The sequence below is a fragment of the Lolium perenne genome, chromosome 3, assembly GCF_019359855.2.
Source record: "Lolium perenne isolate Kyuss_39 chromosome 3, Kyuss_2.0, whole genome shotgun sequence".
NCBI classification, from domain to species: Eukaryota; Viridiplantae; Streptophyta; class Magnoliopsida; order Poales; family Poaceae; genus Lolium; species Lolium perenne.
Window position 1 is genome coordinate 6,760,627 of NC_067246.2, and position 72,089 is coordinate 6,832,715.

At 46.4% G+C, this 72,089-nt stretch overlaps 1 protein-coding gene and 3 long non-coding RNA genes across 7 annotated transcripts in view; all 4 read left to right on the top strand.

Moving 5' to 3' along the window:
- The first annotated feature begins 18,989 nt into the window (after positions 1 to 18,989).
- On the top strand, positions 18,990 to 21,415 carry LOC127323494 (uncharacterized). 3 transcript variants are annotated; one of them, XR_011754514.1, is made up of 4 exons: positions 18,990 to 19,061; positions 20,025 to 20,267; positions 21,090 to 21,204; positions 21,288 to 21,415. It is a non-coding gene; the product is annotated as an uncharacterized lncRNA (long non-coding RNA). The 3 variants fall into 3 exon arrangements; XR_011754513.1 differs by lacking the exon at positions 18,990 to 19,061 and having other exon boundaries at positions 19,673 to 20,311; XR_011754512.1 differs by lacking the exon at positions 18,990 to 19,061 and having other exon boundaries at positions 19,673 to 20,267.
- Positions 21,416 to 21,430: 15 nt separating this feature from the next.
- On the top strand, positions 21,431 to 24,033 carry LOC139838356 (uncharacterized). 2 transcript variants are annotated; one of them, XR_011754515.1, is made up of 4 exons: positions 21,431 to 21,830; positions 21,974 to 22,180; positions 22,428 to 22,571; positions 23,936 to 24,033. It is a non-coding gene; the product is annotated as an uncharacterized lncRNA (long non-coding RNA). The 2 variants fall into 2 exon arrangements; XR_011754516.1 differs by having other exon boundaries at positions 21,431 to 21,642.
- Positions 24,032 to 24,408, top strand: LOC139838357 (uncharacterized). Its single transcript, XR_011754517.1, has 3 exons — positions 24,032 to 24,061; positions 24,152 to 24,233; positions 24,348 to 24,408. It is a non-coding gene; the product is annotated as an uncharacterized lncRNA (long non-coding RNA).
- Positions 24,409 to 67,859: 43,451 nt separating this feature from the next.
- The window catches only part of LOC127325584 (probable disease resistance protein At1g61300), a 4,822-nt gene continuing 592 nt past the window's right edge, over positions 67,860 to 72,089 (top strand). The window contains exons 1-3 of the mRNA XM_051352364.2: positions 67,860 to 68,430; positions 68,859 to 70,044; positions 70,149 to 72,089. The exon at positions 70,149 to 72,089 is cut by the window's right edge and continues 592 nt beyond it. Coding sequence (XP_051208324.1) covers positions 68,878 to 70,044; positions 70,149 to 72,089 — 3,108 coding nt within the window. The 5' untranslated portion in view covers positions 67,860 to 68,430; positions 68,859 to 68,877. The remainder of the gene's footprint in view (positions 68,431 to 68,858; positions 70,045 to 70,148) is intronic.

Here is a 72,089-nt window from a genome sequence, read left to right on the forward strand (position 1 = left end):
TTTTTCAAAGAGAAGACGACGCCCAACCTGCCGATCTCCTCGGACATAATCCGTCTCCTCGGCGGTGCGATCGCGCCATCCGAGCCCAGGAACGAGCGCATATCGGCGCACCCCTCGAATCGAACTCGCCTAAACCTCTTGACCGCCGCCGCGTCATACGGCCCTCCTCCATCCCTTCCTGTGCCGGCATATTCATCCATCCATCGATTCTTCTTTCTCTCCCGCTCCAGCCCTTCCTGTGCGGGGAAAACAAATTAAACGTCAAAGTCTGCATCGCGACTACAAGTAAACTTGACAGATTGATCCTTGAACAGATCGAAACCAAAGAACTATTTAGATTGTGAAAATACAAGGCTTGCATACCGCCATTCCCAGCCTAAGAAGATCCATCCGACGACGACCACAACTGCCGGCCTCCCGACGGACCACCAGAACGTCGATTTGTCAGGCGAGAAGAAACAAATCGACCATGAGAGGAAAGAGCTCTCAAGTCACGGACTCTTGCTCGGAGAGGAGAGGAGAGGTGGCTGCTGTGCTGCATCATCTAGGCGGGGCCGTGGAGAAGACGGATGCATCCGGCGGGCGTTCGTCCGTCGTGCGGAGGGCGAGCAGAGGTGAGCAGAGCAGGATCCATTCATCCAACAGGGTAAACCCATTCGTTGTTTAAGGATCTGTTATTCGTCGAGTCGATCTGGATCGTAAGGGCTGGTTTGATTAAATCCGTGCTCTTTTGTAGCGCATTTGGATGCATCCTCGTGTTTCCATGCCGGCGACCTTGGACACGCTTGAGGCCCCACATGTTTACTCTATCTGATCACCACCTTTTTCTTACATGGAACACATGACACGTCGATTATATTACTCGTGGTCCTGGTCAGATCACCCGCCAACAACAAAAACACAAGCACTTTGTTTTATAGTTTGCTTAATTAACACATGTAAGCCGTCAACCCATAGAACTTACGGTACTTGTCCTGTGTTACATATATACATTATGATTTTAATGTGAAATCTCCGTTTGTAATAACCTTCTACTCCACCCCACCATATATTTTGATCCCTACCGGCACGACAAGGGAGGGTCTAGCGGGTGCTAGGGAGGAACTTGACTGGTAACTAGGTAGACCCACGATGGCGAGTATAACATTTCAATAAAAAATTTAAGTGTATTTTCGGATACTTTGGACTATACTACAGTTTCCTACAAGACTCCCTATCAACAGGTCGACATATTCGGACGTTTCTTCCTCCCAGTGGCGTTCATGCGGCTTCGCTTCTCCCAGCGGACTTGCTCATCCGGGCCAGCAATGAGCACCAAGCGTGGAGCTCTATCGGCCTTGGCTCTCGGCTCGGTCATTGGAGCTCGGCCGGAGAAAGGCACAAGTTAGGGGTCGGCGTCACTGGTTTGTGGTCCCGATCAGCAGGATGCAGAGGAGTGGTAGTGGGGATGACGTAGCCAGCCGGGGAAGGCTAGGAGAATCCGCACGGTGTCGGTCTATCGTAGACCCAAGCGAGCTAAGTTTTGAGAGTTGCGGCATGATAGGGGTGGTGGATGGCGCTGCATCGGTGCTGGAATCTACCGTGGGAGGCCGCCGGGGCTGCTCCGGAAAGATGATGGGGCTTTGATGGGTAAAGAGCTGCGGGATGTTTGGACTGCCGGCGGCGCAGTTGTTGAGGGAGGGAGAGGTCGAAGGCAACATTGTCATGCTAGGCTTAGGGTTTCTCCATCACGTAAATTTGTTTCATTTCGGAGGTGAGGCAAACTTGTAAGCGTACTAGTGCACGATTCTACGAGAGGAATAAAATCATGGTACTAGTTAGCAAGGCACTGAAATCAGAGGCGTCCAACAGGAGTTGATGAGATAGTTGCTAACATAGGATCTTAGATTATCCAACCCACATTATTTAGGAAATTTATTTGTTTTGTTTAGGCTTAAGCTCTGATACGACTAAAGGAGTTGGGCACCCGGCGGGTGCGGCTCGGTGCGCCGCCGCACGAGGTTGGAGAGGGTTAGGTCGGGGTGAGTATCGATCAGAACTAGGCTCCTCCTCCTACTGCGCGGATGGGTATTAGCGGCTCACTTTGCCTACGCCACCACTTTCCTTTCACGTGTTGTTGCTAACCTTCATGCACAAGCTACAGGGTGTCATGTCCCTATGACCCACCATATCGAGAAAATAAGAGAAAAGTTAGATAAAATAACTTCTTTCAAAGACAAGGTAGGGGTTGACAAGGTATATGTCGCGGGGCCAACATAAAAAAGGTGGCAATAAAATTGCTTTACGAAAAGCCAAACATCCTCCCCTTCTTGCATGGGCTCCTATCATTGTTATATATTGATGATATAAATAAGAAAACTTCTCTAGGAAGGTTCTATACTTATAGTGTGAAACTTCCATTTGGAGGCCACCAACCCAACTCTTGTCATATCTAGGAATCTTTTATGTTTTCCATGTCCCTATGACCTATTATGACCCAAACGAAGAGAAAAGTCACAAAGAATCACAACTTTTGAAGATAAGCTAGGGATAAAGTCACGAGGCCCGTATAACATAGTTATGCTTGAAATACACAACACATAAGTGGCACTTGCTTCAAAAAACAAGACTACCCTGCAGGAGAATCCTCGACTTATAGTGCCAGACTGCAACTTCTAGGTTACCGACCCAAATCTTGTAAGAAATCGCTATCTTTTTACCTTGTTCATGTTGTTATGACTTATCCTAAGTCAAACAAAGAGAAAAGTCACATGGAATATAACCATTTTTCATGGAAAACTATGTGGCCACTAATGAGGGTTTCATCGCAAAGCGTGAGGGAGGGTCAGTAACACTCCCCTCTTGCATGGAGTACCAATGTTGGTATATAATGATGTTTTGCATGAAGATGAATAACCAATCGAAAGCTATAGAGTGACACTTGCTTCAAAAATATGATTTCCTCGCACCAAGATTTTATACTTATAGTGTCAAGCCCCCATTTTCAAGGTCAACGAACCAAGTCTCGCAGAAGTTTCACTCATGAGGCCACATTGCATGTGCATTGGGTCAAGGACAAGCACACTGAATTTTTAAAATCTTGGATTGAAATAATCTTCCTTTCTTTTATTGTTTGCATATATCTTTGAACTTTTGTAAAGGGGCGGAGTTCTAATAAAATGTTGTGGGGGTTTCGCACCACATTCCCTTGGTCAAAAAATTGGCCTCATTGTGGGGGTAGACGTCACGGCGCCCACTAGTATGGATGGAGCTTTCTACACTTCTGCCAGTGGTCTCAAGGTGAATGACTCCATAGTAGGTCAAGCTTCAGTTCTCTGGCTTAGTAAAAAAACACAAAAAAGAACAACATGGAGTTTTCTACTGTGGCTATTTTGGCCAATTTAACTGGTGAGAAGCATAACACTAACCCAAATTTCTTGCTATCAAAGCTACAAGACAAGAGTTGCAGAATTGTTTTCAACTACTTCGTCCAGTAACAACAAGATCTCTAAACTTTGGAAGTAGCCTATATTTCTAAAAAGATGTATTTTTGTATTAACTTTATGAAGATATTCGGATAAGCACATACACATCCAACTATAGATTAACAGATCAAGGAGGGCATATGCTGATGTCTTATTTCTAGAAAACTGGCGAGTGTTTTATGATAGTACTAGATAGCTTGCCGAGGAACTCGTGCTGTGTAGTGTGAGGGTACTTAGTACGTAGTAGCAAATCTTTAGTAGCCTGATGTGTCATGGATGTTTGGAACATTGGCCTTGTCATCGTGTGAGCCTCTGAGGGGACGAGATGGCGCCAAACGAGTCCCAGCTTTGAATTAAAACAAATGAATTTCCTCTATCTTATTATACATTTTAGATTATTGGTAACTTTTCACATCCTGTAATTTTTTTTTTTTTTGCGAAAGTTCACATCCCGTAAATTACTTGCTGGACATTAGGGCATGTGACGGTTGAACGGCAGCATTAGTATAGTACGAAAGTTCAGCTTCCGATCTGGATGGGCCGGCAATCTGGAGTTAACAATGGCAGGCAGGCAGGCAGGCAATATTGAGCCTGTCATCCGCCGGCCCGGCAGGATGTTCCACAGCTGCGAAATGTCGACGCCACAAATGATGCCACCGTTTGTTTGTGTTTTTTTTTCGCGGACCAGGCTAGCTAATTGATCCGCTCCGTGGAGACAACAACATCACGGTGGATCAGAGTTACTGCTCCACTTTTTTTTTTTTTAAGCGGACTCCACTTTGTTAGGATTGAGGAGACCCGGCCAGCAGCTGAAACTGAACAAACTGAATTTCGTTTTCCCCACTCGTGTAATTGTGCGCAAAGACAATCTTCTAATTAACTTGTGTAATTGTGCTGCTGCTGAGATCCACGAGCTAGGTACCCAACGATTAGGACAGATGCGTCGTTTACTCGTTCCAAACGAAACTGTACTTTTTCAAAGAGAAGACGACGCCCAACCTGCCGATCTCCTCGGACATAATCCGTCTCCTCGGCGGTGCGATCGCGCCATCCGAGCCCAGGAACGAGCGCATATCGGCGCACCCCTCGAATCGAACTCGCCTAAACCTCTTGACCGCCGCCGCGTCATACGGCCCTCCTCCATCCCTTCCTGTGCCGGCATATTCATCCATCCATCGATTCTTCTTTCTCTCCCGCTCCAGCCCTTCCTGTGCGGGGAAAACAAATTAAACGTCAAAGTCTGCATCGCGACTACAAGTAAACTTGACAGATTGATCCTTGAACAGATCGAAACCAAAGAACTATTTAGATTGTGAAAATACAAGGCTTGCATACCGCCATTCCCAGCCTAAGAAGATCCATCCGACGACGACCACAACTGCCGGCCTCCCGACGGACCACCGTAACGTCGATTTGTCGAGCGAGAAGAAACAAATCGACCATGAGAGGAAAGAGCTCTCAAGTCACGGACTCTTGCTCGGAGAGGAGAGGAGAGGTGGCTGCTGTGCTGCATCATCTAGGCGGGGCCGTGGAGAAGACGGATGCATCCGGCGGGCGTTCGTCCGTCGTGCGGAGGGCGAGCAGAGGTGAGCAGAGCAGGATCCATTCATCCAACAGGTAAACCCATTCGTTGTTTAAGGATCTGTTATTCGTCGAGTCGATCTGGATCGTAAGGGCTGGTTTGATTAAATCCGTGCTCTTTTGTAGCGCATTTGGATGCATCCTCGTGTTTCCATGCCGGCGACCTTGGACACGCTTGAGGCCCCACATGTTTACTCTATCTGATCACCACCTTTTTCTTACATGGAACACATGACACGTCGATTATATTACTCTGTGGTCCTGGTCAGATCACCCGCCAACAACAAAAACACAAGCACTTTGTTTTATAGTTTGCTTAATTAACACATGTAAGCCGTCAACCCATAGAACTTACGGTACTTGTCCTGTGTTACATATATACATTATGATTTTAATGTGAAATCTCCGTTTGTAATAACCTTCTACTCCACCCCACCATATATTTTGATCCCTACCGGCACGACAAGGGAGGGTCTAGCGGGTGCTAGGGAGGAACTTGACTGGTAACTAGGTAGACCCACGATGGCGAGTATAACATTTCAATAAAAAATTTAAGTGTATTTTCGGATACTTTGGACTATACTACAGTTTCCTACAAGACTCCCTATCAACAGGTCGACATATTCGGACGTTTCTTCCTCCCGATGGCGTTCATGCGGCTTCGCTTCTCCCAGCGGACTTGCTCATCCGGGCCAGCAATGAGCACCAAGCGTGGAGCTCTATCGGCCTTGGCTCTCGGCTCGGTCATTGGAGCTCGGCCGGAGAAAGGCACAAGTTAGGGGTCGGCGTCACTGGTTTGTGGTCCCGATCAGCAGGATGCAGAGGAGTGGTAGTGGGGATGACGTAGCCAGCCGGGGAAGGCTAGGAGAATCCGCACGGTGTCGGTCTATCGTAGACCCGAGCGAGCTAAGTTTTGAGAGTTGCGGCATGATAGGGGTGGTGGATGGCGCTGCATCGGTGCTGGAATCTACCGTGGGAGGCCGCCGGGGCTGCTCCGGAAAGATGATGGGGCTTTGATGGGTAAAGAGCTGCGGGATGTTTGGACTGCCGGCGGCGCAGTTGTTGAGGGAGGGAGAGGTCGAAGGCAACATTGTCATGCTAGGCTTAGGGTTTCTCCATCACGTAAATTTGTTTCATTTCGGAGGTGAGGCAAACTTGTAAGCGTACTAGTGCACGATTCTACGAGAGGAATAAAATCATGGTACTAGTTAGCAAGGCACCGAAATCGAGGCGTCCAACGGGAGTTGATGAGATAGTTGCTAACATAGGATCTTAGATTATCCAACCCACATTATTTAGGAAATTTATTTGTTTTGTTTAGGCTTAAGCTCCGATACGACTAAAGGAGTTGGGCACCCGGCGGGTGCGGCTCGGTGCGCCGCCGCACGAGGTTGGAGAGGGTTAGGTCGGGGTGAGTATCGATCGAACTAGGCTCCTCCTCCCTCTGCGGATGGGTATTAACCGGCTCACTGCCTACGCCACCACTTTCCTTTCACGTGTTGTTGCTAACCTTCATGCACAAGCTACAGGGTGTCATGTCCCTATGACCCACCATATCAGAAAATAAGAGAAAAGTTAGATAAAATAACTTCTTTCAAAGACAAGGTAGGGGTTGACAAGGTAGATGTCGCGGGGCCAACATAACAAAGGTGGCCAGAAAATTGCTTTACGAAAAGCCAAACATCCTCCCCTTCTTGCATGGGCTCCTATCATTGTTATATATTGATGATATAAATAAGAAAACTTCTCTAGGAAGGTTCTATACTTATAGTGTGAAACTTCCATTTGGAGGCCACCAACCCAACTCTTGTCATATCTAGGAATCTTTTATGTTTTCCATGTCCCTATGACCTATTATGACCCAAACGAAGAGAAAAGTCACAAAGAATCACAACTTTTGAAGATAAGCTAGGGATAAAGTCACGAGGCCCGTATAACATAGTTATGCTTGAAATACACAACACATAAGTGGCACTTGCTTCAAAAAACAAGACTACCCTGCAGGAGAATCCTCGACTTATAGTGCCAGACTGCAACTTCTAGGTTACCGACCCAAATCTTGTAAGAAATCGCTATCTTTTTACCTTGTTCATGTTGTTATGACTTATCCTAAGTCAAACAAAGAGAAAAGTCACATGGAATATAACCATTTTTCATGGAAAACTATGTGGCCACTAATGAGGGTTTCATCGCAAAGCGTGAGGGAGGGTCAGTAACACTCCCTCTTGCATGGAGTACCAATGTTGGTATATAATGATGTTTTGCATGAAGATGAATAACCAATCGAAAGCTATAGAGTGACACTTGCTTCAAAAATATGATTTCCTCGCACCAAGATTTTATACTTATAGTGTCAAGCCCCCATTTTCAAGGTCAACGAACCAAGTCTCGCAGAAGTTTCACTCATGAGGCCACATTGCATGTGCATTGGGTCAAGGACAAGCACACTGAATTTTTAAAATCTTGGATTGAAATAATCTTCCTTTCTTTTATTGTTTGCATATATCTTTGAACTTTTGTAAAGGGGCGGAGTTCTAATAAAATGTTGTGGGGGTTTCGCACCACATTCCCTTGGTCAAAAAATTGGCCTCATTGTGGGGGTAGACGTCACGGCGCCCACTAAACATCGTTCTTCTTGAAATACGCAACGCAAAAGTGGCACTTGCTTCACAAACAAGACTACCCTGCAGGAAGATCCTCGACTTATAGTGCTAAACTACAACTTCGAGGCCACCGACCCAACTCTTGTAAGAAATTGACATCTTTTTACGTGGTTCATGTTCCTATGACTTATCCCAACTGAAACAAAGAGAAAACTCACATGAAATATAACCACTTTTGACGGAAAATAATGGGGTAGATGACACGAGGCTCACTAGTGGGGGTTTCGTCTCAAAGCGTGAGGGAGGGTCACTAGCACTCCCCTCTTGCATGGAGTCCCAATGTTGGTATATAATGACAGTATGCATGAAGATGAATAACCCATCGACAATTATAGAGTGGCACCTGCTTCAAATATATGATTCTCTCGCCGAATATTTTAGACTTATAATGTCAACAGGCTGAGCACCCGCAATTTTTTATCGACAGGCTGAGCACCCGCAATTTTTTATTGCTAGTTTTCGTTCCAATCCATCCATCCGTCTCCATCAAAGATATGCTTTTACTTGGTGGACCGTCAAGATCGTCTGCTGCCATGGATTAGTGACATGGATAAAGGTCACGGCAAATAAGGAACCTCCTAGCTAATTATGGGGGGCGCATTAATCTCGTTCCTAGGAATCGCGGGTAACCAGGGCGGATGCCTGATTTTCCGGTCGCTGGGCATGGGTTTATTTGGCGGATCATTAAATCCAGAGTAATTTATGCCACACATAGGACGGTAAGATAAAAGGGATTTTTTTTCCAACCGTGTGCATGGATAGGAACTAGTTTTCCTTGCTCTCCTTCATTTTAAGAACCATGATTTTTCCCACCATAATTCATACGTTTCATGCAGCTATTAGCTTTTTCTCAATTTTCGGTGATTAGTTTCCTGAAAATCCAGTTACTAGTTCAAATGAGGTGCTCAGCCTGTCCAGTATTTCGGTGATTAGGAAGAGCCATGATCTGGTAGTCGTTTCACAGCTCGGCAGAAACTACTTCTTGGATCGATACACAGCTAGCATATCACATACACAAGAATCAGGTTATCAACCACACAAGCTTTTTTGCACGTACATCAACGCTGGAGGAAATTCTCAAAACACCCAGATCATGCCCACGTCTGTATAGGCCACGCCTCAAAATGACAGTTCTGCAAAGAGAAGATATCATAATCAATAGCTACAAAATTGATGGCAAATCATGAAAAAGAAGTCCATACCAGACCAGAACAAAACTGAGAAAGTTACATTGCAATGATACAGACTTGCTAGCAGCCACCGAAGCCAAACTGACCCAAGCACTAACCAAGCTAGACTATGCCAACATATATAGTAGCTACTTAACACGGGCAGCCTGCCCAGATCAGATCAGAGAAGAAACGGCATTGGAGTGGTCCAACAATATGTGATTAGAAGTGTTTACCCGTAAATTTTTCTGGGGAAGATTGCATGCGCTGCTAGAACGTAGGCCTCCCTACCATCATTGGCCTGCCGTTGTTTAATCCTAGTGTTATCTACGCTAAAAACGCTCGTTAGTGATCGCCTTGGTTCTGGAGTTTTTTCTGTTGCGCCGGTTAATCTATATCGGAGATTATTTGTATTTCGCAAAGCTTGTTTGTTACCTCTAGAGTATTACTTACAACAATTGTGGTGGTAAAGAAGAGAAGGATTCAAGTAGGTATCCAGAAATAAACAATTGTGGTTCGGAAATATGTAAGAAACAACGAGAAATTATAGGGTTCGACGCTAAAAATATATATGTCTATCCAGTATCCATGTATACTAAACCGAGATACAAGCGAGAAACTATATATAGGGAGACGATGCTAGACAGAAACGAGCTAGCAACTACTCCCTCCATTCCGTTAATTAAGATGCAACTTTTTTCTAGTTTTTTTTGCCGGAAAGGAAGGCATGGGGTAAGTTTGTTGGTATTCTTCTGAATCTAACCCTCAGTCCTGCTCAATTAATTCTGCTGGATGGAATTCTCTCTCATAATCTCGTCAAATTTTAACGCCTTATTCACAGGAATAGGTAGGTATGGTGGGTCCCTTCCACTCATATACTTAATTTCCCTGGAAAATATGGCTAACCAAGAATGCTAAACATCAAAATTGACGCCCGCTTACAAAGGTAAGGAGCCGGGCAGTAATACTGATTGATTACCATGCCATGCACATACTCCCGACAATTAAGTATGGCCACCCCTCTGATTAAATGTGGCATGCGTATTTTATGGAAAGCTTGACCATCTCCGTTTCTATCAACATGCAAGCATCAATCAAATAGAATAGAGAAGGCGCCCACCTTTTTCCCTCCAAAACTAAAACTCACGCGGGTAGGCCGAATCTTTTCCTTCTTCCCACCCTGCTCTTTCCCTCCCTCGAAATTTGAATCGCCTCCAAAAGCTCTATATATACTAAGGGAGGTTGAACCAACGCGCGTGCAAGGCCGTGTGTGACGACTTAGACTTTGACTCTTTACTCGTCGAGGAGAGGAGAGGAGAGCGCGCACTCTGCCATTCACTCGCTCACCCCGGCCTTCCGGTTTCATCGTCGTTTGGATCGCGGAGGCGGCGCCCTGGTAATTCTTGGATTAATTCTTCCTTTCGATTTGTTTGATGAATCCGGCCATATCCATCCATCTAGCTCGTCACGACCGAGTGCATCTTCGACCATGTCACCGCTGTCTGCTCAGATTCGTTCCCTGCAGGTGCGCCGAAGAGGGAGCCAGTGCTGCTCGCGGCGGCGAGTCACCGGCATGCATGGATCATCGGAGTTTCTGCTGCAGCGGCGGCGGGCGCAGATCGGAGGCTCTGCTGATGGCCGGGGCCGGAAAACTGTGGTCAGTTTGTTTTGTGTTTCCTTTTGGATTCCCGTAGGTAGCTGCAGCTAGGCAGAGGCGCGCGTATGTACGTAGTATTGATCCTTGTAGTACGTACGTACGTATTGATCTGAGTGACCCCGATGGATCTGGGAGCCAGCGTTGAATTAAGATGCACGTAGGATATGTTCGCGCTTTGGTAACGGTCAAACTTTGTCCGATATGGCTTTGACTTAGATGAGAGGAGAGGTGGCTGCTGTGCTGCATCATCTAGGCGGGGCCGTGGAGAAGACGGATGCATCCGGCGGGCGTTCGTCCGTCGTGCGGCGGGCGAGCAGGTGAGCGGAGCAGGATCCATTCATCCAACAGGTAAACCCGTTCGTTGTTTAAGGATATGTTATTTGTTGAGTCGATCTCGATCGTAAGGGCTGGTTTGATTAAATCCGTGCTCTTTTTGTAGCGCATTTGGATACATACTGATCCGACAGGTGACAGGTATGCATTCAGATGATGCAGCTCTAAAGAAGTGTAGTATTTGGCACTAGGCTTCACGGATTGTTCGAGAAGAAGGCTTCGGGGCATTTTGGAAAGGCAACCTAGTGACAATTGTACACCGGTTACCTTATTCTGTCATGAGCTTCTATTCATATGAGCAATACAAAAAGGTCAGCGCTAAGTCTCAGTATGTTAACATGTAAGATCGGTTGTGACTTTCTGCCTTTGAACATTGTTGTAGTGATGGTTTTAAATGTCACTGCAGGTCCTCAGAATGGTGCCTGGCCAAGACGACCCAAATTATGCTGGTGTTGTGTGAATCTGCTTGGTGGTGGTTTGGAAGGAGTCACAGCGGCATCTGTAACCTTACCCTTTGGACGTTGTTTCTCACTGAATGCATAGTACAAGTCTCAGATGCAACCCTTTTTTTTGCAGGGCATATGCTGCTGTCTTATTTCTAGAAAACTGGCGAATGTTTTATGATAGTACTAGATACCTTGCCGAGGAACTCGTGCTGTGTACTGTGAGGGTACTTGGTAGTAGTAAATTTTTAGTAGCCTGATGTGTCATGGATGTTTGGAACATTGGCCTTGTCATCGTCGGAGGGGACGAGATGGCGCCAAACGAGTCCCAGCTTCGAATTAAAACAAATGAATTTCCTCTATCTTATTGTACATTTTAGATTATTGGTAACTTTTCACATCCTGTAAATTACTTGCTGGACCTTAGGGCATCTGACGGTTGAACGGCAGCATTAGTATAGCACTAAAGTTCAGCTTCCGATCTGGATCGGCCGGCAATCTGGAGTTAACAATGGCAGGCAGGCAATATTTTTCTTATAGATTTTTTTTTTGTTCCATCGTCCCGAATCTGATTAATTAGCTAAGAGCATCTTCAACACACGCGCCAAAAGATGCCCGCGCGGGAAAAACCATCAGTTTTTAGCGCGCTGGTGTTGAAATTTTTTGCTCCAACAGACGCGCCAAAATAGCGCGCGCTAATTTTTTTGCCACGCGCGGTATGAAACAGCGCGTGCGACGCGTCCCCAGCCACCGCTGAAAACTCCCTCTCGCCACCCTCTCACCTACAACGTGCACCACCACCGCCGAGACCGCACCGCCACCATGCCCCCCCGGCGCAATCCTCCGGTTTCATCGGTGTGCGCGCCTGCCCGAGCGGCACGTTCTATGCGGAGATCCGCGGCGATGGCGCTAGCCTCACCCTCGGCACCTTTGACACCGTCGAGCAAGCGGCACGCGCCTACGACGTAGCGGCATGGCGCCTCGGGCGGCCCCGCCAGCAGCTCAACTTCAAGGACTACGAGTCGCTCGCGGAGGCAGAGTTCTTGGCCGGCTTCGACGGCCTCCTAACCAGCAGCGGCGCCGCCGCAAGCAGCTTCAGCGCCGCCTCGCCATTATGCAGGCGGATGAACGCACCATGGAGGCGTGGGCCGCTGCCTTCCCGCATGATGTCGTTGACGAGCACGCCTTCTTCGCGCAGAAGAAGGCGGAGCGCAGGGCGGAGAAGGAGGGCATTCGCACGCGCAAGCGGTTCATCGAGGCGTAGGAAGCCGGCTCGACGACCATCGACGAAAACGATGAACGTTGGGCGGATTTGGTTTTGACTGAGCCTTCGCAGTCATCGGGATCGGACTTCGACTTGCCAGATTTTTAGATGTATTGATGTATTGTATCCGTTTAATTGTCGTTCTTGTCGTCATTTTAAAATGTATTTTTAGTACTATGTTTGATATTATTTTCAATCATGTGTATGCAAAACTAGTTAAGTAGGAGAAGTATACCGTGATCTTTAGAGTAACATGCTCATTGCTAGCCTGGAGACTCCAGTTTTGTGTCTACATCATTGCTGGTCGATCTTCGGAAGCTTTGTTTTGGTTTTGATAAAAAGAAGAGCCTGTGTGTTTTACAATATGTTGTATGTGCATGAAGCTCTTTTGAAATATGATGTTAAGTAGATTGCTTGTTGGTAATGTCAGGCTGTCCATAGTCCTGAGCTTTTATTGTTGGTAGGAGAAAAACAATCCCGTGATGTTTACAGTAATAATTCCATATATGTAGTTGAATTGGTGAGAAAGCTTGCTAGGAATCCGTATATGTCTGAGCGCTGCAATGCTGAAACTCTGCATTGGTCGTATGGTGCAGGGGATGGTGAGTCGCCGGCGAGGACGACATGGCCTGGCTATGTGCTGTGGCTCATCTTTGGCTGATTCAGTCTGGCGTCCTTCTCCGGTTGTGCTGATGATGCATGCATGCTGTCATAGTCCAGAAAATAGGGGTGGTAGCCGTGGACTTTTTTTTTGAATAGCTAAGGTAATCTTTTGAACTGCAGAATTTGTGTAAATTGCAAAGTCAAGCAAGTGTACTTGGCAGTTGTGTAAATAATTAGGGTAGGTCATATCGAAAATTCGAAATTTTTTGTCAGAAAGTGCCGACAATCCTTTGTAGGCTAATTTTCTCCCAGCCACCGACTCCACACGATAACACGTGCCCAATTGCTGCCAAAATTTTGATTTCCCTTTGTCGTAGCAAAACAAACCCGCCTTTGCTTCACTGAAGGGAAAAAAGAAAAGAAAAGATCCACATGGACGGGTAGAAGGGAGTACTTGTGATCGTTTATATGTCCTAACATTATTCTTTTTTCTCATGGTGAAACATATGGAGGGGAGCACGGATTACTTCCCTTTGAGCCAGAATCATTTAACGTAGCGATCAGCCAAAATGGGTAGGAGAAAAAAAATCCTTGTAGTTTGGATCAGCCAAAGTCGGTAGGAGGAAAAACGAAACGGAAAGAAAAGAAAAGAAAAAGCTACTCTATCAAGTGGGTGCGTGAGGTAGAATCGTTTATAGGTAGCGCGTGTGCACCGACGCACACATATTGATCCATCGTTCCCTTTTTTTTTGCGAAATATTGATCCATCGTTCCCTGTATTGCTCCTGATCAGTTTTCGTGTATCGCTGGAGCCAGCCTAGACCCACTAATCGCGCCGAAGCCGCCTCGTACGCCCTCCGCACCGCCACCCAGGACGGGGAGCTCATCCAATCCGCGTTATCGAATCCACCGACCGGCGCGGAGATATTCGTCCTTGGAACATACCCCCAAGTTTTTTTTCTTCTTCGACGATTTAGTATCCAGACGCGGCGAAGAGCGACGACCGCTAAGACCGCTTTTCCGCGACCTCTACATCAGCATCCGATCATCGCGCAGCCCCGGCGGTCTTCTCTCTCAACCCTATGCACCGGCCCAACTCCGTCGGCCGTGGTTCCCACCTCCTGCGCCGCCGAGGTGTTCTACGGAATAACCAGGTGTGTCTATTTTTATTCTGCTTGTTTTTTTAAATTTCTTTGCGACCGACTGCTTCAACGATGAATTTCAACTATAGATGAAGGGGTAGAGCTAGGGAGATGGTCTTCGACAAGTCTTTTCTCTTCTTCTTCTTCGGAGGGGGAGGAGGAGGACGATTTGGACATGCATATATGTTAATGATTATGAACGAGGATACGCATCGGTGGTGTCTCCATATGCAGAATCTTGGTTGTGCCTTTATTGATGGATTTGAATTCGAATCATTTATCTGTTACATTTGTGTATTTGGTTTGTATTAATAAACAGTTTAGGTTAATAACGGTTAATGTCTGGTTCAAATGAATTGATTTGCAGCAAAAGGAATTAGTAGGAGCTTAAGTATAGGTTTGTCCTCGCGAAATTACCGCTTCCTCCGTTTTCCACCGTCGTGAAAAATCGGGAGGAGTTAAAAGCTGTGGACGGCGTCCTTCCTTGGTATTCCCCGTGAATCAAATTCCCAGAATATCTCTCCCTTCCCAAGCTGTGTAGCATCGGCTCTTGATTGGCCTCGTGAATTAAGGAATGACTTTCTGTGACTCTTGATGAGGAGAAATTTCATGCAGCTAGAAACCACGATTTTAAGGAGAGCTAAGAATGGAAAGTAATAATTTTGCTGCAACCTCTCTCTAATCGCCGTGTCAGGATGTTAACATAGTCATTGCGCGAAAATCAGGCTCTTTCCGAAAATATATATACGCAGTCTGCCCATCTCTAAAAATTTATTATTGGTCACGCGATGAGGGAAGGTTAGTTATTGCCAAAATTAGGTTTAGGGGTTAATTTCCGAAGATCATTTTCTCTCCCAGCCTCGCCGCAGCGTCGGAGACCACCCATGTCCGCGCCGCTCGCCGCTCGCCGCCGCAGCGCCAGCGCCCCGTCGACGACGTTTCCCTCACGCATTCAATCGCGCCCACACGCGGAACCCTTGCCGGCCGCCGGCGATGCGACCCGTCCTGGCTCCGGCGACCATCCTCCCGGCAGCGGCTGGAGCTGGGGCGCCGCCGCCCGCCGCAGATGTGCTCCCCATCCGCCGCATCCGAGGCTTGACGCGCCAGCAGCAGCAACAGCCGAGGCTGAATCGGGCGCTGCAGATGGCGACCACGTTGACCTCACCCGCCATGGTAAACTCCGGATCTCCGCGTCCACACCTCGATTTCGTCATGCTCATGCCCCTGCCCCTGCCCCGTGCAGATCCTCCTGCTGCAAGGCCAAGGAGAGGCCGGCCGGCTGTCACACTTGCCCCCTTGACGGTATGATTGCCGTCGTGAGGCTTGATCGATTGCCTGAACTCAGGAACACAGAGAGAAAAGCAGAGAGAGAGGAGCGAGCAGAGTTGGTTCTGTTCCCCAATATCCAGACTGGTTCCATGCCCTCTTGTGCTGACCTCCTCTGTATATGTATCCTCCCCTCTTCATGCTTAATTGGTTTAGCCCAGCCCACATACATAAGCCCCTCACTCGAGCACGGCCCAGGAAGTATGCCAGGTGTTACACTACCGCCCCGGCAAAACATTGCTTGTCCCCAAGCAATGGCTCGAAGTTTGCTTCCATGAACACCTCCAGGATCCCATGGTATACCAACCAGCACTGGCATCTCTGATAGCTGATAAACATTGAACAGTATCAACCTAGATTGCAGATGGAAGTCGCATCTTGGACCATCTTGTTGATTCATGTGAACTACTAACTCCAGGTGGCCTAGATTATGCTGACACCTCATCCATGCCGATGCTAGCACCTCCATGCAACCTTCGGCAGCACTCTCAACTCCAGAACATCCCAAATGCTCACAATAACAACCTTAATTATCCTGCTCCAAGGGTGCCGTGATGGAAAATAGAGTGATACCTTGCCAAAAGTATGCACTTGAGTGCGGTAAATCCCACAGAGACAATAGAACGCTGAGAGCAAACTGATGCATGAATCCAGAAGCCCAACCGAGCAAGTAAAGCATTCCAGGATAATGGATACATAACCAGAATTTACCTCCACAGAGCATTCCGTAAAAGGCATTATATCCCAAAGAGCCAACCAAAATAGTTTTTCTGCATATAAAGTTGTTGGACAGAGGTTGCAGCTGTCCGTGTCAAGCATTTGTTGTTGAATGCACTCCATTATACACAAACACCAAGTTTGCATAAGATAGAGGGCTTCCATTGGTTCTTTACCACAAGTAAGCACACCAGAACTTCCAGCATGCGCCATATATATACGGACTGAACTTAAACAAGTACGCTGGTCAGGTGCAAATAACAATCTGTATAAGTGTGCCCACATGTCGCACTGGAAAACAGAGAACCAACCACTCCAACAATTCAAATCTTCAAAACGTAGGGATTGATCAATTGCTGTAAGCTCACAACATTGTTCAGCAAACTCAGATCTCAATAGCTTGACATTGAATGCTTGGGGAATAAGATTAACCATTATTCCGCTGAGTGCGACATCAGCTAGAATAAGTAATGGTGAGTGGCGCAGCATAGGCACAACTGTGATATACACTCTATAAAGTAGCCCCCATCCTTCATGTAATTTCTCAATTGTAAGCATAAAAATTCCAGGATCCCACTGCTGTGTAGTCAATTGTGTGACCTGAAGAGATAGCTTCTTCTTAAGTTTCATGCTAAATGTATCTTCAGGCAATATTACCTGCTGCTGATTAAGTCCTCTCGTTGCACTTGTCCATATTGTACTAAGCTCTGGTATTTTTGCAACAATAATCCACACACCAGGATCCCATGGCAAGAAAAGTGTAGCCCTATTAGTGCCAGTTTGCATCTCCCTCCAGGGTAGTTGCTGCAGTTTGCCCTCTGTCGATGGTACTGCAAGGGGTACCACTCGAACTCCACCTACTCCATGATCCAAACACATGCTCTTGTCTATCTCATGGTGAGAATCCATAATCTGCTCTAGGAACTGTGACAAGGCGCTAACCTGAGTGAGCACCTCAGCATCATAATATATATGGTCTACATCCGTATCCAGCTCCAGGAATAGGGAGACACATCCAACAATAGTGAGCACGTCACCCTTAAACACCTTGTTGGATGAATCGGTATCCAACTCCAGAAAAAGTGACGAGTCTCCAACAAAAATGGACGTCTCCTCAGTAAGCTCTATCATGGTTGTTTTTGAGGATACTGTCTCTGCAGGTTCCACCCAAGACTCAAGGAACATAGATACACCTCCAACATTGGTTAGGACCATTTCATCACTTGGGGAAACGGCTCGCCAAGTGAGTTACAGTCGTTAGTTCCGTGGGTTCTGCAGCTTTGTCCATCACATTTGGAGAGATGCCCCGACTAGAATCAACAGTAACATTCAGATGATCAACACCAAAAATTAGTGTCGATGGTGGCAGATCCCCAACACCAAAGTGTGCTTCCACATCATCTATGAACTCAGGCCAATCACTAACCACTTGGCACAACTTGTATGCCTCAAACCACTCCTTGGCTTTACCATCCATATGCATTCTGGCAGCGATAACCCACAGGCACCTATTTATATTGAAGAGGTTGAAGTACTCAAGACACTGAACTCGCCAGAGGCTTGGGTTTGTGCCATCAAAACGAGGGAATGAGGTGTTGCGCAGCAGGTCAGTGTGGACAGCGCGAGCACCTGCAGTAGAACCTTCCAATGGGTTGGCGAGGATATGTGTCGAAGACCCTGCACGCGTGCTCATGCCAATCCCGCTTTCACCTTGCAGCTTGTTGTTCCCATTATCTGTCCAGGCCGTAGCAGCAAGATACTTCGTGCCACTAGTTGGGAACGCGACCACGGCATGGTTACCACTGCCGTTCACAGCGGAGCCAACTGTCGAACACCTTGTGGGTGTGGTGGTAGTGAGGGCTGCATCCGCATAGATAGCACCATCTGCCACTACTCGATATGCAGAGAGGGTCGAGGATGGGGAAGACTTGGTCGTTGCCTGCTCTGGTGCGCGAGTCCCCACGAACAACGGCAAGGTCGAGCTAGCAAACGATGACGTGCTAGCCGCCTTCCCTCCCATCTCCTTGGCACCCAATCGCCATGCACAGGAAGCAAGCAACCTGCGCGAATCGTTGAGGTTCGCTGTGATTGACGCCAGTCGCTCCTCCATGGTTGCTACTGCCTCAACCATCGACTCCACCAACTGCGGCTGCGGTAATGGCTTGGAGGGCCCTGTGGCGAATTCCTCCCTGAATCCGAGCAAATCAACTCCCACAGTTGCAAAATCGGAAGTAGATCGAGATCTAGCACCCAATTCTGCTGCTACGGGTGATTGGAATTGAAATTGACAGCTCTAGGACCTCGCGAATTGGGAATCGCACGAACCCTAGCCCCGCGGATCGAGACTGAAATCTGATACCAATTGTCACACTTGCCCCCTTGACGGTATGATTGCCGTCGTGAGGCTTGATCGATTGCCTGAACTGAGGAACACAGAGAGAAAAGCAGAGAGAGAGGAGCGAGCAGAGTTGGTTCTGTTCCCCAATATCCAGACTGGTTCCATGCCCTCTTGTGCTGACCTCCTCTGTATATGTATCCTCCCCTCTTCATGCTTAATTGGTTTAGCCCAGCCCACATACATAAGCCCCTCACTCGAGCACGGCCCAGGAAGTATGCCAGGTGTTACACCGGCGTCCGGAGATGGCCGACGACCACTCCGACCTCGACCAGGAGGAGCTCTTCCACCCACCAAATTAAAGGTCCTTTCTTTGCCCCCCTGTTCGGCTGTAATTTCCTTTCCCCGTAATCGCTCCAGCTGCAAAGTAGCCAGCCTCTCTGTGTCCGCATCTATTGCCCCAGCATTTTCATTTCCACCTCGTATCATTTCGCTTCGCGGCCAACTGTATGCATGCTCACCCGGTCCGTGCATTCGCGGACGGGGTGGATATCCAAATGGCCGAGGAGAGCCGTCGCGGCGCAGCACCCGTGTGTTGCTATATATGCCGGTGGCGTCGGCGCTGCCGCTGCCCCAAGCTAGCGTTATTAGGCCGCTGCCGATTGGCGGCGCTGGGCACTTAATTTGTAGCCATGTTCCGAATATTTGGCTTCATACGGTTTATTTATTTGATGCTGGTGTACCTAGTAGAATGGCCAACTTGTTCATCTCTGTATGCCAGCAATGAGGTCACGTATAGGGACCTTTTGCTGATCACAGGGATGTATGTTTTGTAGCTCGAACATTTTAGAAGCAAGACAATTCTAAGGGTTCAGTGTTGTTGATGTTTCTCTTTTTGCGTAAATGTAACCCTTAATTGACCAACCAGTCTTATTTGACAAACCTGAACCTAGTACTATTTTAAAAAAAAAAAATCATGCCTTGGGTCATTTTCTAGAAATTGCAGTCGCTGAAAATACTTATATTTACCATGCTGGATCAACTACTTAATTCTTGATCATATTTTAGTAATTGCACGACTCTGCACATGTATCAATGATCGTTCTGAGCATCACGATTGATGAATTATGTGAAATTTCATGTTCAACTCTAGCTTTATTCTATAGTTCATATTCTTTTTACCTAGGAATTTGGCTAGCTTAATGTTCGAATGTCGTGTGTATATATTCTCAATTAAGTGAAAATGAGCTCCGTATTCCTACTCAAATAGAGGAGCTAATGCATTATTTTCTATTACTAGAATGTAATTTTTTTGTCCTAATTCCAGTGTCATCACAGAACAAATCAGGATGCATGATAGAGGTTGGTGTCATCACGGGATCAGTGGCCATCATGCAAGTAGTGCTTGCTCATTAGCTTGCAAAATTACAGAGAAGAAAGCTCGGTACGTGAAACAAGATATATGCAATCTTGATTACTTAACTCCTGTTTCATTGTAGGACTTCATGTTTTGTAAGCCTCATGATCAAGATTCCTTAGCTCCAGCAGGATATAAATGAGGCAGTGTTAGGCATGAGACTTGAGCTCTCATTACTTCATTCTCATTGTCAAATGGTTATAAATTTCTCTAGTTCCTTTTTGACAAGTTGTGCTAGGAGTATTTCATAAATACAGAATAGGCAGCCATAATTCTGCGTTGGTGATAAATTGTGCAAGGAGTACTTAATTGTAGATTTTCTTCGACTGCTTCCTATGATAAAAATCCAAAAACTGCTAGGAGTATATCCGTGCTTCCTATCACTACCGCTGATAAATTCCAGTATGATAAATTGTGCTAGGATTTAGTATCTTCTTTTTGTACTGAAAGCCTGTCATATACTCCTAGACTTGATAACTGGTTATGCTTTTGCTTTTACTAAAAGCTTTCTGTCAGTCTAGGAGTATATATTAGATTTTGTTGATTAACTATTGATCAAAACAAACAATTAATCAACTATGGATACTTTTCTGCATGCCAGATGGTAAGCTCGATTGTTAATTATGGAGTAATTATATATGCCACATAGTAAGGTTGATTTATTCCTTTGGAACAATCACCACATTTCTGTATTCAATTTGTCACCACATTGCATTTTCTGTATTAGACTATTTGTCCCTGGATTATGCCCTGAATCAGGATACACACTGATTGCTGCTACACAATCTTTGAATCAATATTGTAATCCTGACTTTATATGTCTTTAATATTTGACAACTAATGTCATATCGTAGAGTTAACTGAAACCTGACTTTGGACAGTTAACTGAATATACACATGAGCACTTTCAACTGTCAAATTTTACTACTACTACTTCCAGTGATTTTGCTTAAACAGTTTTTGTGATTTTGACAGAAATGCAAGAATAAGGGTGATAACCAATGGTTTGTACCTGCATTCTGAGCGGGAGCATCACCTTCTGCAGGTGGGGTGCAATCGAGTGGTGGAGTGGAATTGAGATCCAACAAAGGTGGAGTGCAATTGAGATCCAATATAAATGCGGTCATGGTGCAGATGACAGGTCACTAATCTTGATTTTTCAATGATGTTGAGTGTTGTTGGGCCAGAGCCGGAAACGAACCTGGTGGAGGCTTCGGAGCAACAACTCATCTTGTTGGTGGCAGGATCCTGGAGCAGCACCTCAACTAGACCGAGTTGTGTGTGCTTGCCGGAGCGTGTGTCCGCTGGCTGCTGCAAGAGCCGGGCCAGAGTCAAAGATTGACCTGGCTTCCTGCTGATCTGGGGATACTAGTGACCTGGGGATCGAGGGGAGATGGATCTGGCCTGAGGAGGCGATTATGGGCGCAGCGACGGCCTGGGGTGGAGCTGGTGGCGCAGCAGCGACCTAATGGATCCGGCGTGGTGGGGCGGTGGTGGGGCGCTGGTGGGGCGCTGGTGGGCCGTCGAGGTTGGGCAGCGACGATATGCTCGATGCCTTAGTTTCCATGATTCAATTTTCGTTTCCCGTTTGTAACTTGATCACTGTTTCCGCAGGGGCAGACATGTCCAATCGCTGTTGTTTGGAGGTTGTCGGAAATTCCGAAAAAGGCTTATATTCTGGGGAGGGAGTACTATTTCGTCCAGAAAGTTTATTATGTAAGTTAATATGCTCCACTGCTTTTGTTAGACCTCTCCTTTCTTTCAAGTAGTCTCCTTTGCCTTCTCCTTTCTCTTAAATATTATGTGCATCCTGAAATTCCTTTTATGAAAATATTTAGCAACTGCATCAATATTCGCAGGATGTATACGAGTCGTCTTACCAGCCATGTTCATCGACAGCCAATGGTTATCCTCCACAAGGCTTATGATATTACTGGTTATACCAGATACAATTTGGTGCCATGGGTTATTTGCTAACGCCTGACAAGTGACATTTGTCAATTCTACCCGATGTGGAGTTCAAGAGAGAAGGTTACACGTCATTAATGGAGCTCACCCATGTACAGGTAATAGCCATTTTGTGACATTTTTGCATTTCTTCAGCAACCTCAGTTGCATCACTAGTTTATCCCTAGAAGTTTTCAAGAATTTGACTCTATTGCCTTCATCATGAGAAAATGTTCACCTTGATTGGATCGCGGTGATGGTGTCTCTTCATTTCCGTTGCTTCCTTTATAGTTAATATTGACCTGGAAGTGTTCTGGAAACTAAAGCCATCATTAATATTGACCTGTATCTTTCGTGTGGTGCCAGCATATCCTTGTCATGGCAATGACCTCCATTCCCTGTTGACTAGTAATTATTGCCTGGCTCATTCGACTTGGGGTCTACCCAACTGCACATGGGCAATGTTGCACCTTACTCGGCCACTTGTGCTAGTGGAAACAAAGATTTCAGGTAATTTCTATTGCCTTTGCAAACTTCCCGTATCTTTACCTATTTGGTCGCTGCGATGGATGCACTAATGAAATGTCTGCTAACATGTGGTGTTTCGTTGATGTGCACGATTGTATCAAGAGAGCACTTTGATCCGTGTTGATCATACTAGTAGTGCTCTTTCTGAAAATATGTTCCGATCTGTGCTTGGCAATTTACTTGCAAAGTATCCGACCATGCTTTCTAAGGCCAGAATTTGGCATCAGAAGATCGTGAAACAGTTTTGTGTTCTGTTCTGATATAAGTGCAGAGCAGGGTGTTCTAAATTAGATTGACACACATACTGCCTATAAAAAAATGAAACTAAGCAACTGATTCACTCCTGGTATATAGTGATAAAGGTGCGGTTGTCATCGTTGCACCAGGAAGATTTTGTTGATATTTCTCATGCTTTGATTCACTCCGAACTTTGTTCGTTGGGCCCAAATAAACTAAGCAACTGGAAAAGTATTGATTGTTTCTATTTTCTTTGTGCCCCTTAAGTTTGAGCAAAGAATGAACTGTATGTTTCTAAGCCTTGTTGGAGAGAAACAAGTTGTGTTAGTGTTTTCTGGGTTGCGGGGAGAAACAACTTCAAAGTATTGTTTATTTTTCTAAATGTGGAGAGAAACAAGTTATCTGAGTGTTTTCTCCCGAGTTCTCTTTGGGAGTCATGATAGCATTTTTCCCACTTCTAAGAGAGATGGTCCCAATCTAGATGTATAATTTGGATACTAGTGCAATTATTACTGTGACTTGGTTTATTTTCAAGGTGTGCAACTTAGCACTAGCATTTAAGAACCGGGATTAACCATGGTTGTTGGCATGGGAAAATTGCTAATACATGTTGATAGGGATAGGCACTTGAACATGTATGAGATTGCTTATGCATGTGGTCCTGCTATCAATAACTTGGCATTGTTGACCTGTTTTTGCGCTATTTTGCCTGACATTTCCATAAGTATGTTTTCTCACATTCCACCCCGAGCTTTTGGTAATAGTCCCTGGGTATTTACTATTGAGAGATAACAATTCAACCAGTTTTTTTTTGTTTGGGAATAAACCAGTTGACTAGTGAGACATGTCCTAGTCTATTTAGCTCATGCAAATGACACATTGGGCCTTTGGTACTACTATAGGTACCACCATGTTACCATGGGGCCTGGGGAGTGATTTCCTAGTGTTGTTTGGATGGGTTTAACACCATTGATAATGCTTGCTAGCCTTACAGTGTGTTGTTTGACATGAGCGAAATCCTAGATTTAAATCCTGTTTGACATTAATCTGTGTGGTTGACATTTCACCGCTTCTGTAGATAACTTCCTCATGTATACATTTTGGTGCAGGATGGGCAATGTTGGTTTGTCCTTGTTCTTGAAGGAGTACCTCTCCATGTCTTTCACAACCCTCCACTTTGCCATCAAGACACCAATTCGAGCCTGATTCCTTTGGATGAAAATTTTGTTAGCAAGGTTCATTCTTGAGATATACTGATAAAGTCTAGCAACTAGTGGTATTCAGTTTGTGAAACATGCTGACAAATGTCCTCGACTTGTATGTAGGTTGTTGATTTTGGCCTTGCACATGCTTCAGGAACTGGTGATAAGTTTGAAGCCATGAACACAGATATATGAGGAACTGCAGGTGAATTTTCACTATATTAATCAGCTAATTAAAACTATGTGAAATGTTACCTAAATGTTAAATAAATTATGGACCATTGTAGTTCACCTCACTCATACAATGGATCAACTGCAGGGTACATGGATCCTGAATATGTGGTAACCCAGGAGCTGATGGAGAAGAGTGACATATCTGACTACGACATAGTGCTGCATATGTGGACACCATCATCCTCTCTCGACAAAAATATTGCGAACCAGGTAATAACTTTCTCAACCTTATTCGATACATATTGGTTCTGTGAGCATGGATCTGATATATATACTAAAGGTCAAGCTCAATTCTACGTTATTTTTGTGGTCTATTGTAGTTATTATCTGACAGAAGGAAAAACATGATTATTTTCTTGGTTCTCAGAGAACTTCAACTTCCAACCAATAGTTGTATTGTCTAATTTTCTTTAGTTTTCTGTAATTCCTGCTTGGTTTGTTTACTTTGAATGGGAGTGCAACTTGCTGCAATGATACATGGCTTATCATATTTCGCTCCTCCAATAAGCCTCTGATAGCACTCTTAAACCATACGTTCCTGAGAATAGAAAAATTCTATTTGAGCTCTTTAGTGTGAATGTCGTGCTGGGAGCACGTGTGATTAACAAGCTGTATTATGGTAAATAATATTTCGTTGACTATCTGAGATTTCAGGAGAACCAATAATAGACTAATGACACACATATGGGATTCACCGGTGCCTACACGAGGACTCTAGGTCAAGCACACATGCAAAATCTGGCAATCCATTTGTTGATGCCAAATGGCACCAGCAAGGCTAGCAGGTTACTTCATGCAACTTCCTGTTTGCACGCCAATGGAAACAAAGCCAAAAGGAATTGTTGAACAGATAATACGTGAATTAAAAATACCATAGCCTAGTTAAAAGTGTCTGAGCAATCCATAAAAGACAAAAACTAATGACTTCATTTGTTGATATAGCTAGATGTATATAATGAATACTACGAAAAACTGCAGAATGGAAATCAAGAATTGTGAAAACCTTAAATTTTTGAGTCAGTGTAGGCCCAGCTTGGAGAAACATCAATAATGCTGAAGAGCTGGACTTGGGAAAACTAGGGGCTGCCTACATATGCTTGTATATGCTCGTTCATAGGTATACTAGATCCATCAGCAACATTGACAGTTTCAGTACTACTCCAGAAAGCATCAGGACTAGACTTGATATCTGAATCAGCTACCTGTGTAAGTCCACCACTCATCTATCTCAAGAAGTTGTCGAATTTCTTCAAACCATTGGGCTTAACATTAAAGAGATCCAGTAGCGGATATCTCATGCTTCTACCTATATAACTATCATTCTCGCACTGCGAATTTGGGGTAACACTTTAGTTTCTGTCAATACAAACAATTTCTTAACGGAGTGCAAATGTTACCACTGTCATTTATTTTCTTGCATAATAACAATATATACATTAGACAATAATGGATACTAAAGAGTTGAAAATCTAAATACCCCCCTTTTTAAAGGTAGTGAAAGATAGTGCCCTTAAATATTCCTCACGAATCCTGCATAAGTACCACCCACATCATAGGAACTCCAAATTGCAATGTGCATTCAGGTAAAAACAAGTATGGATGGAGCTTTCTACACTTCTGCCAGTGGTCTCAAGGTGAATGACTCCATAGTAGGTCAAGCTTCAGTTCTCTGGCTTAGTAAAAAAACACAAAAAAGAACAACATGGAGTTTTCTACTGTGGCTATTTTGGCCAATTTAACTGGTGAGAAGCATAACACTAACCCAAATTTCTTGCTATCAAAGCTACAAGACAAGAGTTGCAGAATTGTTTTCAACTACTTCGTCCAGTAACAACAAGATCTCTAAACTTTGGAAGTAGCCTATATTTCTAAAAAGATGTATTTTTGTATTAACTTTATGAAGATATTCGGATAAGCACATACACATCCAACTATAGATTAACAGATCAAGGAGGGCATATGCTGATGTCTTATTTCTAGAAAACTGGCGAGTGTTTTATGATAGTACTAGATAGCTTGCCGAGGAACTCGTGCTGTGTAGTGTGAGGGTACTTAGTACGTAGTAGCAAATCTTTAGTAGCCTGATGTGTCATGGATGTTTGGAACATTGGCCTTGTCATCGTGTGAGCCTCTGAGGGGACGAGATGGCGCCAAACGAGTCCCAGCTTTGAATTAAAACAAATGAATTTCCTCTATCTTATTATACATTTTAGATTATTGGTAACTTTTCACATCCTGTAATTTTTTTTTTTTTGCGAAAGTTCACATCCCGTAAATTACTTGCTGGACATTAGGGCATGTGACGGTTGAACGGCAGCATTAGTATAGTACGAAAGTTCAGCTTCCGATCTGGATGGGCCGGCAATCTGGAGTTAACAATGGCAGGCAGGCAGGCAGGCAGGCAATATTGAGCCTGTCATCCGCCGGCCCGGCAGGATGTTCCACAGCTGCGAAATGTCGACGCCACAAATGATGCCGCCGTTTGTTTGTGTTTTTTTTTCGCGGACCAGGCTAGCTAATTGATCCGCTCCGTGGAGACAACAACATCACGGTGGATCAGAGTTACTGCTCCACTTTTTTTTTTTTTAAGCGGACTCCACTTTGTTAGGATTGAGGAGACCCGGCCAGCAGCTGAAACTGAACAAACTGAATTTCGTTTTCCCCACTCGTGTAATTGTGCGCAAAGACAATCTTCTAATTAACTTGTGTAATTGTGCTGCTGCTGAGATCCACGAGCTAGGTACCCAACGATTAGGACAGATGCGTCGTTTACTCGTTCCAAACGAAACTGTACTTTTTCAAAGAGAAGACGACGCCCAACCTGCCGATCTCCTCGGACATAATCCGTCTCCTCGGCGGTGCGATCGCGCCATCCGAGCCCAGGAACGAGCGCATATCGGCGCACCCCTCGAATCGAACTCGCCTAAACCTCTTGACCGCCGCCGCGTCATACGGCCCTCCTCCATCCCTTCCTGTGCCGGCATATTCATCCATCCATCGATTCTTCTTTCTCTCCCGCTCCAGCCCTTCCTGTGCGGGGAAAACAAATTAAACGTCAAAGTCTGCATCGCGACTACAAGTAAACTTGACAGATTGATCCTTGAACAGATCGAAACCAAAGAACTATTTAGATTGTGAAAATACAAGGCTTGCATACCGCCATTCCCAGCCTAAGAAGATCCATCCGACGACGACCACAACTGCCGGCCTCCCGACGGACCACCAGAACGTCGATTTGTCAGGCGAGAAGAAACAAATCGACCATGAGAGGAAAGAGCTCTCAAGTCACGGCTAGGACGGCCATGGCAGAGTACCATCTCCTCTCCTCTTCTCTCCGAGCAAGAGTCAAAGTCTAAGTCACACGCGACGCACGCGTTGGATCCACCCCATCTTGTATTTATAGACTACTACTACTAGAGGAGGCCAAGGTTAGAGGGCCTTGTTCAAATTTCGGAACTCTGGCGCCACATTTTCCTTCTAATGGGATGATTCTTTTCGCCTCCCGCAATTTTTTATCGCTAGTTTTCGTTCCAATCCATCCATCCGTCTCCATCAAAGATATGCTTTTACTTGGTGGACCGTCAAGATCGTCTGCTGCCATGGATTAGTGACATGGATAAAGGTCACGGCAAATAAGGAACCTCCTAGCTAATTATGGGGGGCGCATTAATCTCGTTCCTAGGAATCGCGGGTAACCAGGCGGATGCCTGATTTTCCGATCGCTGGGCATGGGTTTATTTGGCGGATCATTAAATCCAGAGTAATTTATGCCACACATAGGACGGTAAGATAAAAGGGATTTTTTTTCCAACCGTGTGCATGGATAGGAACTAGTTTTCCTTGCTCTCCTTCATTTTAAGAACCATGATTTTTCCCACCATAATTCATACGTTTCATGCAGCTATTAGCTTTTTCTAAATTTTCGGTGATTAGTTTCCTGAAAATCCAGTTACTAGTTCAAATGAGGTGCTCAGCCTGTCCAGTATTTCGGTGATTAGGAAGAGCCATGATCTGGTAGTCGTTTCACAGCTCGGCAGAAACTACTTCTTGGATCGATACACAGCTAGCATATCACATACACAAGAATCAGGTTATCAACCACACAAGCTTTTTTGCACGTACATCAACGCTGGAGGAAATTCTCAAAACACCCAGATCATGCCCACGTCTGTATAGGCCACGCCTCAAAATGACAGTTCTGCAAAGAGAAGATATCATAATCAATAGCTACAAAATTGATGGCAAATCATGAAAAAGAAGTCCATACCAGACCAGAACAAAACTGAGAAAGTTACATTGCAATGATACAGACTTGCTAGCAGCCACCGAAGCCAAACTGACCCAAGCACTAACCAAGCTAGACTATGCCAACATATATAGTAGCTACTTAACACGGGCAGCCTGCCCAGATCAGATCAGAGAAGAAACGGCATTGGAGTGGTCCAACAATATGTGATTAGAAGTGTTTACCCGTAAATTTTTCTGGGAAAGATTGCATGCGCTGCTAGAACGTAGGCCTCCCTACCATCATTGGCCTGCCGTTGTTTAATCCTAGTGTTATCTACGCTAAAAACGCTCGTTAGTGATCGCCTTGGTTCCGGAGTTTTTTCTGTTGCGCCGGTTAATCTATATCGGAGATTATTTGTATTTCGCAAAGCTTGTTTGTTACCTCTAGAGTATTACTTACAACAATTGTGGTGGTAAAGAAGAGAAGGATTCAAGTAGGTATCCAGAAATAAACAATTGTGGTTCGGAAATATGTAAGAAACAACGAGAAATTATAGGGTTCGACGCTAAAAATATATATGTCTATCCAGTATCCATGTATACTAAACCGAGATACAAGCGAGAAACTATATATAGGGAGACGATGCTAGACAGAAACGAGCTAGCAACTACTCCCTCCATTCCGTTAATTAAGATGCAACTTTTTTCTAGTTTTTTTTGCCGGAAAGGAAGGCATGGGGTAAGTTTGTTGGTATTCTTCTGAATCTAACCCTCAGTCCTGCTCAATTAATTCTGCTGGATGGAATTCTCTCTCATAATCTCGTCAAATTTTAACGCCTTATTCACAGGAATAGGTAGGTATGGTGGGTCCCTTCCACTCATATACTTAATTTCCCTGGAAAATATGGCTAACCAAGAATGCTAAACATCAAAATTGACGCCCGCTTACAAAGGTAAGGAGCCGGGCAGTAATACTGATTGATTACCATGCCATGCACATACTCCCGACAATTAAGTATGGCCACCCCTCTGATTAAATGTGGCATGCGTATTTTATGGAAAGCTTGACCATCTCCGTTTCTATCAACATGCAAGCATCAATCAAATAGAATAGAGAAGGCGCCCACCTTTTTCCCTCCAAAACTAAAACTCACGCGGGTAGGCCGAATCTTTTCCTTCTTCCCACCCTGCTCTTTCCCTCCCTCGAAATTTGAATCGCCTCCAAAAGCTCTATATATACTAAGGGAGGTTGAACCAACGCGTGCGTCGTGTGTGACGACTTAGACTTTGACTCTTTACTCGTCGAGGAGAGGAGAGGAGAGCGCGCACTCTGCCATTCACTCGCTCACCCCGGCCTTCCGGTTTCATCGTCGTTTGGATCGCGGAGGCGGCGCCCTGGTAATTCTTGGATTAATTCTTCCTTTCGATTTGTTTGATGAATCCGGCCATATCCATCCATCTAGCTCGTCACGACCGAGTGCATCTTCGACCATGTCACCGCTGTCTGCTCAGATTCGTTCCCTGCAGGTGCGCCGAAGAGGGAGCCAGTGCTGCTCGCGGCGGCGAGTCACCGGCATGCATGGATCATCGGAGTTTCTGCTGCAGCGGCGGCGGGCGCAGATCGGAGGCTCTGCTGATGGCCGGGGCCGGAAAACTGTGGTCAGTTTGTTTTGTGTTTCCTTTTGGATTCCCGTAGGTAGCTGCAGCTAGGCAGAGGCGCGCGTATGTACGTAGTATTGATCCTTGTAGTACGTACGTACGTATTGATCTGAGTGACCCCGATGGATCTGGGAGCCAGCGTTGAATTAAGATGCACGTAGGATATGTTCGCGCTTTGGTAACGGTCAAACTTTGTCCGATATGGCTTTGACTTAGATGAGAGGAGAGGTGGCTGCTGTGCTGCATCATCTAGGCGGGGCCGTGGAGAAGACGGATGCATCCGGCGGGCGTTCGTCCGTCGTGCGGCGGGCGAGCAGGTGAGCGGAGCAGGATCCATTCATCCAACAGGTAAACCCGTTCGTTGTTTAAGGATATGTTATTTGTTGAGTCGATCTCGATCGTAAGGGCTGGTTTGATTAAATCCGAGCTCTTTTTGTAGCGCATTTGGATACATACTGATCCGACAGGTGACAGGTATGCATTCAGATGATGCAGCTCTAAAGAAGTGTAGTATTTGGCACTAGGCTTCACGGATTGTTCGAGAAGAAGGCTTCGGGGCATTTTGGAAAGGCAACCTAGTGACAATTGTACACCGGTTACCTTATTCTGTCATGAGCTTCTATTCATATGAGCAATACAAAAAGGTCAGCGCTAAGTCTCAGTATGTTAACATGTAAGATCGGTTGTGACTTTCTGCCTTTGAACATTGTTGTAGTGATGGTTTTAAATGTCACTGCAGGTCCTCAGAATGGTGCCTGGCCAAGACGACCCAAATTATGCTGGTGTTGTGTGAATCTGCTTGGTGGTGGTTTGGAAGGAGTCACAGCGGCATCTGTAACCTTACCCTTTGGACGTTGTTTCTCACTGAATGCATAGTACAAGTCTCAGATGCAACCCTTTTTTTTGCAGGGCATATGCTGCTGTCTTATTTCTAGAAAACTGGCGAATGTTTTATGATAGTACTAGATACCTTGCCGAGGAACTCGTGCTGTGTACTGTGAGGGTACTTGGTAGTAGTAAATTTTTAGTAGCCTGATGTGTCATGGATGTTTGGAACATTGGCCTTGTCATCGTCGGAGGGGACGAGATGGCGCCAAACGAGTCCCAGCTTCGAATTAAAACAAATGAATTTCCTCTATCTTATTGTACATTTTAGATTATTGGTAACTTTTCACATCCTGTAAATTACTTGCTGGACCTTAGGGCATCTGACGGTTGAACGGCAGCATTAGTATAGCACTAAAGTTCAGCTTCCGATCTGGATCGGCCGGCAATCTGGAGTTAACAATGGCAGGCAGGCAATATTTTTCTTATAGATTTTTTTTTGTTCCATCGTCCCGAATCTGATTAATTAGCTAAGAGCATCTTCAACACACGCGCCAAAAGATGCCCGCGCGGGAAAAACCATCAGTTTTTAGCGCGCTGGTGTTGAAATTTTTTGCTCCAACAGACGCGCCAAAATAGCGCGCGCTAATTTTTTTGCCACGCGCGGTATGAAACAGCGCGTGCGACGCGTCCCCAGCCACCGCTGAAAACTCCCTCTCGCCACCCTCTCACCTACAACGTGCACCACCACCGCCGAGACCGCACCGCCACCATGCCCCCCCGGCGCAATCCTCCGGTTTCATCGGTGTGCGCGCCTGCCCGAGCGGCACGTTCTATGCGGAGATCCGCGGCGATGGCGCTAGCCTCACCCTCGGCACCTTTGACACCGTCGAGCAAGCGGCACGCGCCTACGACGTAGCGGCATGGCGCCTCGGGCGGCCCCGCCAGCAGCTCAACTTCAAGGACTACGAGTCGCTCGCGGAGGCAGAGTTCTTGGCCGGCTTCAACGGCCTCCTAACCAGCAGCGGCGCCGCCGCAAGCAGCTTCAGCGCCGCCTCGCCATTATGCAGGCGGATGAACGCACCATGGAGGCGTGGGCCGCTGCCTTCCCGCATGATGTCGTTGACGAGCACGCCTTCTTCGCGCAGAAGAAGGCGGAGCGCAGGGCGGAGAAGGAGGGCATTCGCACGCGCAAGCGGTTCATCGAGGCGTAGGAAGCCGGCTCGACGACCATCGACGAAAACGATGAACGTTGGGCGGATTTGGTTTTGACTGAGCCTTCGCAGTCATCGGGATCGGACTTCGACTTGCCAGATTTTTAGATGTATTGATGTATTGTATCCGTTTAATTGTCGTTCTTGTCGTCATTTTAAAATGTATTTTTAGTACTATGTTTGATATTATTTTCAATCATGTGTATGCAAAACTAGTTAAGTAGGAGAAGTATACCGTGATCTTTAGAGTAACATGCTCATTGCTAGCCTGGAGACTCCAGTTTTGTGTCTACATCATTGCTGGTCGATCTTCGGAAGCTTTGTTTTGGTTTTGATAAAAAGAAGAGCCTGTGTGTTTTACAATATGTTGTATGTGCATGAAGCTCTTTTGAAATATGATGTTAAGTAGATTGCTTGTTGGTAATGTCAGGCTGTCCATAGTCCTGAGCTTTTATTGTTGGTAGGAGAAAAACAATCCCGTGATGTTTACAGTAATAATTCCATATATGTAGTTGAATTGGTGAGAAAGCTTGCTAGGAATCCGTATATGTCTGAGCGCTGCAATGCTGAAACTCTGCATTGGTCGTATGGTGCAGGGGATGGTGAGTCGCCGGCGAGGACGACATGGCCTGGCTATGTGCTGTGGCTCATCTTTGGCTGATTCAGTCTGGCGTCCTTCTCCGGTTGTGCTGATGATGCATGCATGCTGTCATAGTCCAGAAAATAGGGGTGGTAGCCGTGGACTTTTTTTTTGAATAGCTAAGGTAATCTTTTGAACTGCAGAATTTGTGTAAATTGCAAAGTCAAGCAAGTGTACTTGGCAGTTGTGTAAATAATTAGGGTAGGTCATATCGAAAATTCGAAATTTTTTGTCAGAAAGTGCCGACAATCCTTTGTAGGCTAATTTTCTCCCAGCCACCGACTCCACACGATAACACGTGCCCAATTGCTGCCAAAATTTTGATTTCCCTTTGTCGTAGCAAAACAAACCCGCCTTTGCTTCACTGAAGGGAAAAAAGAAAAGAAAAGATCCACATGGACGGGTAGAAGGGAGTACTTGTGATCGTTTATATGTCCTAACATTATTCTTTTTCTCATGGTGAAACATATGGAGGGGAGCACGGATTACTTCCCTTTGAGCCAGAATCATTTAACGTAGCGATCAGCCAAAATGGGTAGGAGAAAAAAAATCCTTGTAGTTTGGATCAGCCAAAGTCGGTAGGAGGAAAAACGAAACGGAAAGAAAAGAAAAGAAAAAGCTACTCTATCAAGTGGGTGCATGAGGTAGAATCGTTTATAGGTAGCGCGTGTGCACCGACGCACACATATTGATCCATCGTTCCCTTTTTTTTTTGCGAAATATTGATCCATCGTTCCCTGTATTGCTCCTGATCAGTTTTCGTGTATCGCTGGAGCCAGCCTAGACCCACTAATCGCGCCGAAGCCGCCTCGTACGCCCTCCGCACCGCCACCCAGGACGGGGAGCTCATCCAATCCGCGTTATCGAATCCACCGACCGGCGCGGAGATATTCGTCCTTGGAACATACCCCCAAGTTTTTTTTCTTCTTCGACGATTTTGTATCCAGACGCGGCGAAGAGCGACGACCGCTAAGACCGCTTTTCCGCGACCTCTACATCAGCATCCGATCATCGCGCAGCCCCGGCGGTCTTCTCTCTCAACCCTATGCACCGGCCCAACTCCGTCGGCCGTGGTTCCCACCTCCTGCGCCGCCGAGGTGTTCTACGGAATAACCAGGTGTGTCTATTTTTATTCTGCTTGTTTTTTTAAATTTCTTTGCGACCGACTGCTTCAACGATGAATTTCAACTATAGATGAAGGGGTAGAGCTAGGGAGATGGTCTTCGACAAGTCTTTTCTCTTCTTCTTCTTCGGAGGGGGAGGAGGAGGACGATTTGGACATGCATATATGTTAATGATTATGAACGAGGATACGCATCGGTGGTGTCTCCATATGCAGAATCTTGGTTGTGCCTTTATTGATGGATTTGAATTCGAATCATTTATCTGTTACATTTGTGTATTTGGTTTGTATTAATAAACAGTTTAGGTTAATAACGGTTAATGTCTGGTTCAAATGAATTGATTTGCAGCAAAAGGAATTAGTAGGAGCTTAAGTATAGGTTTGTCCTCGCGAAATTACCGCTTCCTCCGTTTTCCACCGTCGTGAAAAATCGGGAGGAGTTAAAAGCTGTGGACGGCGTCCTTCCTTGGTATTCCCCGTGAATCAAATTCCCAGAATATCTCTCCCTTCCCAAGCTGTGTAGCATCGGCTCTTGATTGGCCTCGTGAATTAAGGAATGACTTTCTGTGACTCTTGATGAGGAGAAATTTCATGCAGCTAGAAACCACGATTTTAAGGAGAGCTAAGAATGGAAAGTAATAATTTTGCTGCAACCTCTCTCTAATCGCCGTGTCAGGATGTTAACATAGTCATTGCGCGAAAATCAGGCTCTTTCCGAAAATATATATACGCAGTCTGCCCATCTCTAAAAATTTATTATTGGTCACGCGATGAGGGAAGGTTAGTTATTGCCAAAATTAGGTTTAGGGGTTAATTTCCGAAGATCATTTTCTCTCCCAGCCTCGCCGCAGCGTCGGAGACCACCCATGTCCGCGCCGCTCGCCGCTCGCCGCCGCAGCGCCAGCGCCCCGTCGACGACGTTTCCCTCACGCATTCAATCGCGCCCACACGCGGAACCCTTGCCGGCCGCCGGCGATGCGACCCGTCCTGGCTCCGGCGACCATCCTCCCGGCAGCGGCTGGAGCTGGGGCGCCGCCGCCCGCCGCAGATGTGCTCCCCATCCGCCGCATCCGAGGCTTGACGCGCCAGCAGCAGCAACAGCCGAGGCTGAATCGGGCGCTGCAGATGGCGACCACGTTGACCTCACCCGCCATGGTAAACTCCGGATCTCCGCGTCCACACCTCGATTTCGTCATGCTCATGCCCCTGCCCCTGCCCCGTGCAGATCCTCCTGCTGCAAGGCCAAGGAGAGGCCGGCCGGCTGTCACACTTGCCCCCTTGACGGTATGATTGCCGTCGTGAGGCTTGATCGATTGCCTGAACTCAGGAACACAGAGAGAAAAGCAGAGAGAGAGGAGCGAGCAGAGTTGGTTCTGTTCCCCAATATCCAGACTGGTTCCATGCCCTCTTGTGCTGACCTCCTCTGTATATGTATCCTCCCCTCTTCATGCTTAATTGGTTTAGCCCAGCCCACATACATAAGCCCCTCACTCGAGCACGGCCCAGGAAGTATGCCAGGTGTTACACTACCGCCCCGGCAAAACATTGCTTGTCCCCAAGCAATGGCTCGAAGTTTGCTTCCATGAACACCTCCAGGATCCCATGGTATACCAACCAGCACTGGCATCTCTGATAGCTGATAAACATTGAACAGTATCAACCTAGATTGCAGATGGAAGTCGCATCTTGGACCATCTTGTTGATTCATGTGAACTACTAACTCCAGGTGGCCTAGATTATGCTGACACCTCATCCATGCCGATGCTAGCACCTCCATGCAACCTTCGGCAGCACTCAGTAACTCCAGAACATCCCAAATGCTCACAATAACAACCTTAATTATCCTGCTCCAAGGGTGCCGTGATGGAAAATAGAGTGATACCTTGCCAAAAGTATGCACTTGAGTGCGGTAAATCCCACAGAGACAATAGAACGCTGAGAGCAAACTGATGCATGAATCCAGAAGCCCAACCGAGCAAGTAAAGCATTCCAGGATAATGGATACATAACCAGAATTTACCTCCACAGAGCATTCCGTAAAAGGCATTATATCCCAAAGAGCCAACCAAAATAGTTTTTCTGCATATAAAGTTGTTGGACAGAGGTTGCAGCTGTCCGTGTCAAGCATTTGTTGTTGAATGCACTCCATTATACACAAACACCAAGTTTGCATAAGATAGAGGGCTTCCATTGGTTCTTTACCACAAGTAAGCACACCAGAACTTCCAGCATGCGCCATATATATACGGACTGAACTTAAACAAGTACGCTGGTCAGGTGCAAATAACAATCTGTATAAGTGTGCCCACATGTCGCACTGGAAAACAGAGAACCAACCACTCCAACAATTCAAATCTTCAAAACGTAGGGATTGATCAATTGCTGTAAGCTCACAACATTGTTCAGCAAACTCAGATCTCAATAGCTTGACATTGAATGCTTGGGGAATAAGATTAACCATTATTCCGCTGAGTGCGACATCAGCTAGAATAAGTAATGGTGAGTGGCGCAGCATAGGCACAACTGTGATATACACTCTATAAAGTAGCCCCCATCCTTCATGTAATTTCTCAATTGTAAGCATAAAAATTCCAGGATCCCACTGCTGTGTAGTCAATTGTGTGACCTGAAGAGATAGCTTCTTCTTAAGTTTCATGCTAAATGTATCTTCAGGCAATATTACCTGCTGCTGATTAAGTCCTCTCGTTGCACTTGTCCATATTGTACTAAGCTCTGGTATTTTTGCAACAATAATCCACACACCAGGATCCCATGGCAAGAAAAGTGTAGCCCTATTAGTGCCAGTTTGCATCTCCCTCTGCAGTTTGCCCTCTGTCGATGGTACTGCAAGGGGTACCACTCGAACTCCACCTACTCCATGATCCAAACACATGCTCTTGTCTATCTCATGGTGAGAATCCATAATCTGCTCTAGGAACTGTGACAAGGCGCTAACCTGAGTGAGCACCTCAGCATCATAATATATATGGTCTACATCCGTATCCAGCTCCAGGAATAGGGAGACACATCCAACAATAGTGAGCACGTCACCCTTAAACACCTTGTTGGATGAATCGGTATCCAACTCCAGAAAAAGTGACGAGTCTCCAACAAAAATGGACGTCTCCTCAGTAAGCTCTATCATGGTTGTTTTTGAGGATACTGTCTCTGCAGGTTCCACCCAAGACTCAAGGAACATAGATACACCTCCAACATTGGTTAGGACCATTTCATCACTTGGGGAAACTGGCTCTGCCAAGTGAGTTACAGTCGTTAGTTCCGTGGGTTCTGCAGCTTTGTCCATCACATTTGGAGAGATGCCCCGACTAGAATCAACAGTAACATTCAGATGATCAACACCAAAAATTAGTGTCGATGGTGGCAGATCCCCAACACCAAAGTGTGCTTCCACATCATCTATGAACTCAGGCCAATCACTAACCACTTGGCACAACTTGTATGCCTCAAACCACTCCTTGGCTTTACCATCCATATGCATTCTGGCAGCGATAACCCACAGGCACCTATTTATATTGAAGAGGTTGAAGTACTCAAGACACTGAACTCGCCAGAGGCTTGGGTTTGTGCCATCAAAACGAGGGAATGAGGTGTTGCGCAGCAGGTCAGTGTGGACAGCGCGAGCACCTGCAGTAGAACCTTCCAATGGGTTGGCGAGGATATGTGTCGAAGACCCTGCACGCGTGCTCATGCCAATCCCGCTTTCACCTTGCAGCTTGTTGTTCCCATTATCTGTCCAGGCCGTAGCAGCAAGATACTTCGTGCCACTAGTTGGGAACGCGACCACGGCATGGTTACCACTGCCGTTCACAGCGGAGCCAACTGTCGAACACCTTGTGGGTGTGGTGGTAGTGAGGGCTGCATCCGCATAGATAGCACCATCTGCCACTACTCGATATGCAGAGAGGGTCGAGGATGGGGAAGACTTGGTCGTTGCCTGCTCTGGTGCGCGAGTCCCCACGAACAACGGCAAGGTCGAGCTAGCAAACGATGACGTGCTAGCCGCCTTCCCTCCCATCTCCTTGGCACCCAATCGCCACGCACAGGAAGCAAGCAACCTGCGCGAATCGTTGAGGTTCGCTGTGATTGACGCCAGTCGCTCCTCCATGGTTGCTACTGCCTCAACCATCGACTCCACCAACTGCGGCTGCGGTAATGGCTTGGAGGGCCCTGTGGCGAATTCCTCCCTGAATCCGAGCAAATCAACTCCCACAGTTGCAAAATCGGAAGTAGATCGAGATCTAGCACCCAATTCTGCTGCTACGGGTGATTGGAATTGAAATTGACAGCTCTAGGACCTCGCGAATTGGGAATCGCACGAACCCTAGCCCCGCGGATCGAGACTGAAATCTGATGCCAATTGTCACACTTGCCCCCTTGACGGTATGATTGCCGTCGTGAGGCTTGATCGATTGCCTGAACTGAGGAACACAGAGAGAAAAGCAGAGAGAGAGGAGCGAGCAGAGTTGGTTCTGTTCCCCAATATCCAGACTGGTTCCATGCCCTCTTGTGCTGACCTCCTCTGTATATGTATCCTCCCCTCTTCATGCTTAATTGGTTTAGCCCAGCCCACATACATAAGCCCCTCACTCGAGCACGGCCCAGGAAGTATGCCAGGTGTTACACCGGCGTCCGGAGATGGCCGACGACCACTCCGACCTCGACCAGGAGGAGCTCTTCCACCCACCAAATTAAAGGTCCTTTCTTTGCCCCCCTGTTCGGCTGTAATTTCCTTTCCCCGTAATCGCTCCAGCTGCAAAGTAGCCAGCCTCTCTGTGTCCGCATCTATTGCCCCAGCATTTTCATTTCCACCTCGTATCATTTCGCTTCGCGGCCAACTGTATGCATGCTCACCCGGTCCGTGCATTCGCGGACGGGGTGGATATCCAAATGGCCGAGGAGAGCCGTCGCGGCGCAGCACCCGTGTGTTGCTATATATGCCGGTGGCGTCGGCGCTGCCGCTGCCCCAAGCTAGCGTTATTAGGCCGCTGCCGATTGGCGGCGCTGGGCACTTAATTTGTAGCCATGTTCCGAATATTTGGCTTCATACGGTTTATTTATTTGATGCTGGTGTACCTAGTAGAATGGCCAACTTGTTCATCTCTGTATGCCAGCAATGAGGTCACGTATAGGGACCTTTTGCTGATCACAGGGATGTATGTTTTGTAGCTCGAACATTTTAGAAGCAAGACAATTCTAAGGATTCAGTGTTGTTGATGTTTCTCTTTTTGCGTAAATGTAACCCTTAATTGACCAACCAGTCTTATTTGACAAACCTGAACCTAGTACTATTTTTTAAAAAAAAAATCATGCCTTGGGTCATTTTCTAGAAATTGCGATCATGAAAATACTTATATTTACCATGCTGGATCAACTACTTAATTCTTGATCATATTTTAGTAATTGCACGACTCTGCACATGTATCAATGATCGTTCTGAGCATCACGATTGATGAATTATGTGAAATTTCATGTTCAACTCTAGCTTTATTCTATAGTTCATATTCTTTTTACCTAGGAATTTGGCTAGCTTAATGTTCGAATGTCGTGTGTATATATTCTCAATTAAGTGAAAATGAGCTCCGTATTCCTACTCAAATAGAGGAGCTAATGCATTATTTTCTATTACTAGAATGTAATTTTTTTGTCCTAATTCCAGTGTCATCACAGAACAAATCAGGATGCATGATAGAGGTTGGTGTCATCACGGGATCAGTGGCCATCATGCAAGTAGTGCTTGCTCATTAGCTTGCAAAATTACAGAGAAGAAAGCTCGGTACGTGAAACAAGATATATGCAATCTTGATTACTTAACTCCTGTTTCATTGTAGGACTTCATGTTTTGTAAGCCTCATGATCAAGATTCCTTAGCTCCAGCAGGATATAAATGAGGCAGTGTTAGGCATGAGACTTGAGCTCTCATTACTTCATTCTCATTGTCAAATGGTTATAAATTTCTCTAGTTCCTTTTTGACAAGTTGTGCTAGGAGTATTTCATAAATACAGAATAGGCAGCCATAATTCTGCGTTGGTGATAAATTGTGCAAGGAGTACTTAATTGTAGATTTTCTTCGACTGCTTCCTATGATAAAAATCCAAAAACTGCTAGGAGTATATCCGTGCTTCCTATCACTACCGCTGATAAATTCCAGTATGATAAATTGTGCTAGGATTTAGTATCTTCTTTTTGTACTGAAAGCCTGTCATATACTCCTAGACTTGATAACTGGTTATGCTTTTGCTTTTACTAAAAGCTTTCTGTCAGTCTAGGAGTATATATTAGATTTTGTTGATTAACTATTGATCAAAACAAACAATTAATCAACTATGGATACTTTTCTGCATGCCAGATGGTAAGCTCGATTGTTAATTATGGAGTAATTATATATGCCACATAGTAAGGTTGATTTATTCCTTTGGAACAATCACCACATTTACGTATTCAATTTGTCACCACATTGCATTTTCTGTATTAGACTATTTGTCCCTGGATTATGCCCTGAATCAGGATACACACTGATTGCTGCTACACAATCTTTGAATCAATATTGTAATCCTGACTTTATATGTCTTTAATATTTGACAACTAATGTCATATCAGAGAGTTAACTGAAACCTGACTTTGGACAGTTAACTGAATATACACATGAGCACTTTCAACTGTCAAATTTTACTACTACTACTTCCAGTGATTTTGCTTAAACAGTTTTTGTGATTTTGACAGAAATGCAAGAATAAGGGTGATAACCAATGGTTTGTACCTGCATTCTGAGCGGGAGCATCACCTTCTGCAGGTGGGGTGCAATCGAGTGGTGGAGTGGAATTGAGATCCAACAAAGGTGGAGTGCAATTGAGATCCAATATAAATGCGGTCATGGTGCAGATGACAGGTCACTAATCTTGATTTTTCAATGATGTTGAGTGTTGTTGGGCCAGAGCCGGAAACGAACCTGGTGGAGGCTTCGGAGCAACAACTCATCTTGTTGGTGGCAGGATCTGGAGCAGCACCTCAACTAGACCGAGTTGTGTGTGCTTGCCGGAGCGTGTGTCTGCTTGACTGGCTGCAAGAGCCGGGCCAGAGTCAAAGATTGACCTGGCTTCCTGCTGATCTGGGGATACTAGTGACCTGGGGATCGAGGGGAGATGGATCTGGCCTGAGGAGGCGATTATGGGCGCAGCGACGGCCTGGGGTGGAGCTGGTGGCGCAGCAGCGACCTAATGGATCCGGCGTGGTGGGGCGGTGGTGGGGCGCTGGTGGGGCGCTGGTGGGCCGTCGAGGTTGGGCAGCGACGATATGCTCGATGCCTTAGTTTCCATGATTCAATTTTCGTTTCCCGTTTGTAACTTGATCACTGTTTCCGCAGGGGCAGACATGTCCAATCGCTGTTGTTTGGAGTTTGTCGGAAATTCGAAAAAGGCTTATATTCGGGGAGGGAGTACTATTTCGTCCAGAAAGTTTATTATGTAAGTTAATATGCTCCACTGCTTTTGTTAGACCTCTCCTTTCTTTCAAGTAGTCTCCTTTGCCTTCTCCTTTCTCTTAAATATTATGTGCATCCTGAAATTCCTTTTATGAAAATATTTAGCAACTGCATCAATATTCGCAGGATGTATACGAGTCGTCTTACCAGCCATGTTCATCGACAGCCAATGGTTATCCTCCACAAGGCTTATGATATTACTGGTTATACCAGATACAATTTGGTGCCATGGGTTATTTGCTAACGCCTGACAAGTGACATTTGTCAATTCTACCCGATGTGGAGTTCAAGAGAGAAGGTTACACGTCATTAATGGAGCTCACCCATGTACAGGTAATAGCCATTTTGTGACATTTTTGCATTTCTTCAGCAACCTCAGTTGCATCACTAGTTTATCCCTAGAAGTTTTCAAGAATTTGACTCTATTGCCTTCATCATGAGAAAATGTTCACCTTGATTGGATCGCGGTGATGGTGTCTCTTCATTTCCGTTGCTTCCTTTATAGTTAATATTGACCTGGAAGTGTTACGGAAACTAAAGCCATCATTAATATTGACCTGTATCTTTCGTGTGGTGCCAGCATATCCTTGTCATGGCAATGACCTCCATTCCCTGTTGACTAGTAATTATTGCCTGGCTCATTCGACTTGGGGTCTACCCAACTGCACATGGGCAATGTTGCACCTTACTCGGCCACTTGTGCTAGTGGAAACAAAGATTTCAGGTAATTTCTATTGCCTTTGCAAACTTCCCGTATCTTTACCTATTTGGTCGCTGCCAGATGGATGCACTAATGAAATGTCTGCTAACATGTGGTGTTTCGTTGATGTGCACGATTGTATCGGTAGAGCACTTTGATCCGTGTTGATCATACTAGTAGTGCTCTTTCTGAAAATATGTTCCGATCTGTGCTTGGCAATTTACTTGCAGTATCCGACCATGCTTTCTAAGGCCAGAATTTGGCATCAGAAGATCGTGAAACAGTTTTGTGTTCTGTTCTGATATAAGTGCAGAGCAGGGTGTTCTAAATTAGATTGACACACATACTGCCTATAAAAAAATGAAACTAAGCAACTGATTCACTCCTGGTATATAGTGATAAAGGTGCGGTTGTCATCGTTGCACCAGGAAGATTTTGTTGATATTTCTCATGCTTTGATTCACTCCGAACTTTGTTCGTTGGGCCCAAATAAACTAAGCAACTGGAAAAGTATTGATTGTTTCTATTTTCTTTGTGCCCCTTAAGTTTGAGCAAAGAATGAACTGTATGTTTCTAAGCCTTGTTGGAGAGAAACAAGTTGTGTTAGTGTTTTCTGGGTTGCGGGGAGAAACAACTTCAAAGTATTGTTTATTTTTCTAAATGTGGAGAGAAACAAGTTATCTGAGTGTTTTCTCCCGAGTTCTCTTTGGGAGTCATGATAGCATTTTTCCCACTTCTAAGAGAGATGGTCCCAATCTAGATGTATAATTTGGATACTAGTGCAATTATTACTGTGACTTGGTTTATTTTCAAGGTGTGCAACTTAGCACTAGCATTTAAGAACCGGGATTAACCATGGTTGTTGGCATGGGAAAATTGCTAATACATGTTGATAGGGATAGGCACTTGAACATGTATGAGATTGCTTATGCATGTGGTCCTGCTATCAATAACTTGGCATTGTTGACCTGTTTTTGCGCTATTTTGCCTGACATTTCCATAAGTATGTTTTCTCACATTCCACCCCGAGCTTTTGGTAATAGTCCCTGGGTATTTACTATTGAGAGATAACAATTCAACCAGTTTTTTTTTGTTTGGGAATAAACCAGTTGACTAGTGAGACATGTCCTAGTCTATTTAGCTCATGCAAATGACACATTGGGCCTTTGGTACTACTATAGGTACCACCATGTTACCATGGGGCCTGGGGAGTGATTTCCTAGTGTTGTTTGGATGGGTTTAACACCATTGATAATGCTTGCTAGCCTTACAGTGTGTTGTTTGACATGAGCGAAATCCTAGATTTAAATCCTGTTTGACATTAATCTGTGTGGTTGACATTTCACCGCTTCTGTAGATAACTTCCTCATGTATACATTTTGGTGCAGGATGGGCAATGTTGGTTTGTCCTTGTTCTTGAAGGAGTACCTCTCCATGTCTTTCACAACCCTCCACTTTGCCATCAAGACACCAATTCGAGCACAGTTCCTTTGGATGAAAATTTTGTTAGCAAGGTTCATTCTTGAGATATACTGATAAAGTCTAGCAACTAGTGGTATTCAGTTTGTGAAACATGCTGACAAATGTCCTCGACTTGTATGTAGGTTGTTGATTTTGGCCTTGCACATGCTTCAGGAACTGGTGATAAGTTTGAAGCCATGAACACAGATATATGAGGAACTGCAGGTGAATTTTCACTATATTAATCAGCTAATTAAACCTATGTGAAATGTTACCTAAATGTTAAATAAATTATGGACCATTGTAGTTCACCTCACTCATACAATGGATCAACTGCAGGGTACATGGATCCTGAATATGTGGTAACCCAGGAGTTGATGGAGAAGAGTGACATATACAGCTACGACATAGTGCTGCATATGTGGACACCATCATCCTCTCTCGACAAAAATATTGCGAACCAGGTAATAACTTTCTCAACCTTATTCGATACATATTGGTTCTGTGAGCATGGATCTGATATATATACTAAAGGTCAAGCTCAATTCTACGTTATTTTTGTGGTCTATTGTAGTTATTATCTGACAGAAGGAAAAACATGATTATTTTCTTGGTTCTCAGAGAACTTCAACTTCCAACCAATAGTTGTATTGTCTAATTTTCTTTAGTTTTCTGTAATTCCTGCTTGGTTTGTTTACTTTGAATGGGAGTGCAACTTGCTGCAATGATACATGGCTTATCATATTTCGCTCCTCCAATAAGCCTCTGATAGCACTCTTAAACCATACGTTCCTGAGAATAGAAAAATTCTATTTGAGCTCTTTAGTGTGAATGTCGTGCTGGGAGCACGTGTGATTAACAAGCTGTATTATGGTAAATAATATTTCGTTGACTATCTGAGATTTCAGGAGAACCAATAATAGACTAATGACACACATATGGGATTCACCGGTGCCTACACGAGGACTCTAGGTCAAGCACACATGCAAAATCTGGCAATCCATTTGTTGATGCCAAATGGCACCAGCAAGGCTAGCAGGTTACTTCATGCAACTTCCTGTTTGCACGCCAATGGAAACAAAGCCAAAAGGAATTGTTGAACAGATAATACGTGAATTAAAAATACCATAGCCTAGTTAAAAGTGTCTGAGCAATCCATAAAAGACAAAAACTAATGACTTCATTTGTTGATATAGCTAGATGTATATAATGAATACTACGAAAAAAACTGCAGAATGGAAATCAAGAACTGTGAAAACCTTAAATTTTTGAGTCAGTGTAGGCCCAGCTTGGAGAAACATCAATAATGCTGAAGAGCTGGACTTGGGAAAACTAGGGGCTGCCTACATATGCTTGTATATGCTCGTTCATAGGTATACTAGATCCATCAGCAACATTGACAGTTTCAGTACTACTCCAGAAAGCATCAGGACTAGACTTGATATCTGAATCAGCTACCTGTGTAAGTCCACCACTCATCTATCTCAAGAAGTTGTCGAATTTCTTCAAACCATTGGGCTTAACATTAAAGAGATCCAGTAGCGGATATCTCATGCTTCTACCTATATAACTATCATTCTGCACCTGCGAATTTGGGGTAACACTTTAGTTTCTGTCAATACAAACAATTTCTTAACGGAGTGCAAATGTTACCACTGTCATTTATTTTCTTGCATAATAACAATATATACATTAGACAATAATGGATACTAAAGAGTTGAAAATCTAAATACCCCCCTTTTTAAAGGTAGTGAAAGATAGTGCCCTTAAATATTCCTCACGAATCCTGCATAAGTACCACCCACATCATAGGAACTCCAAATTGCAATGTGCATTCAGGTAAAAACAAGTATGGATGGAGCTTTCTACACTTCTGCCAGTGGTCTCAAGGTGAATGACTCCATAGTAGGTCAAGCTTCAGTTCTCTGGCTTAGTAAAAAAACACAAAAAAGAACAACATGGAGTTTTCTACTGTGGCTATTTTGGCCAATTTAACTGGTGAGAAGCATAACACTAACCCAAATTTCTTGCTATCAAAGCTACAAGACAAGAGTTGCAGAATTGTTTTCAACTACTTCGTCCAGTAACAACAAGATCTCTAAACTTTGGAAGTAGCCTATATTTCTAAAAAGATGTATTTTTGTATTAACTTTATGAAGATATTCGGATAAGCACATACACATCCAACTATAGATTAACAGATCAAGGAGGGCATATGCTGATGTCTTATTTCTAGAAAACTGGCGAGTGTTTTATGATAGTACTAGATAGCTTGCCGAGGAACTCGTGCTGTGTAGTGTGAGGGTACTTAGTACGTAGTAGCAAATCTTTAGTAGCCTGATGTGTCATGGATGTTTGGAACATTGGCCTTGTCATCGTGTGAGCCTCTGAGGGGACGAGATGGCGCCAAACGAGTCCCAGCTTTGAATTAAAACAAATGAATTTCCTCTATCTTATTATACATTTTAGATTATTGGTAACTTTTCACATCCTGTAATTTTTTTTTTTTTTTGCGAAAGTTCACATCCCGTAAATTACTTGCTGGACATTAGGGCATGTGACGGTTGAACGGCAGCATTAGTATAGTACGAAAGTTCAGCTTCCGATCTGGATGGGCCGGCAATCTGGAGTTAACAATGGCAGGCAGGCAGGCAGGCAGGCAATATTGAGCCTGTCATCCGCCGGCCCGGCAGGATGTTCCACAGCTGCGAAATGTCGACGCCACAAATGATGCCGCCGTTTGTTTGTGTTTTTTTTTCGCGGACCAGGCTAGCTAATTGATCCGCTCCGTGGAGACAACAACATCACGGTGGATCAGAGTTACTGCTCCACTTTTTTTTTTTTTAAGCGGACTCCACTTTGTTAGGATTGAGGAGACCCGGCCAGCAGCTGAAACTGAACAAACTGAATTTCGTTTTCCCCACTCGTGTAATTGTGCGCAAAGACAATCTTCTAATTAACTTGTGTAATTGTGCTGCTGCTGAGATCCACGAGCTAGGTACCCAACGATTAGGACAGATGCGTCGTTTACTCGTTCCAAACGAAACTGTACTTTTTCAAAGAGAAGACGACGCCCAACCTGCCGATCTCCTCGGACATAATCCGTCTCCTCGGCGGTGCGATCGCGCCATCCGAGCCCAGGAACGAGCGCATATCGGCGCACCCCTCGAATCGAACTCGCCTAAACCTCTTGACCGCCGCCGCGTCATACGGCCCTCCTCCATCCCTTCCTGTGCCGGCATATTCATCCATCCATCGATTCTTCTTTCTCTCCCGCTCCAGCCCTTCCTGTGCGGGGAAAACAAATTAAACGTCAAAGTCTGCATCGCGACTACAAGTAAACTTGACAGATTGATCCTTGAACAGATCGAAACCAAAGAACTATTTAGATTGTGAAAATACAAGGCTTGCATACCGCCATTCCCAGCCTAAGAAGATCCATCCGACGACGACCACAACTGCCGGCCTCCCGACGGACCACCAGAACGTCGATTTGTCAGGCGAGAAGAAACAAATCGACCATGAGAGGAAAGAGCTCTCAAGTCACGGCTAGGACGGCCATGGCAGAGTACCATCTCCTCTCCTCTTCTCTCCGAGCAAGAGTCAAAGTCTAAGTCACACGCGACGCACGCGTTGGATCCACCCCATCTTGTATTTATAGACTACTACTACTAGAGGAGGCCAAGGTTAGAGGGCCTTGTTCAAATTTCGGAACTCTGGCGCCACATTTTCCTTCTAATGGGATGATTCTTTTCGCCTCCCGCAATTTTTTATCGCTAGTTTTCGTTCCAATCCATCCATCCGTCTCCATCAAAGATATGCTTTTACTTGGTGGACCGTCAAGATCGTCTGCTGCCATGGATTAGTGACATGGATAAAGGTCACGGCAAATAAGGAACCTCCTAGCTAATTATGGGGGGCGCATTAATCTCGTTCCTAGGAATCGCGGGTAACCAGGCGGATGCCTGATTTTCCGGTCGCTGGGCATGGGTTTATTTGGCGGATCATTAAATCCAGAGTAATTTATGCCACACATAGGACGGTAAGATAAAAGGGATTTTTTTTTCCAACCGTGTGCATGGATAGGAACTAGTTTTCCTTGCTCTCCTTCATTTTAAGAACCATGATTTTTCCCACCATAATTCATACGTTTCATGCAGCTATTAGCTTTTTCTAAATTTTCGGTGATTAGTTTCCTGAAAATCCAGTTACTAGTTCAAATGAGGTGCTCAGCCTGTCCAGTATTTCGGTGATTAGGAAGAGCCATGATCTGGTAGTCGTTTCACAGCTCGGCAGAAACTACTTCTTGGATCGATACACAGCTAGCATATCACATACACAAGAATCAGGTTATCAACCACACAAGCTTTTTTGCACGTACATCAACGCTGGAGGAAATTCTCAAAACACCCAGATCATGCCCACGTCTGTATAGGCCACGCCTCAAAATGACAGTTCTGCAAAGAGAAGATATCATAATCAATAGCTACAAAATTGATGGCAAATCATGAAAAAGAAGTCCATACCAGACCAGAACAAAACTGAGAAAGTTACATTGCAATGATACAGACTTGCTAGCAGCCACCGAAGCCAAACTGACCCAAGCACTAACCAAGCTAGACTATGCCAACATATATAGTAGCTACTTAACACGGGCAGCCTGCCCAGATCAGATCAGAGAAGAAACGGCATTGGAGTGGTCCAACAATATGTGATTAGAAGTGTTTACCCGTAAATTTTTCTGGGAAAGATTGCATGCGCTGCTAGAACGTAGGCCTCCCTACCATCATTGGCCTGCCGTTGTTTAATCCTAGTGTTATCTACGCTAAAAACGCTCGTTAGTGATCGCCTTGGTTCCGGAGTTTTTTTCTGTTGCGCCGGTTAATCTATATCGGAGATTATTTGTATTTCGCAAAGCTTGTTTGTTACCTCTAGAGTATTACTTACAACAATTGTGGTGGTAAAGAAGAGAAGGATTCAAGTAGGTATCCAGAAATAAACAATTGTGGTTCGGAAATATGTAAGAAACAACGAGAAATTATAGGGTTCGACGCTAAAAATATATATGTCTATCCAGTATCCATGTATACTAAACCGAGATACAAGCGAGAAACTATATATAGGGAGACGATGCTAGACAGAAACGAGCTAGCAACTACTCCCTCCATTCCGTTAATTAAGATGCAACTTTTTTCTAGTTTTTTTTGCCGGAAAGGAAGGCATGGGGTAAGTTTGTTGGTATTCTTCTGAATCTAACCCTCAGTCCTGCTCAATTAATTCTGCTGGATGGAATTCTCTCTCATAATCTCGTCAAATTTTAACGCCTTATTCACAGGAATAGGTAGGTATGGTGGGTCCCTTCCACTCATATACTTAATTTCCCTGGAAAATATGGCTAACCAAGAATGCTAAACATCAAAATTGACGCCCGCTTACAAAGGTAAGGAGCCGGGCAGTAATACTGATTGATTACCATGCCATGCACATACTCCCGACAATTAAGTATGGCCACCCCTCTGATTAAATGTGGCATGCGTATTTTATGGAAAGCTTGACCATCTCCGTTTCTATCAACATGCAAGCATCAATCAAATAGAATAGAGAAGGCGCCCACCTTTTTCCCTCCAAAACTAAAACTCACGCGGGTAGGCCGAATCTTTTCCTTCTTCCCACCCTGCTCTTTCCCTCCCTCGAAATTTGAATCGCCTCCAAAAGCTCTATATATACTAAGGGAGGTTGAACCAACGCGTGCGTCGTGTGTGACGACTTAGACTTTGACTCTTTACTCGTCGAGGAGAGGAGAGGAGAGCGCGCACTCTGCCATTCACTCGCTCACCCCGGCCTTCCGGTTTCATCGTCGTTTGGATCGCGGAGGCGGCGCCCTGGTAATTCTTGGATTAATTCTTCCTTTCGATTTGTTTGATGAATCCGGCCATATCCATCCATCTAGCTCGTCACGACCGAGTGCATCTTCGACCATGTCACCGCTGTCTGCTCAGATTCGTTCCCTGCAGGTGCGCCGAAGAGGGAGCCAGTGCTGCTCGCGGCGGCGAGTCACCGGCATGCATGGATCATCGGAGTTTCTGCTGCAGCGGCGGCGGGCGCAGATCGGAGGCTCTGCTGATGGCCGGGGCCGGAAAACTGTGGTCAGTTTGTTTTGTGTTTCCTTTTGGATTCCCGTAGGTAGCTGCAGCTAGGCAGAGGCGCGCGTATGTACGTAGTATTGATCCTTGTAGTACGTACGTACGTATTGATCTGAGTGACCCCGATGGATCTGGGAGCCAGCGTTGAATTAAGATGCACGTAGGATATGTTCGCGCTTTGGTAACGGTCAAACTTTGTCCGATATGGCTTTGACTTAGATGAGAGGAGAGGTGGCTGCTGTGCTGCATCATCTAGGCGGGGCCGTGGAGAAGACGGATGCATCCGGCGGGCGTTCGTCCGTCGTGCGGCGGGCGAGCAGGTGAGCGGAGCAGGATCCATTCATCCAACAGGTAAACCCGTTCGTTGTTTAACGATAGTTATTTGTTGAGTCGATCTCGATCGTAAGGGCTGGTTTGATTAAATCCGTGCTCTTTTGTAGTGCATTTGGATGCATCCTCGTGTTTCCAGATTCGTTTTCCTCGTCTGGTTCAACGGTGTTGCTTCCGTAGATGAGGCCAAACAAAAGTAGTACATTAATACGTATGGTTTTCATTGATAATCAGGTTCCTTCACGATCCCGACCCGAAACCCACCGTGGCCACGGGACATGCATGTTCACCTTGTGGCGTTGATTCAAACCCAGCTGCGCCTCGCAGGCAAATTCCGCCGCCACTAGGATTCAAAGTCTAGAGCGAGGTCGCCTATAAATCTGGTAGTTGGCGGCGTGGATCGGAGGCGCCACCCGCTGCGCGCGGGGCGTGGCAGCCATGTGGAATCTGAGTAGGAAATCGGCTTAGCATCGTAGTATAGGATTTGATCGATAGGCTTACCGAGCTTACTCTTACAAGAAGTTTAAAGGGTGAGCAGATCGAGGTCTTGGTTTCCATGCCCAAACATGACGAGGACGGGAAGGACGACGAAGGGTCTGCTGTCATCTTCGAAGGAGAATCAGGAAGATGAAGGCAATACACCCCGAGAAAAATACAGCCTACCTGTCAGGGTCACCGTCTCCAAGGGAGAAAGGAGAGAGGAAGCTGCCAGGTTGGGTTGCGCTGAGAGAGAGAGGAAAAGGCCAGAGAGAGGGTGGCCTGGATAGATAGGGTTTGGTTTTATTTTTCAAAACTCTTTCTCCTTTATTTTAAAATTGTTTGCACACTGATTTTGAAACCATTCAAACAGAGATTTGAATTTGAATACAGAGATGGAAAGAGAGATAAAATAAGAGACAAAGAGTTATAGCAAAAAATAAAATAGTTTTGTGTCAGGGTTTTGTTAAATGAATAGAGAAGAGGAGGTTTATTAAATAAACCATATGAGAGGGAAAATATTGAAATAGGGTTTTATGAAATAATTTTATTTTGTTAAAACATGGTTGGTATGATGCATATGCCATGATGATGCATAAAAGAAAAGAACAAGCAATTCTAATAGGGGTGTTTTCCGGGGCCGTTACAGCCCTCAGCCCCGGGGGAGAACTACTCACTCCTCATCGTGGGAGTCAGCAACGGCGATGGAGATGGCGGTGGAGTCGATGGAGATGGCTCCGGGGGCAATTCCCCGTCCCGGCAGGGTGCCGGAACAGAGACTTCTGTCCCCCGAATCTTGTCTGCGGCCGCGGCGGAGCTACGGAACTTTTCATGGATAGAGGCTGATTGATTTAGGGTTTTTGCGTCGAAGGCTTTATATAGGCAGAAGGGCGAGGTCGCTGGAGGCCAGGTGGCCCTAGACCACCCCTAGGCGCGGGCTAGGGCCAGGCCGGCCCTAGGGTAGGTGTGGCTGCCCTGCGCCTACTCTTCGTCTCCCCCCTGGACTCTGTCTTCGTTACTGTAAAATATTGACTTCAACTTTTGTTTCGTACAATTCCGAGAATATTTCCTGTACAACTTTTCTGAAATAAAAAATAGCAGAAAACAGGGAACTGGCACTGTGGCATCTTGTTAATAGGTTAGTGCCGGCAAATGTATAAAAATGCAACGAAGTATGAGAAAAACATATATGAATTGGTGTAAAACAAGCATGGAGCATCAAAAATTATAGATACGGTTGCAACGTATCACCATCCCCAAGCTTAACTCCTGCTCGTCCTCGAGTAGGTAAGTGATAACAAAATAATTTTTGAGGTGACATGCAGCCAACACAATCTTGATCAAGCATGTAAAGCATTGTGAGCTGGGATCTAAGAACTCTAAACATAGGCATGATATATATAATTCAATAGAACTTAGCAACTATGTTATAACATGAGGATTAACTCAAACAAAGGATCATGAATAATAGTGCATTGAAAGTAATTGTTTGTTTATGAGCATAGAGTAAACATAACAAAGTGGTACTCAACATGTCCTTTATGGAGTAGCAAAACATAAATGCTAGGACACCTTCAAAGTTCAAAGGGTGACTAGATACAGGTAATTTAAGAACAAGCAATAGCATAATCATTAATCAATCAATAATAATTTTTGGACTATGCACATTGCACTAAGAATGACAACTATGCTCTCTTAATTGGTGCATAAAGAAGAAGATGAAGACTCAACATAAAAGTAAAAGAAAGACTCTTTGCAGAGTAAGCAAGATTAACAAGTTTTATAAACCTTCCAAAAAGTATGGTACTCATTAGCTTTGAGTTCTCATTGCCCCTATCATAAGCATCTTGAATGGTTAAAGTTAATGTGATGGCAAATATGAGCTATATGCTTGACAAATCACAAGTTGAAAATTTGTTGGTAGGAGAAAAACAATCCCGTGATGTTTACAGTAATAATTTCATATATGTAGTTGAATTGGTGAGAAAGCTTGCTAGGAATCCGTATATGTCTGAGCGTTGCAATGCTGAAACTCTGCATTGGTCGTCTGGTGCAGGGGATGGTGAGTCGCCGGCGAGGACGACATGGCCTAGCTATGTGCTCTGGCTCATCTTTGGCTGATTCAGTCTGGCGTTCTTTTCGGGTTGTGCTGATGATGCATGCATGCTGTCAAAGTCCAGAAAAAAGGGGTGGTAGCCGTGGTTTTATTTTTTTTGAATTGCTAGGGTAATCTTTTGAACTGTAGAATTTGTGTAAATTGCAAAGTCAAGCAAGTGTACTTGGCAGTTGTGTAAATAATTAGGGTAGGTCATATCGAAAATTCGAATTTTTTTGTCAGAAAGCGCCGACAATCCTTTGTAGGCTAATTTTCTCCCAGCCACCGACTCCACACGATAACACGTGCCCAATTGCTGCCAAAATTTTGATTTCCCTTTGTCGTAGCAAAACAAACCCGCCTTTGCTTCACTGAAGGGAAAAAAGAAAAGAAAAGATCCACACGGACGGGTGTAGAAGGGAGTACTTGTGATCGTTTATGTCCTAACATTATTCTTTTTCTCATGTTGAAACATATGGAGGAGAGCACGGATTACTTCCCTTTGAGCCAGAAACTTTTAACGTAGCGATCAGCCAAAATGGGTAGGAAAAACGAAACGGAAAGAAAAGAAAAGAAAAAGCTACTCTATCAAGTGGATGGGTGAGGTAGAATCGTTTATAGATAGCGCGTGTGCACCGACGCACACGTATTGATCCATCGTTCCCTGTATTGCTCCCGATCAGTTTCGTGTGCACCGACGTACGTCCGGGTCGATCGTCCGGGTCGCTGTCAATGGACCCACTAATCGCGCCGAAGCCGCCTCGTACGCCCTCCGCACCGCCACCCAGGACGGGGAGCTCATCCAATCCGCGTCATCGAATCCACCGACCGCCACGGAGATATTCGTCCTTGGAACATACCCCCAAGTTTTTTTTGATTCTTCTTTGACGATTAGTATCCGGACGTGGCGAAGAGCGACGACCGCTAAGACCTCTTTTCCGCGACCTCTACATCAGCATCCGATCATCGCGCAGCCCCGGCGGTCTTCTCTCTCAACCCTATGCACCGGCCCAACTCCGTCGGCCGTGGTTCCGGCCCAAATCGGCCTACTTCCTCCTATACAGATTTACCGATGTGATATCTGCATCATGCAGTTTATTTCCCCCGCTTGTTGCGCAACTATAGCATTGACTTTCCGTTTAATTAGTGATGGGATTCACCTAGTAATGCATGCCGCTTTCCTCCCTGAATATTGCTGGGAAAGATTGCCTGCACTGCTGGAACGTGGGCCTCCCTACCATCATTTGCCTATCGCTATTTATTCCCATTGTTATCTTCGGCAAAAAAACTCCTTAATTTTCTCGTATTTCTCAACCAATTAGCGATCGCCTTGGATCCGGAATTTTTTCTAGTCGCCCGTTAACCTACACCGGAGCTTGTTTGTATTTGGCAAAGCTTGTTTGTTACCTCTAGATGTTTATCTCAGCTAATTATAATTACTGCATGGGAGCGGACAACAATTGTGGCTGAAAAGAAGAGAAAGATTCAAGTAGGTATCCAGAACGATTAGCACCTGCTGTTAAACTAACAAAAAAAATAAACAAGCGTGGTTCTGGAATAACTATCCTGTAGGCACAACCGAGAAATTATAGGGGGCCGTCGCTAAAAAACAGGTCTACCCATGTATATATATACTAAACCGAGAAACAAGCGAGGGAATATGGTACTACCTACTACGTCCCTTCCTCTCATATAGTTACCCTGAAAAATAGGCCAAACATTATAACCGCCACCAACTTAGGAAGGCAAGCAGCCAGACATTTATGCTGATTGATTACCATGCCATGCACATACTCCAAGCGATTATTAACATACCCTGAAATTTTTGCTTTGGCGCCGATCCGAGGTAACAGAGGGAGTACATCACCAGGCTATAATTAACCCCCCCCCCCCCCCCCCCCCCCTAGAAATTAGCGCACTGGCCGCTCGGATGCCTTCCGTTAAATTAACCAGGATCTCATCACAATATTAGATGGGCCATTAATCTCCTCACCCCAGTAAATACGGGACGTTTTCGTTTGAATTGCAATACATGTGTCAAACTTGTGGGCAACGAGTCTAGTATGATGGTCCAGGGGCAAAAAACTTTGTTTCTAAAATCATGGAAGCCATAAAATCAACATAATGCGAGGCATCAATGTTTTGGCAAGGAATAATTAAAACACCTACGTACCATGCATATGACCCGGCATGCATGCACGGCAGCTCTAATTGAGCAGTATCTCCAATAAGGTTATTTCCCTAGAGAGAGGGCCCGGATTGATCCTGCGTATCCCTGAGGGGCAAATTCATTTCCAGTCTACAAGGAAAGGAAAGCCTGAGGAGCAAATTCATTTCCGGGCATCAAGGAAATAGAAACAGCTGGAACTAAGGGTTGTTTGTCAATCCATAACTATACCGTCGCATAATTACTGGGGCTCCAAAAGTAAGCGCCACGCCACCAACTGATCCGTGGTAGTAGTCTCATCCCAGCCCTACATCTCTTGGCGCCCAGCATTTCTCCCCAAAATTTCGAACTTGTATGTCTTCACCTTTTTTCCTCCAGAACTAAAGTCCACGTGAAATCTTTTCCATCTTCCCGCCATGTTATTTCCCTCCCTCGAAATTTGAAAATCGCTCCAAAAGCTCTATATATACTAAGGGAGGTTGAGCCAACGCGTGCGTCGTGTGTGACGACTTAGACTTTGACTCTTTACTCGTCGAGGAGAGGAGAGGAGGCTGCCGTGCTGCATCATCTAGACGTACTGGGCCGTGGAGAAGACGGATGCATCCGGCGGGCGTTCTTCGTTCGTCCGTCGTGCGGCGGGCGAGCAGAGGTGAGCAGAGCAGGATCCATCCATCCAACAGTTGTACATCGGTTACCTTATTCTGCCATGAGCTTCTACTCATATGAGCGATACAAAAAGGTCAGCGCTAAGTCTCAGTATGTTAACATATAAGATCGGTTGTGACTTTCTGCCTTTGGATATTGTTGTAGTGATGGTTTTAAATGTCATTGCAGGTCCTCATAATGGTGCCTGGCCAAGACGACCCAAATTATGCTGGTGTTGTGTGAATCTGCTTTGATGGTGGTTTGTCAGGAGTCACAGCGGCATCTGTAACTTACCCGCTGGACGTTGTTTCTCACTGAATGCTTAGTGCTAGTCTCAGATGCAACTTTTTTTCTGCAGGTCATATGCTGATGTCTTATTTCTAGAAAACTGGCGAGTGTTTTATGATAGCAGTAATAGCTTGTCGAGGAAATCGTGCTGTGTCGTGTGAGGGTACTTAGTAGTAGCAAATTTTTAGAAGCCTGATGTGTCATGGATGTTTGGAACATTGGCCTTGTCATCTCCTGATGGGACGAGATGGCGCCAAACGACTCCCGGCTTCGAATTAAAACAAATGAATTTTCCTCTATCTTATTACACATTTTAGATCATTGGTAACTTTTCACATTCCGTAAATTACTTACTGGACCTTAGGGCATCTGGCGGTTGAACGGCAGCAGTACAGCATTAAAATTCAGCTTCCGATCTGGATCGGCCGGCAATCTGGAGTCAACAATGGCAGGCAGGCAATATTTTTCTTATAGCTGAGGGACGAATACGCTTAGACTGGTCATAGTGGAGAGTAACTTAGACTAGTAATATATGACATGTTACTAGTCTAGGTTACTACCTTCATAGTGGGTAGTAACTTATATTTAGACTAGTAACATATGATATGTTACTAGTCTAGGTTACTACCTTCATAGTGGGTAGTAACTTATATGTGGTGTCATGCATTGTGCCATTTATTATGTTATAGACTCATCTTGCCTTGGGGTGTGTGATGTTATGGTAATATAGCTAGTTACCACCTCAATCTCTTTCCTCATTTATTGACATGCCTATTCTTAAGTTAAAATGAGTGGTGATTGGTGCGGACCTACTATCAATACGATCATAACTCCATGCTACAATCCTCTTGCAAAGCATGTATCGTATTGCTTCATGGCTGGCTCAAAAGTGAGGGACCACAGGATAGAAATTGAGGCTCTGAAACTCAAACAGGTAGCCGTCCAACAGAAGATTCGAGACGACGAGCATACGTTGGAAGCTGTTCCAACAGACCAGGCAAGATTATGGCTGGAATCGGCGAATAGAGTTGTATCTGAAGAAGAGGCAAACCACCTTCTGTTCGAACAGAGGTACCGATTATGCGGGTGCTTCTACCCAAATTTCTTGGAAAACTATAAGATCAGTAAGCGGGCAGATGAGCAGCAGAAACAGGTAAAATCAATCATGAGTAATGCACCAGGCGATAATAATATCACACGTGCGCCAGATCCACGTCGTGTCGAGAGTATGCTCGTAGATCCTGCTCCTATGCCGCAAAGCAGAGAGGTTATTCTCGAGGATGCTCTCCGGTTCATCATGAGCAATGATCCCAATGAGGGGAAAATTGGAATGTGGGGTCCAGACAAAGATGATAACACAAATCTCCTCAAGCATATCAACAATTCATTTCTGGAACAAAGTCTCTTCGATTTTGTTATCTTTGTTCCAAGCCCCAGCGATTGCTCGGTAACAAATATTCAATCTGAAATCATAAGCAGGCTCGGTATGAAGCAGGATGGTAATGAGGCAACTCGAGCCACCAGGATACATGGACAGCTTGAGAATAAAAATTTCCTCCTGATTGTGGATGACCTCCGTCAGAATCGGGGACTCGGAGTTGTGCCATTCCAGGCATAGCACAACCTACCGCCGTCGGCCCTCCACAAGAGCGGACCGGCGAGTTTTCCGTATAGACCGTCGACGTCGCACGTCCGGTTCAGGGCATGGCCCATCTCCAGCGAGCGACGGCGGCCCGCCATCTTCCGCGAGCGGCGGCGGCGGAACTACCAGCGCGACGCTCAAGATGGGAGGGAGCAGCAGCGGCCAGCCATCCTCGCCGGGGTGTCGGCCGCTCGTCGCCCAGGTCGCGCCGAGTTGCGAAATAGAGGGTCGGCCCCTTCCCAACCCCCACAACATCGCCGGAGCCTCGTCGTCCTTGATGGAGGCAAGAAGAAGCGGGCAGGGAGAGAGAATCGGGCTAGAATGGGCCGCCGAATGCTATTGCGGCCAGTGGCGGAGCCAGGAATTGAACTGAGCCGGGTCGAACAAATAAGCTCTAAAAAAATTTAGGCACAAAAGCAAGTGTATTTAACAAAAGAAAGGTCCAAACAGATTCAGTTTCATATTTCATCAAGCACAATTACAAGCTGACTATCATTCGAAAAATAAAACTACAAGCTCACTATAAAAAACAAGAAAACTACCACAAAATAGTGCTACATTTTGATAAAGATAGTTTTCCAAGCATCAAACCATTTTATTGAAATCGAAATCAATCTTTAAGCCATCTGCTACACACTACTAGTCACTACACAACTAGAAATCAAAATCTGAAATCAAAAGAGGAAATGAACCTGCTCGGGGCGTGCCCTCTTTAGATTTCTAGAGGTTGCTTCTTCCTGGGCTAGAGCTGATGTGGCTTCTTCCTCAACATGAATCCACTCGGATTTTTCGTCGGAATCCATCATCCATTCAGAGTTTCAGAGGCAGTCAGGCAGAGCTGAGCTGGGCAGAGCTGGGCGGGGACGGGCAATGGGCTTGCCGGCCGATCCGTGGTGGCTGCCGGTGGGGGCGCGACGAGGACGACCGGCGGGATTGGCGGCGGCGCACGTGGGGAGTCAGGGAGAAGGAGGCTCGAGGGATTTGGCTGTCCCTTTTTTTGTCGCTGGGTCAGGTTGGGGTCTCGGGGAACTTGGGCGCCGATCTGCTCTTTTTTTGGGTCGATAGGGAGCCGGGTCGAACGACACCCCTCGACCCCCTACTGGCGCCGCCCCTTGCGGCGAGCGGCAATGCGGTGTCCAAGGTGGGACGGCGCATGTGGTGGAAGAATAAAAGCCTGAGGAGGGGTGTGGGGAAGAGTTAAAAGGCAAGAATGCGCTACACACACCCAGATCTAATACAAAAACAGACACAAAGAGAGAGTTACACCAAAACAGACCAGATAGAAAATGCAAGATCCACCCAAAGGTGCACACGAAAAAATAACACAGCCGATAAAACCACGTGTCAGCTCCACATTAACCACCAAAGATGTTCAAAACTCTGGCAAAAAAGATGTGTGTTACCCTTTAATATAGTAGAGTTATTTAATTTCTAAAAACCTACCATTTAGCTCAATGCATTGCTACATTAGCCTTAATTTATAATTCACGTATCCGTACACAAAGCATTGTAGGAAATATGTATTGAGAAATATGATTGTACTTTGGTATAACTAGAAAAAAATGCCCGTGCGTTGCACCGGGTTTATAATTAATTAAATATTTTTATGTTGAAGTAGTTGTATCATTATTTTTTAAGTATGTTTGTTTTCACCCAAATTTCAGTTATCGTATATGACAATCCTCACAAAAGTAATAAAACAATAACTCGTCACTTAATTATTTTTCTTTCTATACATCATGCGTATCAAAAACTATGAAATCATCATGCTCAAAATCACTTGTTAAATTACATGGATATACACTAAATTAATAATTTTTTGTCAAATCGCTAAAAATGATACCACATAAAAGGAGATTAATTATTTGCATCCGATAGGATGGTACCGTTCAAATAAAAAGCGATTAATGAAGCCTTATCCTGCCTTATCATGCTTGGTCGTCAATTTTTAAACTTTAGCAGATCTATGAAATGGTCTGATTTTGAAGTGAAAATTTTCTTATGTAGCACAAGGTAATTATAAAATTTCTTAATGAAAAATAATATAAGATTATTATTATATATATATATATATATATATATATATAGGTATAGATTTCAGTGGCAAAAACTTATTTAACTCACCTCAAATCATCCAGCCTTTAACCAGTAGAAAGAAAAGTAAATTTTGCAATCGAAGAAGGAAAAAAAAAGCTATATGATGCACGAAAAAAAGACTAATTAATTTTCATCATCCTGAATTACTACTTCAAAACAAGTTAGGACTTTTAATCAGTTTCTTCTACCGGTTACTCTCATTGATGTTCAATTGTGCAGATCATATAGCACTCTTCTCTGAAAGACCCATGTCTATTTCAGAAATCTTGTCATCCTACTTCTCGCATGCTTTGGTGGGCTGGAGATGCCGAAATTGTAGTGTCGCATTAACCATCCAACAAACTAAAACTACAGTATAAGGAAGACCAACAATCACATCCGCTACCGCCATGCGTGCTGTCACTGCTGATGGAGGTGTGGACTTTGGACCCTGGTGCCTGCAGGCAGCTCCCTGTCGGCCACAACCTGATGCGGCACCCAGTGTGGCAACGCTCGCCGCGTCGTCCCCGCCATTCCAGGGCTGTCGCTGGCCGTACGTAGCTGCGGCGGCAGCATCCCCACCTCTCCCGTTCCTTCCTTACCGGCAATGTTGACTTGCAAGAGCTGGCTCGGCATAGAACGCTTGTGAATAGTTCACAATTGACTGGTGCTTTTGACCAAAGCAAACGTGAGCGTAGCAGCAAGCTAAGCTAGCTAGATGATCCAATTAATTTGGTGTGTAAGATTACCCAAAGCAACATCGATCAGCTGAGTCTGTTGGATTAAGCAAAATGCGCACCAAAGCACAAGCTGGCCTTATTGATCATCAAATCGTTCTGGTACTCCCGTACGAAGCTAGGAAGATGCGCTAATTTGTCTGTGGTGCAATAGCAAAATCGATCAGCTGAACCTTTTCGGGGGTGTGGCCAGCCAGCCAGGAAACGCCGCTGCAGCGCGTGGCTAGGAGGCAGGCCACGGCCCGTGCATGTCATTGCTGGTGACATTGCGGCGGTGCAGGGGAGCATCTGGTCGAACACCATTGGTGCGTCGTCGAGTCCGGGCGCCGCCGCCGGCCGCCTTGGGGCTGCGACTTTCTGCTGATCTGCAATACCGAACAGACTACGTCACCCCTGCGGTGACAATCCATCTCGCTGACGCCACCAACTCGACTTGGAAGCCACGCCGAGCATCTCTGTCCGCTTAGCTCCAAGTTTTCAGTCAGACTTCGGATACCGACATCATCTCGGTCGTATTGGCGACGGCAGAGTCACCAGGCACGATAGCACGCGACAGTTGTAGGCCGGTCGCGCCTCCTCCAGTCTCTATCTATTGCCCACGTACGCGGCCAACATCGGACACGCACACGGCGGCTGCGTAGGCTTCCGTCGTTGGATCGTGGGGCATTTGCTTACCAGATTCCCGGTCAGCCTGTTCCATGCCATTCTCTCGTCTTCGGCCTTGAACCGGTCGAAGCTGCCCCGTGAGCATTAGCGACAGAGAACTCCGCAGAACACGGGAAACTAAGCGCGCCCTACGCCGCCGGAGTGGCTCTTCTCCCCCTCGCGCGAGTGGGACAACGCTAAAGGCATCGCAGCGGCGGCCACCTTCGCGGAGCCAAGCCTGCTCAGCATCCTCGCTGATGCTAGGGAGGGGGACAGCGGTCGCATCGGACGATGCGCCTTCCACGCTCGCGCGGCCTTCTGCAACCCGTCGCTGCGCGCCCTCTCGAACCGATGTGCTGATTCCTCCTGCCATCGCTGGGGTACGACCATGTTTCCGGTACCGAGGTGCGCTGGTAAGCCCTCGCCAAATGTCTAGCAATTCGAAGCTGTCATCGCTCCTTCGACTCGCCGAGATATTCTCTTCGCCGGTGGATCGGCTGAGTGGGCGTTGCTGCTGCGGGTGTTGGGTAGGACGAGGGGGCGACGGCGGTGGCTCGATCTAAATACGCTAGAGGAACCAAACCATAGGTATGGCTGGACATACCCGGACATATGTTTGACTTGGCGGTGGCATATCTTGTAATTTCGTCTGAAAACCAGGGGTAATTCCAAAACGGACGAAAAAATTGAGGAGAAACCTTACTTTCTTTATTAGTAGGTAAAGATATGTATAGAAAAGATTAAAAATCCTAATACTCATGCTTAATGGTTGTGTGCATCCCTAGTTTGATGCAGAGACTGGAAAGTTAAATTCTCCCCATTTTTAAGGAAGATGCTATCTACTGACGTCATACTTTCGAGTCTCCAAATTGGTTGATTCTTTGTCATGAGTTATTAGACTAGACAATAATTTGCTGCCGATGTAGCTTTAAGTTTACCACATCACATGCCATGTTTTTTTTTTTCCTTCGGTATGTATCTGACAACGGGACGTGCTTGGGGATCCTTTCCTCTCCTCCCGCGGCGCACCCCCAGGGCGCTGCCGGGGGATCCGATCCCGTCGCCCCAACACTCCCTCCCCTTGTTCCCCTCCTCTCCGCCGCTGTCGCCGGCCGCGGTGGCGGCGGCCCCTGGTACCGAACGGTGCTAGGGGAGGTGGACGTGGCGGCCATCTCCTCGATGCAGCTGGGGCTGGGTCATCGGGGACGGACGCGGACGGTGGTCGGGGCGGCGTTCCTCGGCCAGGCGGCGGCAGTCTTCACCAGGCCTTCGCGGCTGCAAGTGGAGGAGGTCTGCTGTGGGTCTAGGCTGCCCACCTAGACCGGTCGTCTTCCCGGCGGCGCGAGCGGGCGTTGGGTGTCGTGGCCAGGTCGCTGGTCTGGCCGGCGCTCACGGGCAGGGCGGCCTCGTGGAGGCGGCGGTGAACCGCTGGTACGGACTTCGATCCGATCGGTGGGGATCTGGGCAGCCGGTCAAGATGGGCTTTTGGTCCAATATCTGGGCCGGAGTGGTCCATCCAAGGAGATGTGGGTTCTGATGTTGGCTTCGCCACGCCGACGAAACATCACTCTGGATTACCATCTCTTAGATAAGCTCTGCTCGAATAAAGGTGGTGGTCCTCGGATCTCTCGCACGCCAGGACGAAGATCTTCCTTTTGCATGTCCGTCTCGATTTGGATGGATGTTGAATTCCGGAAGGCTCCGCTGGTAAATGTAACAGTGCTCGTGCCTGGAGTTTGCTGGTTTGGGAGATATTCGGTCGTGCGCACCCATGCTCTTATTCCGACTGCTTAGTTCCGGAGGGAGCGACGCGAAGCTCTGTTCTGTGTTGCCAGCAGATGACATTCTGGTCCATGGCGTATCAGAGACGGAGAATTTCTTGAAGGCCGGATTGGAGGACTAGCAGTGGAGGATCGAGTTGTGGTGTTGTTGAGGGATTTGCTTGGTTTTCTGTGTATTGTAACAACAGTATGCAAGTGGGGGCAGCAGCATAGGTGTGGTTCAGAGTCCTACCTTTCAGGGTGAAAATCCAAGGTCTGGCCTTAATTGGTTGTGCCTGTCAATGATTTTGTTGAAGACATTGTTTTGAGAGCGAGGACTATCTCCAGGGTGAAAATCTAATATCTTTTGATCGGGCGACGATAGCGCTTGTGCACCGTTTCCTTGTTGGAGGTGTCGCTGGTGGAGAGCCTGGATTTCAGGTGCTGTCTTGGTGGTGGTTGTACTGTTGTTGCTAGGACTGGAGTTCCGTAGCGGGACTTTTTTTCTTAGTTTTCTTTTTCTTTTTTGGCTGTGTGTATCTGTACTACCATTAGGGTATTGCGTTGTTGCAGAGCCTAGGTGTAATTGGCATCTATCGATATTAATATATTCCCTTTATCGAAAAAAATGATGTCGCTGGCTCCAGGGGACTAAGTGGGTATGTCCGCTTTACGCACATACTCTTTCCTTCCTAATTTAGGTTACCTCCTCCGGCGCGATCCAAAACGGTGACCCAAATAACCCTATTACGTCTATTTGGGTCACGCCGCTGACACGAATTGGGTCGTAGCCCGGCTTGCCAGGCCAGTGCGTCGAGCGGCGCGATCCACTAAGTCCGCGATGGCCCGTTAGCCTAAGACCAAAAAAAAAATCGGATTCAAATGGAAACTAAATGCGCGCAAAATCTAAACAGAGTTCATTCATTTTAAAGATAATCTACATAGGAAATAAAGTAAAAAAACCTAAGTACTGGTGGCGCGCCCCTAGCGACGGCGTCGATGGCGCCATTGCTTACTCCTCGTCATCATCATTGCTGAGTTCGACGAGCAAGAGAGGTGGTTGATGCGCTGCGGAGGAGGCAATGGTTGAACCATCTGCCCGTACATGCGGTCTGTCACAGCTCGCGGCGTCTACGGTGGCGATGGTGGTGGTGGTAGCAGTGAGGCGGTGTGCTTCGCCTCCAAGGCGTGAGCCGGACAACCTCGTCCAGCATGTCCCACGACCACTTGGCCGCTTCCTCCGCCTTCTACTCCTCCAAGGCACGGGCGATGGCAGTGGCCTCGTCGTAGTGATTCGAAAGGAGCGCGTCCTGTTTCACCGCAGTGTGAGACGTGTCGCCCTCGTTATCGTCGTCGTCGCCCTAATTGTCCGCAGTCACTAAGATGCCCTGACCACTAAACTTTGCATACCAGCCTACACGGGTAGAATCATCAAAGCTGCAATGGAGTCATCAACGAGAGGTGCTGGCCGGTGTGCATGTCGGTAAGAGAGAGGGAGTAAGAGCATCTCCAGTCACGTCCCCTAAAGGGATTGGGGGCTTGCCAGACGTTTGATCACCCCAGACACGTGCCCCAAAGCTCTTTTCCATCCGGCGCGGTCCAATACGGTGTCCGACGCCCCGAGCTTGTTCCCGCTATACAGGGGACACTGCGAGGCGCCGAACACAACGAAAAGGGACCTCATGAGTGGCGGGCTAGCCTTGTTAGCGGCACAAAGCAATTTCTCTTCTCCCACCACTTCCCTCCCTCCCGCCGCGACACTCATTTCTCCCTCCCTCTGCTTCTTTCATTTCTCCCTCCTGCCTCTTGATTCATTTTCCCCTCTCGCCACCGATCTCTATTAACCAGACCGCCGCCGCCAGTCGTAGGCATGCTGCCGAAAAACCCCGAGAACAAGAAAGCTGCCGGCAAGGCGGCATCCAAGCCATCGGGCAAGGCGCCAGTTAAGAGGGGGCAAAGGTGCCCTTAACGAAGCCACGGAAGGCGCTGCCACTGAAGACGAAGCCGGAGGCGTGGATCTAGGTGGAATGGGAGACATGCTGTGTGCACCACACTTTTGACGGCGGAGCAGCGAGATCGGCGCCTGGCGGTAGTGGCGAAGAAGGCGAGAGTTTCCAATGCGAGCACGTCACTATGCTAACCGTGTGCGCAGCTGTCTCTTCCGCGAGCCCGTGGAGCAGTTCGGCGAGCGGCCCGACGAACATTCTGGAAACGGTCTCTCCGTCGACGCCAGGTTTCTTCAACGACCCCGGGAGCGCGACGCACAATTCTCGCTGCATTATGGCGACGCCGCGTCACACGGATGGTTCAACCCGAACGCCATGTTCTCCTCGACGTACGACAAGAGGCGTCACCAAGGACATGGAAACAATGGCGTTGCCTTCGCAGGGTGCAGGGGTCTGCTTGAGTTTGAGGCAGGCACCGGCACCCCGTTTGACGGAATGCCGGCGAGCTGGGAAGAGGAGGTGGCGGACGAGGAATGATAGAAGGACGAGCGTGATGGAGAGGAGTTGGACGAGGGCGACGAAGGGGAGGAGGAAGACGAGGAGGACGGCATTGAGGCAGAGGGTGGCGTTGACGTGGCCAGCAGGAAAAATAAAATATGGTAGCGACGGGCACACGAGGCCCCAAGTGGAAGGATGTGGAAGATCAGTGCACGTGCGACTCCTGGAAGACGTTGTGCATCGACGCGATCACCGGCGCCAATAAAAAGAATATGGCGCCTATTGGGCGAGGATCGAGGAAGAGTTTGACGAGCGCAAGTACCTCGACAAGGACTACACCGCGATGGTAATAAAGAGGAGCCAGAAGGCAATCTCGACACGCTATGCCATCATACATGTGCAGGTGAACACCTTCCATGGCTACCATTCCGAACTCGAGAACATGTTGGATAGCGGCACAACCCCTGTCGACCACGTATGCGAGCCGATCAGTTGAACCATGGTCTTCAGTTGTACCGGAAGAATTCGGAATGCAATAGAGGATTCGCCTTGTTGCATTGCTATAGGAAGTTCAAAATGTCTGAGAAGTGGAGGTTGACGCGTATCTTCTTGGTGAAGGGCAAATATGACATCATTGATATGGATGCGCCGCTTGCAGCATCGGCATGGCGCCCTATTGGCAACAAGGCGGCCAAGGCTACCGCGCTTGAAGCGGGGTCGACCGACTAGATCCAGTCGTCGCTCAACAAGTGCCTCGCCGATGTCTCGTCGAACCTAGTCATTCGCGACAAGAAGGCCGACGAGAGGTGGGCGACGCTACTCCAGAAACAACAAGAGAAGATGATGATCGAGAAGGAGTGTGTCGCCGTGAAGAAACACAAAGATGACTTCATGCCCTTGAACGCCTCGATAGTAGGAATGGATCCCCGGGTGCTCGCGGCGCACAACTTCTACAAAGATACGATCCTCGATGAGATCGTCACTAAAATGGCCATGACATCAGCCGGCGCGTCCGCTACGGCGTCTGCATCGGCATCAACTCCAGCTCCAGAGGCAGCGGTGGCATTAGCAGCGCGTATGCGACATTATCAGCCAGTACCCCTGCGTCGCCACCGGCCAGTACCCCAGCGACAGCGTCGGCATCACCGATAGAGCAGGCCGAGGTCGTCGTGCTGGACAGGCCAGTGCCGACTCAAGATGCGCAATTAGCGTCGCCAAACCCCTACTTCTAATTATGTTCAATTTGCATCCCGGTCTGTAATATTGATTGCGTCGACTATGGCGGCTACTTTGATCGCGACGACTATGACGCAAACAATTACTTTTGAATGACGAAGATCTTTACTTATTTTTGATGCAAATTCTATTTGGGGCGATGTTTGGGGGACGTGGCTGAAAACAGACGCGACACAAAAGCTACACCACCTTACGGTGTCCTCCATTCACCTGATCTGGCGCATTCACCGAACACGATCTTGAAGACGCGAATGAAGATGTTGTAAGAGCATCTCCATCGGTGCCCCCCAAATAGGCGCCGGCAGGGGCGCCGGCACTGCCGTATGGGGAGCGCCGGCATTGCATCCTCTATTTGGGGGTGTTGTTCCCACACCGGCGCCCCCAAACCGGCGGCCCCGATAGGATTTTTTTTAGACAAACTAAACATTTTCTTGTAGTTTCATTTTCATATCATTCAGAATCATGGAATAATATTTTAGGAGGATGAATCCGAGTAAAACATTATTCACTCCTCGATCCCGGATGACATGTGAAACCTGCTTCATCTCTAGCCTACTGCCTACTAGCCACCCGGCTCTATGGAGGTGGACGATCGCCCGCTGCTGCGCCGCCTGCTCTCTCCACTGCTCCTCCGTCGTCGATCCCCCGCTGCTCTCTCCACCACGAACGTCAAGTAGGCCGCTCTATCCGCGGCCGCCGCCTCCTGACGCAGCAGCTGCTCCAGCTCCTCCCGCCGCCGACGGTGCTCCACCTCCTGCCTCCGTAGCCGCAGCTGCATCTCCGCCAAGAGCCTCCGCTCGTAGACTTCGTCCGGATGCTGCTGCTCCTCCCGCACCTCCCGCCGCAGCGCAAGCTCCTCCCACCCCTACTGCCGGCGCACCGCCTCCCGGTGCCGCCGCTCCGCCTCCCGTTGACGCCGCCCCGCCTCCCGCAGCTGCCGCTCATCGGCGGCAAATGCATCTACGGTCGCCGCTAGCGCCGCCTCCTCCCACGCCTTGTACTCTGCGAGCTTCGGGTCCTCCTCCACGACTTCTACGGCCGCCTCTAGCGCCGCCTCCTCCCACGCATCGTACATTGTAGGTTTAGATTTTTGCACTACTGAAGTGAGAGGTGGGGAAGGAGGGGTTAATATAGACCGGCGGTGAGGCGGGAAACCTCCCGCGCGGCGTCGTGGCAGGAGAGTTTTCCGCCCGGCGTCGGGGCGGGAGAGTTTCCCGTGCCGCGCCGTGGCGGGAAATCTCCCGCGCGGTGCCCTAGCGTCACTGACAGTGCGGCCCCATCGCAAAACGCGAGGCGCCGGCGCGCCCGATTCACGCCCTTCGCCAAGGGGCCGGCACGGGTTGCTGGCGCTTCTATTGGGCTCGAAATTGCACCGACGCTTTTTGGGACGCGCCGGTGCGAGCCCATTTTCGATGTCGCCCCCCAAAATGCTATCAGGGACGCCGGTGGAGATGCTCTAATGGCGGGGCACCCGGGCAAAGCTAGGCATCGCCGGCTCCTTGGCCTGGGAATCCTGTGTGGCAGAGCCGTGGCCGTGTCTGCTGGCTTTATGCCTATTCTCACCGGACCCACAGGCTTTGAATAAAGTGCAAGTGCAGAAAATGGACAAATAAGATTTACATCTTCTCCTCCGGCTCTCAAAGCGCATCGACGGTGGAGGAGCAGGGAAAAAATCAGCAAAGTTTGGTGGGATCTCATGTAAGCGAGAGAGAGAGAGAGCAGCGTCAAGCAAAGAACCATGAAAGCGACATGACGCAGCCAGCACCATGGAAAGCGCAGACAAGAACATTTCTATCCCTAGCGCAGCACATGGAAGCAGCGCCGAAAGCGAGCTCGCAGCTCTGTTGCACGAAGCGACGTGAGGAAGACGATTAGCTGATTTCTGGCCGCGTGATGCTAATCGGACGGCAACCGATTTCTGGCATGCAGAACGGGCGACCGACGCCACGAGCCTATCGACTAGCTTCTCTCGAGCGTGTGTCGTCCAAAGAGAAATCACTCGCGCTGCCTCCCCTCGCGTCTCGTCAGGACACCCAACCTGCCGCCGTGCGCTTCTTTCCGGTGAATTCCTCAGCATACCGGCGGTTCGCCCCGGCGCCGGCGCGCGGTGGTGGACATCAGCAGCTTCTCCACAGGTATATACTTCAGAAAGAAGCTTTGATTTGTTACATCTGGATCTGGTTGATGCAGCGCATGCATGTTTACTGCTTTCGATCTGTTTGTTGGTGTTTGGTGTCTTTAGCTCGGATAAATCAGGACACCGCCTCACACAACCACTACCTCTAGTTTCATGTGATCTACCGCACTGCACAACCAATCCTTTTCTTTCTTTTTTACAGTTTTCAGTTTATGTACTTATATCTTCATGTTTATAGGTTCCAGCTTTATAAATAGCGACGGACTTTTCATCTTCTCACTGCATCTATCAAACATATGGAGGAAATTAATTTTTGTAACTTGACTATTGTAAACCTGCCTTAATGTTTCATTCGATGTTGTTTCTATATTTTTTGATAGCGTTTATATAAGCGTCAACAACTGACCCACGCTATTTGTCCTGCAGTGCCTATTCTTAAGTTAAAATGAGTGGTGATTGGTGCGGACCTACTATCAATACGATCATAACTCCATGCTACAATCCTCTTGCAAAGCATGTATCGTATTGCTTCATGGCTGGCTCAAAAGTGAGGGACCACAGGATAGAAATTGAGGCTCTGAAACTCAAACAGGTAGCCGTCCAACAGAAGATTCGAGACGACGAGCATACGTTGGAAGCTGTTCCAACAGACCAGGCAAGATTATGGCTGGAATCGGCGAATAGAGTTGTATCTGAAGAAGAGGCAAACCACCTTCTGTTCGAACAGAGGTACCGATTATGCGGGTGCTTCTACCCAAATTTCTTGGAAAACTATAAGATCAGTAAGCGGGCAGATGAGCAGCAGAAACAGGTAAAATCAATCATGAGTAATGCACCAGGCGATAATAATATCACACGTGCGCCAGATCCACGTCGTGTCGAGAGTATGCTCGTAGATCCTGCTCCTATGCCGCAAAGCAGAGAGGTTATTCTCGAGGATGCTCTCCGGTTCATCATGAGCAATGATCCCAATGAGGGGAAAATTGGAATGTGGGGTCCAGACAAAGATGATAACACAAATCTCCTCAAGCATATCAACAATTCATTTCTGGAACAAAGTCTCTTCGATTTTGTTATCTTTGTTCCAAGCCCCAGCGATTGCTCGGTAACAAATATTCAATCTGAAATCATAAGCAGGCTCGGTATGAAGCAGGATGGTAATGAGGCAACTCGAGCCACCAGGATACATGGACAGCTTGAGAATAAAAATTTCCTCCTGATTGTGGATGACCTCCGTCAGAATCTGGACCTTCGAGCCGTTGGCATTCCATATCCTCTTGGATTCGTGGGAGAGAAGAAGAGGAAAGTGGTAATCATGTCACTGTCAGGATACAGATCCGTAGGTAATCTGATGGGTGTGAACAAATATATTGAACTGCCTATTTTGCAAGAGGAGGAAGCACGCGAGCTATTTAGACAGTCAATAAATTACCAAGGAGATCTTTATTCTGATCCCCGCATTGGAACACATGCTACTGATCTGGTACGGGCAATAAATGGCCTGCCATCGGAACTGGTACGTTATGGGAAGTCAATGCATGGAATAATGGATGCAAGTTCCTGGAAAGTTGCTATAGATGATGCAGCAAGTAAATTTTCTAGGTTACGTTCGGTAAGTGCTAATTTGTGCCAAAGCTCAATTTTTCTACGAATCTATAGCTGGTCATAAACCTGTTTTCTGAGCACTAACCTATGTCTCTTTTTTATGCCTTGAAGATAAAAGACACTCTCTGTCTCATTGAGGATGATCCCACGTTGGGAGTAATTGGAATATGGGGTCCAGGTGGAGTGGGCAAAACACATCTTCTGAAAAAAATCCTGGGCTTTTTCAGAGGAAGGATGACTGTTATATGGGTGACGGCCTCCAAGGAATGTTCAATGTTAGAGGTCCAAACACAAATTTTAGACGAGCTAAAACTGGAAGGGGATGGCAATGTGGGAACCCAAAGTAGCATGATTCGTGGCTTCCTGGAGAATAAAAACTTGTTGTTACTGTTGGATGACCTTTGGGAAAGAATTGATCTGGAAGCAGTTGGCTTACCACTTCCCCTTGGAATTGAACCTTTGAGCAAACTAAAGAGAAAAGTTGTGCTCACAACAAGATTTAGATCCGTTTGTGGCGGGATGGAGGTGAAAAAACAGATTAAAGTTCCATATCTGCAGGAGAATGAGGCATGGGAGCTATTCAGAGAGAAGGTCGGAGACCAAACTCTTTTTTCTCCTGGTATTGAGGATCGTGCAAGAATACTTGTGACTGAAATGAAGGGCTTGCCTTTAGCTTTGGTAACTGTGGGAAGGGCAATGTATGAGAAATTTTGTCCAGATCAATGGGATTCTGCCATCCAACATATGAAAAATTCATGTTGCATTGACACAAATGAAGACCCCCTGGAGATGGAGAAAGAAGTTTTTAGAACGATCATGTTTAGCTATGATAGCTTGAAAAGCGAGAGGTTGAAGAACTGTTTCTTGACTTGTGCACTGTGGCCAGAGGATAGGCAGATTCACAGGGAAGAGCTCGCTCGATGCTGGATTGGGTTAGGTCTAGTGGATGTGGGGGACATACAAAGTCCCTACACAAAAGCTTATAGTCTGATGGACGACCTTATAGGTGCATGTCTGTTAGAGGGCGTTGGAAAATCGAATCATCATGTCAAACTACATGATGTGATTCGTGATATGTCTTTATGGATCTCTTGTGGCTGTGGTGAGAACAATGGCAACTGGTTTGTCCGTGCAGGAGTTGGCCCAGATGAAAATTTTGGCATCCCTTGGAGCAGTGCAGAATGCATCTCATTAATGTTCAACAGGATGAAGAAACTTCCTTTTATTTGTGATCCGCTGAAACTGAGGGTCTTATTCCTTCGAGGCAATATGTGGGATGAAACAATAATAGATGGAGTACTTGTGAATTGCTCTAAACTGACATATCTGGACTTGAGCCGTAATAGACTCAAGGGGATATCTGAAAGCTTATGTCGCCTGACAGAATTGAAGCATCTCGATTTGTCAGATAATCGGAAGATAGAGGAAGTGCCTCACAGCTTTGGAAACCTCATTAAGCTCAAGTTCCTGTACCTGCAGGGCAATGACATAGAAAAAATACCAAATGAGGTCATATCTAGACTTGAAGCATTGGAAATAATACACGTGGATCTTATCTTGGTGTCTGATTGTATTAGATCTAATGTATATAGAGAGTTGGCCACACTGAATCACTTGAAAGTTGTTAATACATTAGTAGGACTTTCAGATACATGGACATCACTTCATGATGCGGCTGACCTACCCATTCGGTCTTTAATTCTGGCACCATCTGCTGAAAAAAAGGAATTCCATCTTTATGATATTTTATCATTGGACTTCGCACAAACGACCTTGTATGAACTGTATATTGAAGGCGGCCAGGATCTGACAGATATAACATTAATACGTAGGCCTGAACAACAACCCTACAGTTTTGGTGTTCTCAATAAGCTGATCATGCGTCGTTTGGCAGCATTGACAACAGTAAAATGGATGGGAACATCTCCAACATATGTATTTCCATGGCTCACTTGTTTGAAAGTGTCACGCTGCACCAAGCTATTGAACCTGTCTTGGGCGATGTATCTGCCTTGCCTTGAAAAACTCAATGTACGCGTCAGTAATAGCATG